A 70,788-nucleotide genomic window follows, 5' to 3' on the forward strand; every position below is an offset into this window, starting at 1 on the left:
CAAGTTATTTATTTTTTCCTGTGGCAGTTGAAAGGAAAAGGATTGTTAACCCTCTGCTCATGGAGGATTGCAGATGGATACAAAAGGAGATTATTTTCCATAGGCATTCTTAGCAGCACTGCCGCTCTTTCCATGCCTTCACTCCAAAACCCCAAATGTTTATCTGACTGCATCATTAGAAGTAAATTAACTCTGAAATGGAGGATGCTTGTCCACAAAATTGCCCTCCATCCTTATTGCGAGGACAGATTGGCACACGGATGGAGCAGTGCACATTTTTTCACATCTGATTTCTGTGGAGCAGCACCTGTGGGAGCAGCCCTGAGCATCCTGCTGAAAGGGCAGGTGGGTGGGGGGATCACCCTGCCCTGTTATCTCACCACTTGAAGATACTTCACAGTGAAAGTCACCAGCTCCTTTATGCTGGATTTACCTCTGGCAGCTGCTAGCCTTCCCAAAGTCACAGAAGATATCGGTGCTGTAGGAGAGAAAATGAAGTGCAAAGACTTAATATAATTTCGTTGAGGTTGTCATGAACAGCTTACAAAGCCAGTGCTGTTCCTTCTGAGAGAGAACAGCAGATGTTTGCAGTGTCTCATCTGTATGCACAGATGTGGTTCTGCCCATCAGGCACATTTAAAATCTAGAAGGACCCAGTGTTCCTCTCCAGGATTCAGGACGCAGCATCTATGCAGGTCCTTGGTGTCCAATCTGCAGAAATATAATTTAAATGCAACAGAGTATAATAACTATACGGCTAAAATGAACAAAAGTGTGGCAACTATTTAATGCTGTGTTTTGGCAGGGACATTGCAGCAAAAGCACACAAGGAATGTTGTTTTTTTTCCACCATTTCTCATAACTCAAATCATACGACATAAGCTACAATTAAAAAAAACATCAGATAGTAACATGGGACACATGACTGTTTCCTGCACAAAAGAAATCTTTTTATTTCCTGTATACATGAATTTTCATATAATTTTTTTGCAAGTTCTTTGTAAGACAGATAGGCTGTTCAAGTCAGTCTATTTTTTTAAGTAGCAATTTTATTTTTTAATTTTTTTTCAGAAGAGAAAGGAATGATCTTGACAGTTCTTCCATGGGATCTCCTGTATTGCTGAACAAAAGGATCAGAATCATACTCTATGTAAGACCAGCAAAACTGCCTATCCTTCACCAAGACGCATTTTTTTGGCTCTAGCTGTCAGGAGAGTTGTCTTGAATTTAGCTGCTGCATTTAAAAAGTCTGTATAACACCACATACAAACACAGTTTATAAATAGACGTATTTGGAGAAGTGTCTTTATTCCTCATTTTTCCAGGGCATATGGACTAGTGTGATGATAAACTCAGCACATGCACATTCAGGATCTCTGTTTAGGCCAAATGTTTGCCTGATTCAGCATAGCATGCTTTAATAATGTAATTCAATTCTTCCTCATTTTTAATGCTATTTCAGCCCGTTAATATAATTTGGTGAGCTATTATAGTTGTTACAGCTGCTAGTTTTGCCCTTAATACTGGTTTCACTTATGACCTCAGTCAGAACTAGATTTAAAGTTTGAGATGATGTAAGTGAATAAGGATTATTAGATTTATTCATATGGCAATTTAAATAAGAAACTGCCTGGCTTAGAATAAACGGTAAATGAAAAATGCATATGATTTATAGACCTGTCCATTTTAAAGATTTATACGTAGAGTAGGATGATTAAGTAAGAGACAGACCTGATTATATGAAATATGTAATTTTTGTAATGCAATACTGGAAGCAAGCTGCTAAACAGCACCAGCATAACAATGATTGTCCAAACAGCTTTGATTACAATATTACAGTGCAGCTGCTATGTAGTCTTGTAAACACAAGCAGCAGGCCTCTGACCATTGCTTTTCCTTGACAACTGGTAGATGGTGTTATGTTCCCACAAAAAGCATCTTCTTTATTGCAGCGCAGCCTCGCTGGAGCAGGCTGTGGGAGCAGAGCAGCATCCATTTGTGCTCTTAAAGAGCAGGGACAGACAACAGCTTTATATGCATCTATGCTTTCATGTCAATGAGTATTCAAGTACCTCCAAGGCTGCATGCTGGAATCACTGACCTTCTTCCAATAGTCTCCTCTATTAGAAATAAATAGAGAACTCCAGGAGCTGGTGGAAGAAGTCGCAGCCCTCCTTCAGGCGCTGAGATGGTCCCAAAGCATCGTCACAGAAACAACTGGATCAGCAAAAATCATTCCATTCCTTCTACATAACAGAAAGAGCAAATTATCCTTTTGCTCTCCATCAAGCTTGGAGAATAGAAGAAAAGAACACAAACAAACAAAACCACGACAACAACAAAACAAAAGAACCCAAAACAACAATACTACTGTATTTTCTAATGTGGATTTTAAAGCTAGAAGAAACTGCTGTAATTAGTTATTCTCTCAACCTTTAGAATGCAAGCCACAGGCCTCCATTCCTCCAGCCATCTTCCTCTTAATTTGGAACTGAATGAAGTCCTAAAGCTTCACCATCGATACAGTAAAAAGCCTTTGTGAACAACAAAGAAGAAGAGTGCTTTAACACTCTCATTACAGCATTAATACAACCTGTTGTGTCTCCTAAGACACGGTCTGATCATGTAAACATAAAACAGTAATACTACTTGTGGTTACTGCAGCATTTTTATGCATGCAGATGTGGAAAATTGAAAACCACATGAGAAACTATGAGTAGGAATACTAGGTTCTGCTATTCTGCATGAATTAATACACTTTTTATGAGAAAGCTTAATAAATGTGTTCCAAACCAGGGGGTCCTCCATAACATAATTTGCATGAAACAGAATTGACCCAGAAAATTTTAATCTAAATCCCAATCTGATTTGTATAAAGTAATTTAATTTCCTCCCTAGTAGTTATATGGATTTTATCAATTATACCAATTAAATTGTCAAGCAGATTTATTGACCAGTCATCTACAAGACACTTTCTTTGATGTACTATTCTGGTATCATCAACTGGTCATGCATGTCCAGCCTTGGGTTTTGGTGTCATTGTGTGCAGCTGAACACTCAAATGAGACAGTTCTAATAAATGAGTTGTGTGAACCAAATTTTTAAAAAAGAATGAGGATGGAAAGCTCCTTGCTTTTAATTGCAGGCACAAAATTACAGGTTGTGGCAAATAGGATCGATTCAAACACTCAGCCATCCTATGTCGAAAACATACATTTGATTTCTGACCTCAGATTTGGATCTCTATGCTATTATCTAGATGTAATCGTTCTTGCTAGAATGCACATCCAGTTAGTTTTAAATATTAAAAGTGAGGCATAAAATTAAAGGTTGGTTATGAACTTGGCAACTTTTGTTTTTCAGTACATCGGATTTTCTCTGCCTGGGTTTTATGCATGTGGAAATAACCTTCCTGAAATAACCTTATTATCCATCTTGAATAATTTTGTTATTAAAATTATTAGATTCAAATTTGTCAGGAAAAAAAAAAAAAATTGGAATCAGACATCTTGCTTCCACTGAGTCACAGTGCACCTTCTGATTTCCTCATAACCTTTTCCTAATTTTCTTCTACAAGTTTGCCAAGAAAACACGAGTAATACTGGAAGAAGAGCAAACAAGTTAGAGATCTTTATAGTCAAGCAAAACCAATAATAATAATAATAAAAACCTGGGAAAAAAAATAGCTGCTAAATAATGGGATTGATATGGAGCAGATTTTAAAGTCTAAAGGAAAAAAGCAAAGCAAATAAGGAATTTGACACTGTTGGGAGTGCTCTGCTGCCCATTTGGCAACAGCAGATAGAGTGGGCACAGTGACATTCAGCCCTCTTCCACTGCAGGTTCAGAGAGCACATGGGATACCAATAGCAGGTTTGGTCTCCTGGGATACTCTTCTACTACCAGTCTCCTCAGAAATACCATCACTCAGCATGAATAAGAGAATGACACGTGTCTGTCATCAAAAAGAAGAGCCCCTGTGGTGCTGGTTACAGGGCACCCCAAATCTGGTGGTTTATGCTATGTTCTCTTGCCACCAAACCACTAAGATCTTGTTTCTCACCACTGGCACTGAAAATCTGATTTTTTGGTTCACGTTACTGCGATGCTTAAATTCTTTTCCTAAAATATTTTGAGACATTTCTCAAAAGCAATAAATGTCACAGTATGGTAAACAGAGCTGATGTGAAAAGCACTTGTTAAAGCGCTGACGAGCCAGTTGGACTGTTTCTGAAATACATGGCTGCATGCATAATCTCAGTATTTTTGGTAAGCATGCCTGTGAATATATGCTTTTGCCAATGGCTCTGTATCACCCTAGTGCATGGTATAATGAAAGAGATCTCATGATGACTATGAAACTTAAGTAACAGCTAGCTATGCCTGTGCCAAGCCCTGAGAAAAATGTCTCCTCATCTGCCTGAGGAGGCTCAGGGCTGTTTCTCAATCTTACCCTCTTCCATTCCACATCTATGCTCCCCTCCCCTTTTCCTCTTCTAAATCCCCAACGTTTCTTTGGTTTGGCCTTTACACAAATTTACAAAATAAAGAATAAGGGAACCAAAAGATTAATAAAGAAGCTATTGCAGCAAACAGTGTGTGAGAATCATAGAATCATTTAGGTTGGAAAAAATCCTTAAGATGACCAAGCCCCATCACTTGCCTAACACTACGAGTCCCCCACTGTGTCTCCTATTTAGACAGGTCACCTGTGTCTCCTGCAGGGACTGTCCTGATGGCAATAGCTCAGAGGTTGGGCTGCATCAAAGCCACACTAAATAGGTTGGGAAACAGGAGAAAAACATGACAGCCAGACCCCCATTTCCCTTCCAAGGACTTCAGCCACCAGGTTGGTCTCCAGTTCAGAGTAGCTGTTTTATTCATGAAAGGACCTGAAGGTGCTCCTGACAGGCAGGAGTGTGAGGAGCAGGAAAATTTACATTTGTGCCTAACCACAAAAGAGCAGCTATAAGACAAATGTTTTATACACCTCCTTCCAATTTGCATAGCTGGAGCAGCACAAACCTAAAGAGGTAGAGGGTACCTGTGTGCCTGTGATGGGAGAAAATGCAGACACAGTATTGTGGGATGACTGATCATTCTCATCCAACCTAAGAATCCCTTACGTATTTCAGGCTACAAAGACTTAAATTAGCAGACTGGCAGTGACAGTGACAGACAATGTCTTTGAATCAGACATCTTACATTGAGTTAAGCAGAAAGATTTTTACTGGATGGTTTTGTGATGTTTTCCCATTAAAGTTCAAATGCAGAGTCAAAGCACAGACACAAAAATACAAGGAGCAGCTGAGCTTTTTAGTGCAGGTGATGTTTCAGGGCCAACAGAATCAAAAGTGTTATTAACCTAGCTGGAGGGTGCCCTGACTAAAAAATAATACTTTTCATTACGAAGATGACACTGTAACACTCTGAATCTTAGGGGATACTATTATTATCTGGAGTAGCTTAATACTTCAGGTTGATTTCAGTGGGTGCAAATGAAAGAGAATATGGCCTTTGATGCTTAGTCTAGCTGTAATTACAGTGCTGTGATGTGGGGACAGCACCTAATTCCTCATCAAAGAGTAGCTTAAAAAAACTATATATTATTTAAAATGAAGCCAAGAGCTCCCTGGTATCATTTAAATGACCTAAGCAGCAGATATGGCTGGAAAGAAAGAATCACTATTAAATTAACAGTTTCATAAGGAGGTTTCAACATCTGACACAGTGGGAATAGAGAGTGAGGTGGTTATTTTGGCCATATGGAACATGAATAAATTTCAAGAATTGCTCAAGCATCTGTCATAATATAAATACATTTTAAATAAGAAACCTCAAGGCTGAAGTCTTCTTTCCAAGCATAACAAAATATTTTCTGACAGGTGTGGATTCCTAAATGCTGAAGAGTCAGTTTTTGACCCTACAACATGTCTCTGCCTAGGAGGAATTACTGCATTCCAGTTGAAATTGTCAGCCTAAGCTAAACTCCTAAAACTGCTACCTCATTTAAGACTGGAGTTTTAGAAGCTTTAGAAGTCTGTAACTCTTCTTCCAGAAAATCCAACTGAGTCAAAACATATTCGTAATTTAGCTGTGAACTCCATTGCCAGCTGGATACCACCTTCCTAAATGCTGGGTCTGCAAAACACAATCCAGTATCTCCCATGAACTCTGAACCATCTTGTCATGCTAAACAGTCATTCTACATTCTCCATGATAAACCAATCCTGACATACTATTGCATCAGTAAGTAAAAAGAAAAATATGTATTAAAAAGTTTTGCTTCTTCCAAGAAGCTGCTCTTGATAGTACCAACCCTTCCTTACTTTCCTGCACATCAGTAGTTAGAAGCCAAGAGTACTACAGTGCCTCAGACTATCAAGATTATCATGATGTTGACTGCCTCAAGTAAGTCAGGACCTCTTGTCATGCTAAATATCCTCGGATCCCGCAGATGCCACTGTCATGAGAGCAACTGCTTTATCTGAAAAAAGAAATGGAAATGTATTTATTTCTACTGATGAGTTCTAACCTGGTGGACTAAACAGTGGATTTTGTCTCTTTCTCAGACAAAATCAACACCTTCCTGTTACCCCTGTCAAATGATTTTATTTTTTGTGCTTCAGTCTATTTAGTTCTGATTGGTGATTGCTTAGAAGATTTCTTCCTTGCATCCTTGGATTTTTTGGTGTACATGTCTTCTTTTCTTTGCCTTTCAGCTAGCATCCTTGCTGGGAATTTTATGTTTTATGTTGATGGTTTTGAATCTTGCTGGGAATTTTATGTTTTATGTCACTGGTTTTGAATGCTTTTTTTTTTTTTTTTTTTTTTTTAATGGAAGCATCAGTTGCTTTTCATTTACACCTTACTTAGGAAGATGGCAAGTATTTTTCAATTCTCAACTGTTATTTCCACTAGCTCTGTGCTATGAGCATGACACTGTGTGCAATGTCCTGCTCTGGCACGCACCTCTGGGACTCCTGCTGAGCTGCAGCTGCAGCTAGCTTCTGGCTTACTGGATTGAAAAGGAAGAAAGCCTTAAGGCACAGATTCAAATAAACATGCCGAATCCTAAAACTAATCTGCAAAGAGACACTACCAATGGTCCTTCTAAGAAGAATAATAGATGTAAAGATGTATGGGAACTGCTGAGTCACGGCCTGAACCTCTGATTGATCACCTGAGATGAGCCATGAGCCAGCCAGAGGAGCACAGGTGAAGGCAATTCACTGTGCTGCTGGAAGGGGTGGAGCCAGGCTCCATCCCTCCTAGATCTATTTAAGAACTGGCTACCAGTGGGGAAGGATCTTGGCTGGAGATCCCTCCTTCTGGTGTTTTGTGGTGAGCCCAACTAAGGGTAAGCCTTCCATTTATTCTCTTTTGTTATCATAATCTACTTCACCTAACTCTCTTGTTTACTTTCCTGTTTATTTTGTGATTGTAACATCTTAATATCCTTTGATTATACAAAAGAAAAAATACACCAGGAGAAGAAAGGGTGTGTTTTCCTGAATTGAGTGCAAATGAATTGCCTCATGGATGATGAATTGGGAGTTGGATGTTGAGCTCTGGAGATCTGGTAGGTTTTGAATTTATGTAGAGAAGGAAAAACAATACCTTCCTGGTTTTAAAAACTATTGATGATTATTCTCTTTCTCAAGATTATGAGGAGAAATACATGAAGGAGGTGGGCAAAGGTATCCATCAAAAGAGGAAATCTGAGCCCATCATGCTTCTGAGGAAGCCCACTGTATGCATACAAGATGTCAGCCAGACAGAAGGAAGGAGTTCAGGTGTGGACTGGGAAAAAGCATAGTTGGCTGAAGTTATCAGAATGAAGAGAGGGGATAGATTTCAAAAAGGGAGTTGCACCTTGTAGTGGAAATGCTAAGTCACAGCTTGAAACAGTGATTGAGCACCTGGTAGGAAGGCAGGGCCAACCTAGGAGAGCTCAGGTGCAAGCAATGCACCTAAATGATGGAAGGGGTGGAGCCAGGATCCTCCCGTTCCCAGACTTCATTTAAGGGTTGGCAGTGGAGGAGGAGGGGAAAATCTCTCTTGAGGTCCCTGTGTGGATGAGGTGTTTAGAAGGTTAGTAGAGTCTTTATCTGTTTGTTTTGATTGCTAATGTTGCTAAGTCTAGTAGCTGAATTAATTCATGCATGGAAGGAATTGCAAGGGAATAGTTAAAACCAGTACTGGTTGCAGTAGCTTCTAAGCTGAAAATGGTGTAGAAGTAAAAATTAAAACTGTACCTATGAAGAAAGTAATAAAGCTGTTGCTAGGGTTATGGTTAGACTGACAACCCAATAGGATGGTGAGAAACTCTACAGATAATAAAACTCTACAGATAATAAAATAGGAGGGTGGTTGGAGTCCAAACCTAGGAGACAAATTCTTGATATTTGTATACTTGTCTGCTGTGAATAAAAGCCCAAACTTCAATGCTTGCATCACTGTAAATAGCTGCTGAAGAGATTTTTACTTGATTGCCAGGCCTCCACTGTAAATGCTCCTATTCTGAAGAGCCCATTGTTCCTGCTTGACATTGGAAGGAAGCAAAAAGGCATGCTGGGGAATAATGCACCCATCTAACATGGCAGAATCAATGCTGAGTAATTAAGTAACACAATTGTTAATGCTATTGCTTCTCTGAGAGACTATTACCTAGGAATTGCTTATCTTGATTAAAACTATGTTTCAAAGGAAGTGTCTTCATAAATTGAAGCTATCAGAAATGACAAATGTCACATGGTAAAAAAAAAAAATCGGATGTTATTAAACAAAACAAATTATCCTTAGAAGTTATCAGTAAAGAAAAAAACAACAACAACAAATTCTTACTTGACTTACTGGATACAGGACTAACAGAACTCTTGAAGCAGCATGGAACAAAAGACTATAGATACTATAGTCTCTAAGAGCTGTAAACAGCTGAAATGTAATCTAGCCTCACCTGCAGCACTGTACAGGGACAAATATGCAGGCTTTGCTCCTTAGTGATTCAGAGCAGGGATGTTTCTATGGGACTAAATGCCACAGAGACCAAACCTCCTCTCCACTTGAGGAGCATCTTTTGTCAAGTTACTCTACTGCAAATTACTAAAAGAGGGCTTTGTTTTCACTTGATACTTCCACTGTTGCAAATCAAACTTTCAGTCAGAATTACAAAAGTTGCCTGCCTCTTCTCCCTGATAAATTAGCCAGAGCAAAGGAAGATAAGGTATTGTGGTGAACTTGGTTAAGAGGTTGGGGAAGACTTCTTAATTAAGGGATTTGGGCTAAAAGAAGTGTTCATGCTATAACAAATATGCACAAAAATAACACTGACTTCATATCCCAGGGTGAGGGGATGATCCCTTGTAGCCAAAGCAACTGCTGTGCAGAACAGACATGTGAGACACGAGCTCTCTTACACCAAAGCTCTCTTTATGAGGTGCATTTTGAGTGCAGAATGTAGAATCCCTGAATTCTGGGAGCCAGAGAGACCTGGCTAGCATCTCTAAATCTACCACTGTATGATCTCCTCTGAGTGAGGTTTATTTGTGAAGTAGGAGGCCAGCCCAGTTGAGGTCTTGGTCCCTCTGCAGTTATTTAGGGACCAGGACTCAAAACTCAGCTCAGATAAAATCCTGTCAGGTTCTGTTAATGTCTTACAACCCAGTATTTAGGTACTGGAAAAGCTAAATTGCCTGTTGATGTGAAGTGCTGCCCTGTAGTGGCTCTCAGTGGCCACGCAGAGGCTCCTGCCTCCCTTTAAGCACTGTGATGGATTAGAAATTTTCATTTACAAGCTGAAAAACATTAAAAGTTCATCTGCAGCAAAAAAAAAAGACGGGGTTAATGCCACTGTATGCTGCGGAATGTGAGGACTTGCTCTGGTCACAGCACTCCCGCTATTTGTCCTGTGAATCCTGAGGTGGATTCCCCTGTATTTAGTTACTCATACAGTTTGGTTTTGCTCAAACTCGTCTGAGGCACTGGGAGAAGCTAAGACGATAAGAAGTAGTGTTTTTTTTTTTTTTTCTTTTATTAGGGAAACTAACGTCAATTCAACGAACCGGGAGATGGGCAGGCCAGCAGCCCCGCACCTCGCTCCACCTCGGGCGCCGCGGAGGCCACGCCCCCGGGTGGCTGTTGGGGGAGGGGCTACGGAGGCTGGGAGGCCGTGCCGCTCCCATGTCACCGTCGTGCTCAGCCTCCTCGAGCTCCGCTGGGAGCCGGAGCCGCTGGGCCGCGCCTGGAGAAGCCCTAGCGCCCGCCGGCGGCTGGGAACGTAGCGGGCGCGTCACGGCTGCCGCTCTCGGAGAGCGGCTGTGCCCGGCCCGCCAGGGGGAGGCGCAGCCGCCCCGCCCGAGGTAAGGGAGGTGGCTGTGAGGCGGCGGTCTGGGCGATAGGCGTGGAACGGGCGGGCTGCGGGGACGAGAAAGGGCTGATCCGCTATACGGGGCTCCCGGGAAGTGAGGAGAGAGCTTCCTGAGTGCCGGGGCGGTGGCAGAGCCGGACCGCGAGCCTTTCCTCGTGGACTCCTCCTCCCGCCGTGGTTACCACAGACAGCAGGGATCGAAAGCAACTAGGGCACCGTGTGCTGTGAGGTAACACAACGTAACGTTCTGCTAGCCGAGGAGCTGACTTGTTTTCAAGGCATGGGAACAGAGTGAAACCACGAGAGATACCAGCCCTGTGTGCTATGAGGGTGTAGGCGTCGTGTGTGACCTGCAGGTCAGGACTGCAGGATGAGCACTTTCGCTTTGATTTGGCGTTTCCTCCGGAATTGTCTTCCTTTTCTTGACGTGGGCACATAGTCAGCTCAAAAATGTGTTTCTGCTGCCGTGTTAGAGCTTCTCCGACTGTGTGTCAACTGTCAGTGTAACAGCACAGCCCACCTCGTGAAGGGTCCGTGTGTGGCACGGTCTGCTAACTACGATTGCCAGTAGCTTTTCTCACTGTCATTCCCAGGTTGGGGATAGTGCCAAAGCTGAACCCCAGTCTCATTTCATCTGCTTATACTGTCAGAGTAGAATCTCAAACTACATATTCAAGGTAGGGAATAAATACCTGCCAGTTTCAGTCATGCCTGATGTGGTCCCTACTGCGCTTCTGTCTGCAAGTGAATACTCGGACCCTAATCCCGTGGAAGAGTTGTATTCGTCTGTAACTTGAAGGCTAGTAGAGCCCTTCAGCTTCAGAGCATGCTTTTCTGAGTCAGATCACTCATGGGCACAAAGTTTCATCAAGCCTGAATAATTGATCTTATACTTTTGTGATACTCTGTGCAGTTACAGAAGATGCAGTAGTGCCTAGGTGATTGGGTTTTTGGCTTCGATACTGGGTGTGTCTTGAAATCTCAAGTTAAATACTGAAATCCTTCAAGTTTGAACGATTATGAATAGCTGGTTCTTCCTATGATTTGAAGCATCTACCCGTGCAATGCTAAATTTATCTCACGTGGTAGGTTTTAACTTTTCCCTCTTCCTTTCTTCTTTTCCTCCAAATTTTAGTTCAGCTGGTTTTGTCAGATGGTTACAAAACTAGCTTCTGTACCCTAACTGAGCATTGCTTGTTTCTGTGGAGAGAATTCATTTCTTTGCAAAATGCAGGGCTGGGGCTCTTTCTTAAGTGTGTTTTGTTTAAGTGAAAGAGTGATTGAACCAAGGCAAAGGAACGTTAAGTTCTTGAGCAAAGACATAAATGGACTTTAAGTGAAAACCACCACATCTCCCCCCAGAACTTCTTTCCAAGTGCGTAACAGGTCCAAAAAAGTGAAACACAGGAAAGAGTTGATCTTAGCTTGAAAGATGACCTCTGTGTGTTTGAGTAAGTCTTGTGCTGTCAAAATGTTATTGCAACTGTGTAATGAATTTCAAAGTGTTTCAGCTGATTTATGACATCCATTTTGCCTCTAGTAAAAATAGACCAAAGCTATTTTTAACCTTTCTTTTTTCCATGATGGACTCCAGAGTGTGGTTCTGTTCTGTGTGAACAGATCAAAGCGATTGTTTTGTTTGCCTTCGTGCTGTGTGGTTGTGTAAAGTTCTGAGAAGTTAGCAACTGGATTAATCCACTTCTGGGTTAATTAAGTGCTCACAGCCACTGTTTGGCCTCCACAAACATTCAGTAACTGTTTATGAATGTCAATGAGTGACGCTTTTTCCACATGGAGGAGTTGAGTGTCACCCTCCTGTTTCATCAGCAGTCATGTCAGACACCATTCTGTCAGGCTGCCCCTCTGCTGCCATCTGTCACATGGCAGCTGTGTGTAACCGGAGATTGGTGAAAGGTTCAACCTCTATTGCCATACCACCAACATCTGCCTCTGATGTCACGGGCCAGCCTAATAAGATAGGAAGCTTTACTTTTGGAGCAGCCCTCGTAGGCATGCTCATGTGGCTTAGGATATTAATTTAGTGCCTCTGCGCTGTTCTAATCTTAGAGATTTGATTTTCATGGGTGTTTAAGATTGAGACTAAAGTACCAGGTTCCCTGCACAGGAATCATAAGTTATATCTTTTGTGGGGAGATCATAAAATCTTGCTTTGAATAGGTGGGAAAACTTGTGTCAGTAAGTTAATGCAAGGCTGAAATCATCCATAGCTGTGAAAGCTGATTCAGGTACAATTATTTGCAGAATGCTGCAACCCCAAATTTTGGACTGTAGTGGTCATTTTTGCTGCGGAAGTACATAGAAACAGCAAGTGAACAATTTCTGTGCTGATTATTTCTCATTGTACTCTTTTCCCATGTACAGAGATGTTTGTTTATCACTTAGTCTTCCTCTTCATAGTTGGCTGAACAAATAAATTGCAATTTTTTAATTTTTTTTTCCCCTAAAGAAAGAATTTATGATCAAGGCACTCTTTACTCCTTAAGTGCTGATGGTGTGTCCTGTACAGGTTTGGATGACATCCACTGTTGAAAATATGGTTGCTTCTCCTTTTTTGTCCTATTCTTGTAAGTAGACTGCATTAATTAGGTCATACTTTCATAGGTCATGTGGACTTATGCATACAGGTAACACTTGGGGAAAAAAAATAAACAGACACTTCTGTGTGCTTTAAATGCTTGAATCTCTTAATAAATGCATTTTAAGGGAAATGGAAGATCGAGACTCTATGTAGGGGTGTAAATTATAATCTTAAGCACAGTAAAAGCAGTAAAACATACAAGAAAAAATCACACGCGGTTGACGTATAGGTGTGATACTAGTGGAGAAAAGAGAGAAACTATCCCACAAACATGGAAACTGGAATGCAGTCTATGCTTCATGCCAGTAGAAGGCTGTAAATTCCTTAGGCCTCTTGCTGTAGATTTGCCTGGCAACACTTCTAAAAGCTGTGAAGTTGAGCCATAAATTCATATGCAAGACAAATAGGACCTAGTTTCCAAAGCAATGTAAGAATTGCATCTGTGGAGGTCTTGGTGCTTCAAGATGTTGCATCAGTCTTACGTATATGGTAACAGTATTTGCAGTCAGTCTCAAGAAGCATGTGGTACAGCATCTAAGCCCAAGACCTTGCAAGAGTTAAGAGTTGCCCTGCTTGGTTAAATAGCTTTCTTTTTCCTTTCTCTGTGTGGCTGCTTGTGTGTCAATGTATCTATACAGACAGATGAAGAACTGGAGGATAAAAATTGGATGAGTTCTTTTGTCTTTCAAGGAATGATATGGGTTACTAGAAATGGACTAGGTAGCTCTAAAACTTATTATCTGTGGCCTGAATATCCCAGTAAAAACACTGTCCACTTCCAAACTGTGTGAACCCATAAACACTGATGTTACCCATGTCAGCTGAAGAGCCAGTACCTGAGTGAAGGCAGCAGCTGCTGTGCTGGGTTATCGTGCTGCAGATAGGATGTGCTCCAAATTGATATGGGACAGAGAAAGAAGGCTCTGTTCTCATCCAAATGAAAAAGGTTTGCTGTGTGGATGTATTATGTTTTTCACAACAGATTTTGAAGCCTGTTCTGAGAGCTGAATTCCTGTGCTAATGTGTATAACCAAGATGTTATAATTGCAATATAATCAAAAGAGTGAGGCAAAGCAAACAAGGATCACAAAAGAGAATAAGTAGAAGAGCTTACCCTTGGGTTGAGCTCACTAGAAGATATCAAAGAGGAGGATCTCCAGAAGAGATCCTTCCCCTCTGGTAGCCAGCTCTTAAATAGGTCCAGGAGGGGTGGAGCCTGGCTCCACCCCTTCCGGCAGCACAGGTGAATTGCCTTCACCTGTGCTCCTCTGGCTGACTCATGGCTCACCTCAGGTGATCAATCAGAGGTTCAGGCCGTGACTCAGCAGTTCCCATACATAATGTAAAAGGTGTCTGCCTTAATAATGAACAGTGTAACATTACAGTTTAAAATACAAAAGTTAAGGAAGCAAAGATATAAAGGCTAACTTTTACTGTTAGTGCTGTGGTCACTGTGCTAATTACTTAGGCAGGGCATTTTGGAGGATGATATATAAAATCTTTTGCCCGTGTAATGCTTTGAACACAACTAGAAGCAGAATCTTACAGAACTAAAAAAAAAAAAAGTATTGAATGGGGTGAATCATCCCAGATTTTGGGTACCCTTTGAAGTATTTGTACCCATAGAATGCTTTGAAATATGTGGTTTTGTTTTGCGTTCTTGGAAAGTATCACAGGTTTGGTAAGCTGAAAGTAAGGAGAAACAGTAGACTTTTTTCTGGAGGCTTTTCTCCCTGTGAAAGCAGTCAGACTGAAGCTGTGTGCTTAACACAGAATATTTTTATTTTTAATGCCTTCAATTTTCTGCGCACTACAGCCTGGCAGTATTGCTGTGGAGGGTCATCTACAAATAGGTAAATGAGACTAACTTTGGCTCCTGGGAGGCTGCTGCATATTAGCCAGAACTTAGCTAGGTTTAGAAAGAGGATGTGCAAAGGACTGAACAGTGTCAGAAGAGTGGGTTAAGAGAAGAACTCTATGCAGTTGGGGTACTTTCTGTCTTTGAATGTTAATGTTGATTTTTGTTGCAGTGTGATGAGGAAGGTACAGTGGTTTCAAAAAAGCCAAGTCACCCAAGTGGCCAAGAGCAGTGGAAGGGAGTGAGTGTTGTAGAGTTCACATACGCCAGCGTGTTGCTGCTATCTGGAGATAGGGGAAGGTATTCCGGATGCAGATAGTGTGTGAGAAGTGTATGTGAGAGGAGGTGAGGGGATAAGCAGGCATAAGGAAAAAGAATAAGAGTGTGGATGATAGAAAAGGAATTGCTTATAGAGGAGAAGGTGAAGTTGAGATACTTGAATCTCAGAGAAGCTAGAATATCATACTGGGGTTCAGCAGTTGTCCCTGTTCAAAGTTGTGAATTGGCAGGATGGTTGTTGTTATAGGCAGTCAGCTAACTTGAGACAGTTGGGAGCTGGGTACCTGAGAAAGTATATTAGCTTATAGTGGCTCAAAAGAAGAACATTTGAAAAATGAAACTGCGTTGTAGTTCTATCAGAAGGGGTAGCTCCTGACTACTTCTGTATTTATTCAGTGCATCATGAATGTAATGTCAGTGAGGATGCACTAATGATTTAGTCTCTGTGAAGGTAGAGAGGAGAAGGAGAAAGTCCCTTGGAGAATGTCAGTACTGAGCACTGTAGAAGGCATCTCAGGGACAGCAAAGGTAGTCTCTGACAGGCTGAGCAGAAATGAGCACTCTGAAAGAGACTGAATAAATGTTATAACCTTCATCAGATCTATCAGGAGAGATGCTGAATTCATAGAATCACAGAATAGCCTGGGTTGAATAGGACCACAATGCTCATCTAGTTTCAACCCCCTGCTATGTGCAGGGTCACCAGCTGCTATACCAGGCTGCCCAGAGCCACATCCAGCCTGGCCTTGAATGCCTCTGGGGATGGGGCATCCACAGTTCCTTGGGTTGAAATAATTTCTGTTGCAGAATGTCAACACAGGACTAAACAGTGTGTGAAACTGCAGTTTATGTTCTAGAAGCAGTTTAAAAGGCTCATATTTTTAGAGGGTATCAAGCCACCTTTATGAAAACTGATGTTTTGAATTAGTGATGCCATTTGCATCAGTTTTCATCTTGTTCCCACCTGTTTCCAAAGTAAGTTGGTTTTAATTGTGTGTGTTAAACATGTGGAGTATTCCTGGTTTATAACAGCTGACATGGCTGAGCCATGCTGTGTGAAGTCTTAGTGCTTTTGTTTTAAAAACACGTGGCTAGATGCTAACAACTCACTGGAACAAGGAGGAGTGTCTGCAGTAGTGTGTGCTTGCAGCCTGGATAGTATTACTAGGAGTGTCCAGAATAGATGTAGTAGACATCTGACAGGCACCACGTTTGAAGCCAGTTGCACAGTGTTGGTAGGTAACTTCTTGAAGCAACGTAAGAAACGTGAATAGGTATGAGTATATTTGAATACCTGCTGGTGGAAAAAACAGTGGTAGTAAGGTATTTGCTTTTCAAATGTGTATGAGGTTATTACAAGTGCAGGTTTTGTGTGGTTTGTGCTGTTAATAGTTGTGGAGTGAAATCCAGAAGACATCAGAAACAGGAGTTTACAACGTGTTTTAGAATAATTGGTTGCCAGTGTTTTTGAATGTCAAGTTCTACCACGGATGGGTTTAGTTAAGAGCAGTAAAAGAAACTGAGTGGTGAATGGTTTTGGAAGGAATATTTTTCTTCCTTTAGGATCTGGAAGTACCTTTTGCAAGGTAGGCAGAGGAATTGTGACTTATGACTATAAAAGATGCCCTTGTTCACCTTCCCAGAAATTTCTGGCCTAGCATAGTTTGTATAGTTGAAATGTTCTAATGGTTACACAGATTACTTATAATAAATCTTCAGCTTCTCAATTTTATTTTGAATGTATTGCATTTGTGGCAAAAAAAAAGGATTTTTTTTTTTTTTGCTTGCAAGCACTTAAGTCATCAAGACTGTATTATACTGCTTTCATCATTTGTGTAAATCTTTGTGTTCACAGAATTACATTTGGGAAAGTTGATTGTTGGGATCTTTGTGTACACTTATGTACACCAGAAGGCAGAAAAATAATGATGTTAAACTGAAACAAGTTCACTTTGTCTTTTGTTCTGTTTGAAAGCTACTGTGAACTGAGGGTTGAGAACAGATTTTGTTGGTCCCTCTGTTTGTTGCTGCCCTGGCACTTTGGCTATTTTCACACTAGCAGGTGGTGCAGCTCCCAAGGAAGAGAAAAGCCTGACTTTGATTTTTTGGGACAGAGTACAGCACTCTTGCTATGGGGTTATTCTACTCGACTTGCCTGTCAGAGCGAAGACTAGATGACAGGGTCAGCAACTGTATTTCACAGGGTTATGCTTAGTTGCCTCCTGGACTAGGGCTTTTTGTTTTGTTTTTACCTCCTTTTGTATAAGATAGCTGCGCTTTAAGTGGGGTTTGTTGTTTTTTCTGTTACAGGGTAACTGAAACAACTAGGTTCCCTTGGAGGCCTGTTTCCAGCTTCTGTCCTCACAGACGACAAACATGCTAGAGGTAAATATGGGAAACACCTGTTTAATGGATTGGATTACAGCCAGTGGTTATTGAATGATAATTTACTGTTATATCTAATTAACAGACAATTTGTGAGCAAATCAACACAATAAAACTTTCCTGAAGAATTTAAACAACCTAATGTCCACCTTTTACAGCATCTCTCATTGGCTCAATGTGAATTTTTGTCTCAGCAATTTGTTTAGGATTTGAAAGCTATTAAGATCTATCTTTCATGTGACCTGATGTTCACTCTTAGATGGAGCTGCTAGACAGCTTAATTAGTTCAGCTAATGATTGCGTTCTGAAACCTAATGCCAATTTGTATTTAAACAGCAGCTCAGTGTGTTTCTCTAAAGCAACGCTTAAGTTTTTAAATACTAGTAGTTAATAAGCATTTGGAGCTGAAGATTACAGCTGTAAATACAGGGTAAAGTGCAAACAGGGACGCTGTTGTCGAAAACAAACCCACTGCAAATTAGGCCAGTCAGTACTAGCAGAAAACCCATCTTGTTTGCTCTGTTAATCTTCTGGTTTTATTCTACAATTGTTTACTTTGTGTGCTTTTTTTTTCCCACCAGAAAACCCAGTTGTTATCTTAGAGGGTCCCTCTTCTGCAGCTCATAGCTGCAGTCATTACCCATGGAGTGACTCCTATATTCCTTTCAGGACTCAAGTGGCACCTTATGAGATTTCCACTGTAGGAGCCTTAGTAATGTTTTCCTTGCAGCCTATTGTTTACAGCTGGAACACCTGGCATTGAGAATCTCTACGTTGCACAGTGCTTCCTGCCCCATTAATTACTCTTCTCTGTTCAACTTTGGTAATGTGCTCAACACTAGAGATTAGAAATTCACTGGCTTAGTTTTCTCCTGTCCATAATTCAAAGGGAATTTGGCTCTAACACTTACATAGATAGCTATAACAATACACAGTTGCATATTTTACTTAAGACCATCAGTGCACTGCCATCTTGTGACAATTTATCTGTTGAAAATTGAATGCTTGGTTTTTCTTTTTCTTTTTTTTTACTAGGTGCAGGGATTTCTTAGGTATGAAGTTGTTTTTTTTGTTTTTCATACTGATGAAGGCTTGAAAGAAAAAAACCATGGAAACTATTTGGGTTGCATTTAAGTGTACAAAGTGTACAAAAATGACATGTAGGAGCAATGAAAATAAACCTTTGTTACACTGGAAATTGCTAGACAACTTCAAAATGAAGATGAGCTACAAATCATTAAATTACTAATTTGCAGATTGTTTTGAATTACTTTTTAACACCCGTGTTGTGAAATGCTTTTTGCTGAACTGCAGTGTCTGTACAAGGTTAGAAAAGGTCACCTCTAAGATGTATGAAGGAAAGCAGTGAGTGGTGGTGGGTTTGTGGATTTCCTTGTTACTATTGGTAGCAATACTTACAGGCACTACAGAGTAGTTATTAGTTAAAACATAGGTTTAGTACTTTATTAGAATGCAATTTTGTCAGCATTACAAAAGAAAAACCACTATACAGACAGGAATGCTGTAAGCAACCCCTCACAGAACACGGCAGTTGCTTTAACACCATGCATGCTTTGGCTTGGCACTAGCAGCACTGCAGCAAAATGTAGCTTTAGCTTCATGTGATGGTTTTGTTGGGTAGACCTCACTTTCTTCAGAAGCACATTTTTACTGATTAAGACTTCCTCTACAAAGCTTGAAGTCTTACTTTAGATCTGATCAACAGGACTAAGAAACTTAGAGGGAAGATGTGACAATGCAACTGCCTTGCTATCAACTTCAGTTTGAAAAGCTCAGTACCTTTTTGCTCCCAAATACACCCACTTGTAGTTATGGAAAATGAAGCTCTAAACACCATTCTGGAGAACAGAGTAAGAGGAGGCCTATAAAAGAGACCACAGGACACCCACCACCAATTTGTATTTATTGGATAATCAGGTATCAAGATGACACATGCAGCTGTGTGAACTTTTGTTACTGTGGTGTACTGTGCAAATGCATTGCAGCTTCAGTGATGACACAGGCCATAATAAATCATCATACAATGCCTAGGAGCTGACCAAGTATGCAAGAAGGTAAAAAACCATCTGACTGGTGAAAACTCTATGAGAACAACAATTTCATAGGGATTTCTCCACAGACACCCTTTATGGTGGACTATGTGCTTCTCCCTTCCCCTAAGTGCTAACACTCAAACTTCTGCTTCTAACAGGCACTAAGAGCTGCAAAGCAAGAGAACAACTGTTAAAAGGGAAGGTGTAACTTGTGGCAAAACAGATCAATGTAACATGAAGGGGGTTTCCCAGGTAAAGATTGTGTGAATGAGAATTTATCATCTCATCTAAAAGAAAACAGTGACAGCACCATTATAGGATTTCACTTGCATCATGCACTCTGCTTGGAAAATGAATCGAAACACTAAAGTTACAGGGGGTGAATGTACTGCTTCATTATGTTCTCAGCAAGTTATCCCCTTTCTCCAGTGTGGCTGAGTTACCGAAACGAGATCAGCTGACAGAACTCTTTACAGGCATTAAGTTTTGTGTTTGGCTTCACCACCTCCTCCCCCTCCCCCACCCAAGTAAGAAGATTTCATGTACAATCATCACAACTCAAAGAATGCATTCTTCCTCCCAACATGCGACATGATATTAAGTGCAACTTCTCTCATTTCCTATACACTTTTCATCACTTGAAGTATTAGAGAAAGCAAATTAAATTCAGCTTTCATTGTAAATGACAGAGAATAGAGCCTGAGCAGCCAGTACCCCAACATTAACTTGTCTTTACCACTACTTGCTACAAGTAAGTCAATCCACTGTACTTCAAACACACAAGTGTGCATTTTTTCCTCCCACAACATTTACCAACAAGTCATATTGTCTATCACATTATTGCACCTTGCTGCAGAATGGGCTTGCTGAGGCAAGCTGGGCCTGTAATTGACAACCTGATTTGTTTTCTTATGAAACTGCAACATACCTGAATAACAGCATTAGTTTGTTTTCAAAAGAAGGTAACAGAGGGACATAAAACCTACTTCTCATAAATTAAAAAATACACATTAAGGAGCAGTAATTGATCACTGTAGTTTTTGTTCAGAATTGCTTGTTTTCAGTGTTAGGTTGACTCAAGATGATAGCTTCTGTGCTGAACTCATCAGCCAACATTGTGATTATCTTAATTCTTAAGAATGTACCATGAAAAGAAAAAGTTGCAGAATTTTAACAGTAAAACAATGAGCTTTCAAGACTTCACTCCAATAGCTTTGTTTTTGCACGCCACCACTCACCCCTTAAGAAGACTCCCATCACCAGTGGATCAAAACAACATACACTTCCATGCAAATGATGTAAAGTAAATATGAAACTATTGAAAGAGTGTAAATATCAAGCAGAGAGATGATTATTATTCCCTTCAGAAGTATTTTTTTGTAGTTATGTGATCTGAATGCCGACTTGTCAACTGTAAGGAAAAACGTCCATTAACTAAACCTGAAGTTCCAGGAAAAAAGGCAAATTCCTAATCAAGTGATTAAATCATTCTGTTGGAAAGAGGAAAGTAAAGCAGATTTTGCACATCTTCATTTTCTGCTTCCATTGCAGCCCACTGGATACCTATGCAAATATTTCAAAGTTCAACTTGACATACAAAAAAAAAAAGTCATTTGAAATCCTTAAATAGTGTTTTTGGATTATAATAAAGGTTAAACGCATGAGTCTACTGGAACCAGGCACAGACATTTCAAGTTTAGAATCAATTATGTAAGCAAGCAATAGGTTGAAACAGACACCTTCCCTCAAACACATTCCCAACTAGAGCTTTCCCAAGCTCGTGACTGTTGTTTGAAGATGCAACCATCAGCAATATGGTTCTGGTACAGCAGGAAGTTTACTTTCCATTAAATCTTTCTTCGTTGACACTAAAAGCTCTTTATAGGTAAGAAGGATAAAGCTACCGATGAACTGTTGTAAGTGGTAAGTTGCATTAAAGGGAAAGGAGTAGGGTTGTTTTTTTTTTTTAAGTCAATAAAAAAACCCAGCCAGATAGCTGTTTTAAAGCAATTGCATCCAAAAGCAAAAAAATCAGCTTTTTTTTTGCAGCACTGTTTCTCCCAACAGAGAACAGATGCCTACGTTCCAAGATACAAGTTTTGTGCATACACTTGCCAAGTAAATTTGGTTTTAACTCCACCTGAAAATGGCACATTTCAAATCGTCAAAGGTTCTAAAAGCTGCAAATCAACATTATTTAATGTTAGACACACACTAAATTTTATTAAGCATTACACTAGAACTACTTTGGTATAAAAAATACTTTATTTTAAAGCTATGAAAGTTATAAAAATATGTAGTTAAACCTTCAACTCACAGAATGTTCGCTATTTTAACATTAGTAATTTGTTTCTCCTAACGGATCTGAGTTTTATTCGAAATGTTTACAAGACAATTATTACTATCATTTAAAAAAACCCATCATTACAGGGAGCTGTACTAATTGTGATATTTTATCAGTATTCATTTAACCTCTAGGTTTTTAATGAAGGCAGCAAAAACAACTATTTTCTGATGATACAGAATTTCTTATTTCTTGAAGCGTTTCTGTGGTTGACCACTTCTTCATTAGTTACCTGCAGCATGGCACCTTCCTGCCAAAGAAAAAAAAAGTGTATCTGAAGAAGTTTATCACATATGTCTAAACCAAATTACCAATAGGGGAACTTCAGCCATTTTTAAAAAGTATAAGCAGTTCACTGGTGTGTCTAACACAAAAGGAACAGGACTGTCGTTAGCTGAGTCCACATTCTTCAGTAATTAGCCTGTCAAAAGCAATGGAACTTTGAAATTAGGATGTGGGCTTTTTTTTTTTTTTTTTTTTAACATTTTGTGGGTTTTTGTTTAAAAACCAGATTGTATGGAATATGCCACCCTTACTCAGATGACTCATTACTTGGCAAATTTTCGTTAATTTGACAATCAAACATTCAATGCAATGAGAGTAAGGCTGACTGAATTTGGCACTAAGGTTTATTAGCTGCAAGAACTATAAAAAATGGTGGAAACCTCGTCATTCTAGCCAAATTCCAATTTAGGTGATTACATTGTACACTCATAAAATACCACCTGCAGTTTCATTCGAAGCTTTCACTTCTCCTCCTAAAGAACTGCTTATGCAGTTACAAGAATGGACGACACATTCCTTCACAGAGGCAGATGTATTCTGTGGTGCAATTTTTTTTTTTCCTTACACGTAAGCAGCCTAAAGTTACTTGGGAACCTTCAGGATGAAACGCGTTATAGATTACAGTCGACAAGACACAGAACAACACAGTTCATTTGTAACAGCACAGCGCTACCTTCATTGCATTACCTTGCAACCACCATAATGCACAGTCTCCCAAGAAAAAACAAAATGTTGCAGGATGCATAAATAAAGTGGTATGATTTAATTAACATGTGACCTACCATTTTAACTACCAACACCAGGGATGGAACCCTTGCAAAGCTTTACTAATGGACACTTGCAGGTCTCATTTGTTCAACTGTAGCAGAGTACAGTGGCAGCAGTCTATGCTTGTCCAGGATTCATATCATAGCTAGATTCCAGTAGGAAAAAAATATGTTAAGTAGCTGAAATTCACAAAAATCTGTACGTAGAAAATTTAATACAAGAAAACAGGATTCACATATTTCTCTTCAGTTGATAATTGTTAACACAATTCATTGCTATGTTAAACTACATAACAACAATCACTATACTGAAAGAATACTGTCACATAGTATTAGTTTCTCAGTTTTGGAACATTAAGAAAGAAAAAAAGTAAATAAGATCTTACCTAAAGAAGTTTAACTGAAGCTTAGAACTAAGTTTGCTCTACTCCCTCAGCCTTCGTTGGCATCCTTATACAACTATTGCAGTTAAAGCTTTGCAGAAATACAGCGCAGCTTTTTAAGACTGGCTGAACTTAGTGACGTTTTCAAGAGTTCTCTTGTACTAGACCTGTGTCCCTGGAAGAGTACCTCGCTGGGGATATTTCCTTTCCTTGCCATTGAAGAAGCAGCATCTAAAAGATCTAAAAAGGTGTTTCTCCTTGCAGAGATATCCCTTCAGTTATCTAGATATTTTAAACCTGATCATTTAAAGACAACATACTTTTTTTTTCTGACCAGCATTTAATTTTACACGTACAACAATAGCTTTGTATTATTTGTGGGACCTTATACTACCCACTCCTTTCCTTATTTTACAACGTTAAAAAAAAAAATCTAAAATTACACAATATTTCCTTTAGAATTATTTTATTAAATCATAAATGTACAACAGCTTCTTAACTCTACACACGCACTTAAATTTTTAAAAGGAAAACGTTATGTCTTATTACACCATGATCCTGGCTAATAGCTTTTCAAAACTTTGAGAAAAATCTTAAAAAAGGTTTCACATGTCACCTGAAACTTACAAATTTAACATTATCAAAGGAATGCTTCTACACTTACAAAGACCACTAAAAAGAAACAACAATTAAAAAGCTAAGAAACTGTCTCAAAGGCATTTTTACAATCCTTCCTCCACAGTAAGGTAATGTTATTAAATAATCCAAATCCATTCACAAAATGGCTCTCTGCATCTGCTCTGGTGTCTTCTGCCATACCACTGCATATTTATGCATGACTGAGATAAGTGTTTCCTTAACATTGTTATTTCCATAACCTGAAGCTGTTCTGTTACCTCTGGGCTCTCATCCTCTCCTATTTATACAGTGAAGCCTGTTTCAACAGAAGTAAAGAGTAAAAAAATAGGTTATGAAATTATTCAGCTAACCATTTTTTATAGGAAAGACAATATCCTAAAAAAACTTTTAGCTCCTGCAGCTACTCTCACGAATCACTGCAATTTTAGCACTTAAAAACATACTTACCCATGGCAAGCTTGCAGAAGCTCAGTAACGGCTTCTCCCTCCATATCCACCACTTCCTCCACTGCCACCAGGACCATAGTTTCCTACAATCACAGAAAAGAGAGAAACAACAGTTAAGTCAGTGCACTTCCATCTAAGAATACTTCTCAATAGTCTATCAAAATTAACATCCAGTTTACTTCCAGAGATGGCATATCCACAGCTTTCAGCACTTCACTATGTTCTCCTACTAATGCCCAGAAAGTGCCACAACAACTACACACTGAAATCCTAGAAGGCTCAACAGGGCCACATGTAATCTGATGTACTGCATAGTTTTGAGCCTCGCTGTGCGGGTGGAGTTTACTTGCAAACTGAACCTTACAAGAAAGAGGTTCTTGTTTCAGTTTCCATTCCACGAGTTTTATACAGCACAGTAAATAACAGCTAGACAACTACAAGCAGGAAATGAGAGGAAAAGGTGACATTAGAACAAGAAAGCAATAGAAAATCCCAGTAAGTCTGGTGAAAAACCGCAGCATGTTTAGTGGATGTTACAAGTTGTGCTGCAAGTCCTTACTGATTGGAATCTGCATGATGTTTTTTCTAATATTCTAGAGGAAAAGAGGCAGGGGTACTGTTTTCCCCAAACTTTATAGTCTTGAGATCGACGAAAAACTGCAGCCAACTCACACTACATAGAACAAACATCAGTATTGTGCATCTGTTGTAGAAGCTGGCAATTTTTACCTATCATCCTCCCACCACCCCAAAGGACTGAAGCTTGCCCAATCTGGCTCCAAAGCATATCAAAACATACCTCCACCATATGGTCCCCCCATGTTCCTGCTGCCACCAAAATTTCCACTCTTCATTGGACCATAATTGGAAGGCTGCTGGTTGTAGTTTCCGAAGTCATTGTAGTTTCCACTTCCATAATTGCCTAAATTATCAATACAAGAATAGACATGTCTGGATGAGCTACAATGTTCACAGAATTCTCATGGGTACACAATTGAAAGACAAATCATGCAAATAGTCCAGCAGCACATGATATCGGCTGCTTTTTCATTCCATTTGTAAAATTAAGCTTGCTTACTCCACCACACACCTCCCAGATTTCATACAATTTGCGCTAATTTACAACTGAAACTTGGTCACTTCAAGCCAGTAAGTAGGTTACCTCCTCCATAGTTGTCATAGCCACCTCCATAGCCCCCACCCTGGTTGCCATATCCAGGTCCTCCTCCACCATATCCTCCTCTTCCTCCTCCATAACCAGGACTGCCACCAAAGTTGCCACCTATGACAATATAATCCTTTAAAATAAGCTTTTCAGTGGAGAAGGTAATCAAATTCTACACAGGATGTTTTTCTGTTGAGAAGTCTACAGGGAAGGAAAAGGGTAGGAGTTTTGGGAAGATATACACCCAACTCCCACCCTAACTAAACGGTGATTAAAACCCACTAGCCAGACTGACTAAAAGCATCAATGAAGTGACTTGCTATCATCCTAGATGATAGACAAGAGAAGGGTATGGTTGTTCATGACATAACCATACAATTTCCCACGTCAAGTATACTGTGAGCCAACAGTTGTGTGTGTTTCTTAAAGCCAACAAAATATCTATGGCACTTTGAAAGTTTTACATGAATTGTAAATGAATGTATAAACAGTTCTAAGTGACAGAAGAAAACAAAAATACAAACAGAAGCAAACTCACCTCCAGGCCCTCCACCATATCCATTATACCCATCACCAAACCCACGGCCACTCCCATATCCATCTGTTGGAGGAAAAGAAAACCCAAGACATATATATTTCAATTTACCTGTAGCCAACCAATTTTTATCTAAACCATATTACGTTAAGACTCAAATCTCACAGACTACTTAAGCACACACACTTGAATTTGGCTAAAACGTATGTGGAACAGTATATCTCCCATTCCTCTACACCACCTACTTTCTTGCATTTGTAAAGTACTGGGTTAGTTTTGAACACAGCTAACCTGGTTGGCTTTTATGTAATTTAAATGTTCAGTAAAGAAATCCCTCACTGTGAAGCTCCTGAGTACTGCATATAATTACAGAGAAGCAATAGGTGAATTTCTTACCAAAATTACCAAGTTTAAGTTAATTTCAGCTTGTAACAGAATCACTTAACAATTAAGCTACTTGAGTTTATAAAAAACTACCTCATCTATTTCTGTACTATGCAAGAGGTTTGCAACTTGTCCTTCCCAAAAATTCTGTAACACTTGGAGATGCGTTTCAATTGAACAGTAGTAGCTTACCATTACCCAGAACCTGAAGGATGATGTAAACAAACAAACAAGAAGTGCTACAAACATGCCTCTCTTACCAGCTCCCCCTCGGAAATTGCTGCCAGGTCCTGGACCAAAGTTGCCACCACCTCCACGTGCATCACCAAAACCGAAGTTCCCTATAACAATTAACATTTGTAAGCAGCAAAATCACAAGAAGCGCACAAGAACAGACTGTAAAGCATTAACTGAACATACCTCCTCTCCCACTCCTAGAATTTTGAACTTCCTGCATTTCCTGTCTAGAGAGGGCTTTCCTTACTTCTGCATTGTGGCCATTAATGGTGTGATATTTCTGCACTGTAATCACATGAAACAAAACGTTGTAAGCATTTAAGTACTGATCTGGCAACAAGAAGAATCTCAAGCTACCAAAAATGCAGTCATTCCCAAATTGATCCATACACACTCCCTACTGTTATTTTAAAAATTATAAATACTAAAATAGATTTCATTAGGTACTGGATTATTTGTTTAAAATACCTGTGCCCACAGTTCACCAAAACTATCATATTACATTCATTTAAGCATTGCTATTATCTGTTTATTTTAAATTTAGCTTCACACAAGTACCATGACTGTAAGCATCAACGTTATCAAATAAAGCAGCGAGATGAAGATTACTTACATACAATTTTATCCACAGGATCATGGTCATCAAATGTAACAAATCCAAACCCTCTCTTTTTACCAGACTGTCTGTCAGTAATGATTTCAATAGTGTCAATTTTTCCATATTCCTCAAAGTAGTCACGAAGGTGGTGCTCCTCGGTGTCCTCTTTAATGCCACCAACAAACAGTTTCTTCACAGTAACATGAGCACCAGGTTTGCCAGATTCCTATTAAAAGAATTCTCCAATTTACGACAAAGAAAACCAATCTAGCAAATCTTTTTTTTTTCCAGGATGATGGGAATGCAAGACTCAGGTTTTTGGACACCGAGGTAGACTTCTTGTCTATGTCCATAAAACCTTTGTGGGGTAGAAGGTAACAGTTATCATCCACAAACCTACATGAAAGTTCTAAATGCACTGAAAAATGGTGGTGGAGGGTGAAGAGGTTGTACAGAAATGTACAGAAATAAATGCAAATCCTTTACATAAATTTAGAGGGAATTGTCAGACCACCTGTTTGAACAATTTCTTAATAACGAAAAAAAAAAGCTTTAGTTGACTTAAAATAAAAATGCATCAACTTCCTCTGTCCACCTCTCCAATGGCAACGAAGCCTGCATTCCTCTTAATTGCAAAGCTCCTTCAACTACAGCACATCCACAGCTCTGCACTAAAACAAACATAACTCTCCACATACCTTTAAAAAAAAAATAAAATGAAAAGAGTTCTGAGCACAATATTTAACCAGCTGCAACAAGTAGGAAGAATTTATCTCTAAAGCCCAGTAATAGCCTTTGTGTGTATAAAAAATATGCACATGTCCTACGTTGTTTTAGTTACGTTTTTCCAAGTGCTAATCAACCCTGCATTCTTCTGGAAGCTGAATGAGAACTGAGATTGCTAACAAGGGTACCGATTCTAGTTCAGGGAAAATGGAAATTACCACAAGACACCTCATTCAGTTGCAGTTCATCAGTCCAAAAACATTAATAATTTGGGTCAAACCTTGTGCTTGAAGTGGCTAAATCCTCCGAGAGCTCCAACAATGCAGAGAACACGAGTTAACAAGAATGTGCATTTGCTCAAATATCTCAATGCTACAGTAACCCAGGTATACTGCTTTACAGTGTGCCCATCTAATTTATAGCCTGAATTTTAAAATCAAATGTGCAAGGAGCAAAAACATGAATAGTCTTAGGCTGATTTTGATCACCACCACTGGAAGGAAAGCACAGATCCCAATAGTGTGTTCTCTATTTTTTATCACTTCTGTCATAGAGCTTACAGAAATACTCAGAAGATCAAGAAGTTTCCTAATTTGAGGTCTAATAACAGTCATGATCCCAGAGAAGAGATGGTCTAGAACTTGCATCATTACAGACATCCAACACATTTCAGCTAAGAATACTTTCAGATCCCAGTTAGCATCCCTTGCAGACATGACTTACAACCAGAATAATACATAGTTACTATAGTAGTAACAGTCAATGAACAGACTAAAAATGTGGAAACAGTGTCCCAACCAGACCCTTTCAAAAATTCAGAGACAGTTTGAAGTAAGAATTCATAACCAAAATGCAGAGTAGTCTCTCAAAGCATGAAAAGGATCTGCTTTCAATCCCACGTTTACCTCTCTAGCCACAGCTCTCTTAGGCTCCACCACCCTTCCATCAATTGTGTGAGGTCTTGCAGCCATGGCTGCATCAACTTCGGCCATTGAGGAGAATGTTACAAAGCCAAACCCCCTTGATCTTTTGCTTGCAGGATCCCGCATTACCTAAAAACAATGAACAAATTTAAATCACTTCTACATGTCTCATGTTAAACTAACCAGCAACAACATTTGGAGAAAACAAGAACCTAATTCAAATACAGTTAATATGAAGCAGCAAGCTATACGGACCAAATACATGAGCAGAATCCACACAGCACCAGAGGAATTCACTGTCCTCTAATACCCTACCAGTAACTCGGACGTACTCAGCAGCAACGATTCACATTTATATACGTGTATCTTTCTCTAAAAATCAAACATTTGTTTTTACCTCTCTGAAGACTACGCTCTTTAAACGTGGATTATAAAATACATATTTACTGTTCTGAAAACAACACCGGTGGAACAACTTCAATACAACTACAGTAGCGTAACAAGTATACAGAAATCGCAGACTAAAGAAAGCCACTCATCTCTAGCTTCAACAGGACTGCTTACCAAAGTAGCAGCTTTCTTCCAAAGGTTACTGGTTACACAGATGCTGATGCAGTAGTGCACTTCGCACTCCCTAATGCGTGTCAAGCAATGATACCCCAGTTAATTTTGAACAGCTGTAATCAGCAGTTAGAGATAATTTGAGAGATTTTACAGGAAACAAACTGCATTTTATCAGCAGTGTGCAGAAGGAAATCTGCGTATAGCTTTGAAGGACTGATAAGTCTGAACCAACTGCAGGAACTCAAAATTTAACGTTACACTTTCTCTCTTATATTAAGCTATTAAACAAACAGCTCCCCCTACCATAATTTTTACACATTCTGCATCATCACTGTGCATTAGCATGCCAAACTTACCACGCAATCTGTAAGCTTTCCCCATTGCTCGTAGTAATTCCTCAAGCTTTCCTCTGTTGTTTCAAAGCTTAAGCCACCAATGAACAGCTTGCGGAACTGCTCCTTTTCCCTCTACCACAGAAAAGATTAGATTAATATAAAACTTTTTACAACTGCATTAGGAAAAAAAACAAACATAACAATGCCCCAAACTAACAAAGAGCCCTTGCTACAGGAAAACATGATTCCACTCATACTGTCTGATTCTATTCCAGATATCATTTATTTTAAAAATATATAATTCAAATTACCATACATCAACACTATTAAGCTATTTACACAAACCATTAAGCAATTAAAAAAATACAGTCAAAATGTTCTAGGTCACTGACTCAGATTTCATCATTAGTCAAATGAAGCACGCTAGGATATGAAGATAGCTAGGATATATATGCATAGTAAATGCGCCCCCAATTTACGTCAGCAACATCAAAAAAAAGCAGAAAAAATTCCTCACATTTCCCTTTCAGTGTATGAACTACATTTTCAGAAAGACTTAAATCACTTCTCAAAGAAATTTTCATTGAGCTCATTCAGCACAAATTTCTGCTATGACAAACAAGTAAGTCGTTAAAAAAAAGCTCAAGGCCAATAAGGAGATATTACACATTTTTTATACGTGATAATTACAATGCAGAAACTAACAACCTTTCAACCTCCCAAGTACTTAATACACTACGAATGTATTGTAAATGTTCTTCTTCATAAGCAGGAGCATCGCTGCATGATACATATTGTTATCCCATATGCCAAATAGCTAATTAAAAAAAAAGACCCTTTAACAAAATGCAGAATTTCAGGATCTTGTCTGAAGGAGGTAAATGTCCTGCTAAGCTTTCTCCCAAGAGAACTCAGCATTATGTCAGCATTGTACTCGTCCTTTTAAAAAGGAATTTTCTTTTTTTTAATAACGAGCATTCAGCCAATCTACACGTTTTCTGAAGCTGCTGGAAGCAGGTATGATCTAGAACTATGCTACACGGAAGACATTACCGGAGATGATACTGAATCAGTTTTGTTAAAAATGCATTGCTGTATTATCAGCTAAGAAGAAATGCAACAACTATCGAGTATTCCTTTTCCACCTCCGAATAAGTACCCCGTTTGAGAACAGTTACTTCAATGTCACTTAAAATCATTACACCTAAAGCAGATTCAAAGTGTTTTTTCTTCTAAGAAGTATAAAGAAAGCTAATGCTGTCCCTCTGATGTACAGGTGGGAAAAGTTAGGCAGGATAGTTTTGACACAACAAACACACATTATGCGAAGCTTCTCCTCATATAATCTTTTGAACAGAGTAAGGGAAAGGATGCTGCATTCAAGACTTGAATTATAGCTACATGTTGAAAGCCGTGTTACCATTTCTTGCCTGAATAGCCTAGCAGAGAAATGTTAGCCAATGACTGCTAAAAATGCACAAATGCCCTTCTCTTCCAACTGCTTCAGTTCAATTGCTTTGAGATTAACCAGTACCTAGTGGTTCCATAGGCCCATGAGAGACACTTTCCCCTACATAATCAATTGGCATATGTACATATGTCAAATAGCAGAACTAGGATAATAAGTTGGGAATTTGTAAAATTTTAATGGCGTATTGATTTTTCCATTAAGCATTCAGCTCATATTTGAAAATGAAGCTTAAAGAAGTCTACCTACCAACCATAACAACCACATTTGCTTTTCAGAGAGCAAACATGCACCACACATTACCGATAAAGAGAACAGCTGCAAGTTCATACATCACCATACACTCATCGATCACGTACTGCCACACCAGTATGCGCCCTAGCCAAAGGAACAGGTAGACACATACACAGCCAGGACATGGCAATGTCACTGCCACTACAAGAATGAAAGATGTATGAACATATCCGAAGTGCTACTCCACACGTAGGCACTGCCTTTACTTAGTAGTGAGTCTCTTGACCACAGCCCCGGCCAGGGCTCAGCTGCCTCTGGTAACTGCACATTCACTCTGCAGCAGTAACGTGCACGATTATTAACCATTTTAACTACGGTCCTTTTCCGGTATTTGACAAAAACCCTTCACTAAACACGACCCGCTGCCTCTTCCCCCTACTCTCAATACACAAGCCAAAAGATAAACCTCCTAGGATGACTCCGAAACACTTTCTAAGATAGGGACAGACCACGTGTGAATCTCAGCAGCCCTCCAGCATCTTCAGTCAGGAGCCGGGCGGGATCCCCAGCCCGCTGCCGCTTCCTTCAGCCCGCCGCAGCGCCTCGCCGCGCCCCAGCCCGACGCCGGTCCGCCCCGCCGCCCGACGCCGAGGGAGCGAGCGGGCAGGCGGCGGCGGCTCCGCCATGTGGCGGCGATCAGCAGAGCAGCGCCGCAGCCAGGGAGCAAAATGGCGCCCGGAGCCGCCGCCTCCAGGGAGCGCGGCGCGGCGGGGAGGACGACTGCCAGCGAACCGATCCCGGTCGACCGCCGACCAGCGCCACGCAAGCCGTCGGGCTGCACAGAAGCCACCTGCCCAGCACCGCCACGCAGCCGGACGCGGGGTGTCAGTTTGCAGGCACGGCCTCCCGCCTCCCCTCCCCCGCCGCTCTCGGCGCCGCCATTTTCCCCCTCCCCCTTCCGCCGCCATTACCGGCAGCGGCGCCGCTGCTGCCTACAGGGCGACGGCGCGTCCCGGGCCGGGCTCCCGCCGACCTCCATCGCCGCGCCCCGAGAGCACCCGCTCCAACAGTCACCTCGAAAGACCTAACCCGCCCTCGCCTGAACCGCAGCATCCACCTCCCCCCAGCAGCCACCCGGCCCCAACTGCGGCTTCCAGAACCTTCCTCCCCCGTCGCCGCTCTCCCCCGTGCAGAGCGGCCCAACAGCCTCGGCACCTCCCGTGCCCGCGCTGGCTAAGCTCGGCCGCGCTCCTCGCGTAACACTCAGACCCGCAAAAACGCTCTCCGGGCGCGGAACCGAGAGCGGTACCCCCTTAAAATGGAGCTCCTGGCAGCCTCCCCTCCCCCACGTACCATGTTCTTCATGGTGGCGGTCCCTGCCCGGCGCGGCGCACGGCCCTCAGCAATGGCTGCCGCAGCTGTTACGTAATTTGAAATTCGGCTCCGCGCACTACGAGCGCCCTCCTCCTCCACCCGGCCGCGCCTCCGGAGTTTAATTAAAAAATAGCTCGGATCTAGAGCCTAAATCAGTCCTGAGAGGCAGCGGTTCTGTGCGATGCCCCTCCGTGTTTTTGTCACCTAATAAAAAGTCATCGACGCCGTTACTAATGGCCGTCTCCGAAATGAGCCGAAGGAGTCGTTCTCGCCGAGCTTATCCGCTTCGGCAGTCTCCGGAAACAGCCGAAACAGAAATGGCAACCCGTTCGGCTCGTTTCGGCGATTTCCGGAATCAGCCGAACTGACGAAACCGGCACTCGGCTCAAGCTCGGCAATTTCCGGAAAAAAAAGACGCAGCGCTCACCGACTCCCCAACCCACTCGGCAATTTCCGACAGCGGAAGACCTCTCTAATACGTGCCCGAGTGGATCCGAAGTCGCCCGAGCGTCGCTGGCACAACGTTGCTTCTCTTCTCTCTCCCCCCCCCCCCTCCGGAAATTGCCGAAGACTGCACCTCGTAGTGCGGGGTTATAATTAGCCGCAGCGGCCCCGCACCCCCACCACCCTCCGCGGGCGGGAGCACGGCACAACGCAGCGGCCCCCTCCCCCTCCGCCCGGGCGGTAGGCGGGAAGCGATAACCCTGGAGTTCGACTCGGTGGAGAAAGGCGGGCCCGGCTGCGGCCAGCCGCGTTCCGCCGGCAGCCACGCAGCGCTCACCTCCCTCGCGCCCTCCCCTTTCCTCTCACGCGCGGCGAGAAAGGGTGAGTGCTGCCGATCCACAGCAGCGATACTGCGCCGGGCCTCCCGTTCTTTCTCTCCCCTCATCCCCGCACGGATCTCCGGCCGCCGCCAATAAAGGCCTTTCCCGCCCGCCGCGGCCCCCCGGCCGGGCCCTCTCCCGCCCTCGCGGTGGCGGCCATGATGGCGGCGGCCGCCCGCGGCCCACCGGCCGCCCTCACCCAGTCGCTCTCTCTGTCGCCGCGAGGCATCTTCCTCCGTTTGGACGCCTGGCGCGGTCCTGCGCTCGCCCCCCGTGGGACAGACGTCTTGGCCCCCTCCTGTGCTGGCGGCGACAACGGGAGGAGGTTGCGGCTGGCGCGTAGGCGGCGTCGTGCGCTCTGCCCCGTCAGCCGCCGGCGCGCTCGGCTCGGCCCAACCCGCCCCGCGCCGCCCGCCCGGCCCGGCCCGCCCCGCGCCGCTCCCCGCCCCCTCCCCTCCCCCCCCGGCCCCTCGGATGCCGCCGCCGCTCAGAGCGCGCAGGGCGAGAGCCGGGAGGAGACGGGGAAGCGGCGCGGCCGAGCGGCAGTGAAGTCTGTATCCTTCTTTCTCCTCTTATTTCCTCGCTTCGGCGGCGCTCCCCGCTCCCCTGTTTGCTCCCCGCCGACGCGGGGATGGAGCGCGGGGTGCGCCCGACCCCCCACAGCCCTTAGCGCGGCGGCGGCGGGAGGAGCGGGTGCGGCGGGAGGAGCGGGCACGGCGGGAGGGAAGGGAAGAGGGAGGGCGGGCGGCGGGGCCGGGCCGGGCAGACAAAGCCGCCCGCCAGCGCCCGGGGCGGCCTCCGCGGCGGGGAAACGTGGCGGGGCGGGGGGGCGCGGGCATGGCGAGGCGCTGCCCCCCCCTTCCTCCTCCTCTTCTTCCCTCCCGGCGGCCCGCGGGGCTCCGTTCCTCGGGGCGGGGGTATCTCGGCAGTGTTCTTGTGGTTTCTTTCCCCTTTCTCCTTCCTTTCCGACGGGGACGCGAGGATCTCCCGCCCGGCCCTTACCGCCGCCTGGCGTGGGGCTGCCGGGCCTCCCCTAGCGGGGCGCTGGGCGACGGGCCGAGCCGTTGGGCCTTGCAAGGCCGTGTGCGAGCCGTGCCCGGGCCTGTGTGCGATCCGAAGTTTTGTAGTTGGAACGGGGCGGGGACGATACGTGCTTACAGAGGTGGTCGGTGTGAGAGGTGCGGTGGTGAAGGGGATGGATGGTGTTGGACTCGCTTGCCTAGGATAAACGTAGCGTGTGCAGCTTAGCCGAGCTCACGTCGGTGCAGGGCCTTAATTCGTGCAAACTTGAGAATCGGAGGGCAGCGTTATGCATTAAAATAAATATTCGCAGTTTTGAAAGCGGTGGGTGCTCTGTTACACTGCAGATGTGTAGCTGCTCCCCGCCAGATCCACAGTTAATACGTCTAAAGCTGTATCATAGTTAACTGCTGGAATCTGAGCTCATGTTCTGTTGGGTTTAAGGAAATAAGCATCCCTGATGGTCCTCCCCCTTTTCCCTACAATTGTCTCCATGCCTTAGATGGCCTTGGGAAAACCTTTTTTCAACCTCATCTGCCACTTTGTCACTATTTATCTTGGCTAGGTAAAGGTGTGTTACTGGGTTATGCCGGACAAAGCAGTAAGCTGCTTCTTGTCCTGGATTTAATCCATTCTGTAAATGTTCTATGCCGTGAAAACATGGGGGTTGGAACAAGGACCATGTTGTATTGGGATGCCTTTCTTTGAGTAACGTAAACTTCCTTTTAATTGTCATGCATTTTTCTAGTAAAAGCTCTGCAAGTCTGCAATAAAAATGGCCTCCAATAAAACTACATTGGTAAGTTCACGCACACCTAAAGTATGTAAGGATTTAATCAAAATATTTTTCTTCAAACTTATAACTTGGCATCTCCATTTAAAAGATACATCCACATCTCCCCTCCCCAGCATTTTTCTGACCAAAATTTCAGGTCCAGAAAGTAAGGCTACTAGAAAGGACATTCTCTTTGGCTTTAACAAATCTGCCATTCCTACAGAGACTTGTTGGGGAATAAAAAAAAAAAAAAAGGACTGTGCATTATTTCGTCTGTCCTGTTGTAGAAAGCACTGAGGATTTTTTTAGCCTCCTTTCAGGATACCATGTAATTCATCGTTTATGTAAAAATAAGTAAAATCGTGTATTCGTTTAATTTCTCCTAGTCTATTCAGAAAAAAATGAAAGAACAAATTGAGCGAAGGCGGTCCTTACAGAAGAAAAATAACGTTACTGGGAAATGATGTGGTGTAGTTAAGATGCCCTTTGAAATTATTATTACTTTTTTTTAACCAAATAACGGTTTCTTTGAATTTCATAGGAGCAGAGATTATCAGATGTCAACCCCTCCTGATCTATTTTAATGATGCATTCATGGTTCTCAAGTCCCTGTAAAGCTTTGCTTGACGTTAAAATATGAACTTCTAAAGGCAGTTGGTTGCGGGAAAAATTATTTTAATTGCCATTCAACTACTTTATATATAAATATATATATACACATATATGTGTGTGTGTGGAAGAACTGAAGAAATATAGCATGAGATCCATCTGAGGTTGAAGCAGGATGCATAGATACAATTGGACATTTGGATAGCAGAACGACAGACTTGTTATGCACTCAAAAGGCCCGTTCTTAAATTACTAAAGTGGTTGCTAATTGACCCAGATTGAGGTACATTAAAAACTCTTATTAACTCCTGGCTTCGAAGTGTAGTGCTTGTTTGACATTATATGATGGCAAACCGTTCTAAAGATTTCATCAAGATGAATGTCTGAACTTTCTGTTAGTAATTGGTTGTCCACTTTTCCCTAATTTGAGGAAGAGGAGCAGTGACCAACCCAGGGAGGGAGTGCCTCAGGGAGGGGAAAGTGCCTGCAACTGCAGTATTTTTGATATGATGTTCAGAATTTTGCTGCACAGGTCAGGAAAATCAGTTATGGTTCCCATGGAAACCGTAACTAATTCTGCTTCATTGCATATTTGAATGCAAAACTTAGATATACTGGGGGTAGCGTAGCTCTGGAACTGTAATTCTGAATTTGTTATCTCTTGTATCGTGAAACACTCCATTGCAACATCACGTCTCTGTTGCCCCTCAAGAAAGAGTCATTACCCATTGAAAACCATCTCTGTCTGTTGGATGTGACTTCTGAATGCAGAAGGAAGGAAGCCACAAATGAGCATCCAGTGCTTAGATGCCCATGTTAAGGTTTAGAACGGGTAACCTTAAAGAAGGGAGCTTCAGGGATCTGGTGGATGTTTCTGCCCTTCGTTCTGGGTCAGCTGCTACATTCACCTCCAGGCTGAGATTTACATTGGTTTGTATAATCTCAGGAGTTACCATTCTTCAGTATTTCTTCAGGCTCTGCTGTCAAATATTATTTTAGTAGGTTAAAAAGGCTTAGGAAGTGTTTGGGAAGTAGCATTATTCAGAAGATGTAGTGAAACCTCTAATATTCAGAGCAAAAAGCAATGCACCCTTGACTTGTTATCACTTACTGACCTTTGAGATAAAGGATCAGATCCTGTAATATTCATTTTCTTCTGTGGAAGATTATGTAGCTATCTAAAGTCCTAAAGAGTTTGCATTCCTCTTAAAGAAAAGTTACTTTGATGCAGAGGTCCAAAACATTTAGGTGATGAGAATGAAAGAAGCTGAGAACAATTATCAGAAGGCAGCCTTCCTTTGAACTGGAGGGTTTTAGTCCAGTGGAGAGCACAGATGGAGATGTTCCACTTGTAGCCCACTTGCCTCAACACCAGTAATTAGGATGATGTTAGTGTGGTACAGTGAGTCTGTCTTTTTTCTCCTCATTTCTTTTTTTCCCCCCATTTTCCTCATCTCATTTCTCTTTTTAATACTTTCATTTATTGCAGTAAGCAGCCTTCATAGGCAAGGTGGATGTTTTCATATGTTTATGTTCATTTACCTTCAGTCCTGCATTCTTTTATTTTTCTTTCCTGTGGAGGCAAAAAAAAAAAGCCAGTGTGGTTGGTACTTCTCAGACATGAGTACTGGGTTCAAAATACACCTGGGATGTGCAGGTAGTTATTATCAAAGTGGAAATACATGCTCTGTTTTAAATAATCTCTTTTCTATTCCCAAGTCGAAACAAGTGTCACACAACATATAATCATATATGGAAACTTGCTGTTTGAAGGGGGAATTTGAACCTTTTCCTCATCTTTGCTGTTCGCACCTTCAATTCGTGGGTTGCTAAGGAGAGTGAAGGTGTTTGGGAGAAGAGAAGTTAATGCAAAAAAAAAAAAGGAAGAACGCAAAGAGTAGGCTTGGAAAGGCAGGTCAGCTTCTTCATTTTGCAAAAAGAAGAGTTTTCTTTGCGTCTGACAGACACTTTTTTTCCTTCCTTTTACCACATCAAGGAAAAATTCTGCAAAATCTAAAAATCAGTTTCAAAATTGCTTCGCAGTGTGCTCAAACTAACCCGCGTTCATTCTAGAGAGGACTAGAAAAGTGCCACAAAGTAAAGGCAGGTGCTCCATGACTTCTGCTTGCCTCTGTCTGTCACGTTAGAGCATTAGTGAGGAAGTAGCTTTGTCTGCTTTAAGGTGCTGCATGACTGTGTGCTCTCAGAGATTAATACTGTTCCCGTTAATTTATGGCTGCCATTTTAACAATTTTCCAATAAGGAGCAATCCAAAATGGCCATCAGACTGCTTTTGGTCTGTTGGTGCTCCACAAATGGGATACAACAAGATTATAGACACGTCCTGACCTTTTCCAGATTGCAAACAAGGAAATTCTGAAACGTGTCCTTCTACCAATATTGAATTGTGCCTTATTAAACTGGGAATGCCTTGAGGATGATGTGGATGTAATATTTATTTTAAGAACCTGAAGAATATTATTTAAAGTATATCAAATGTAAACTTGAAACACTTGAGTTCTTTAAATTAGCAAAATTTTAATTACATGTTAAGTGTGCCTTAAGTGTAGCTGTCTTAACGTTTGCACCTTTCTGACATCCCCTTGAATGTTAGTTACATCGGTGCGTGGCTGATAGTGGGAAGGGACTGCAGTAGTTTGCTGCTCCTGGCATGCATCCTGTTCAATAATTATCGATTATTATTGAATATTTTGGTTATGGTAGCACTACATTGTACATTTTGCTCCCTTCAGCTTTTGCTTTTTCTTTTTTTGTTTTGGAAACGCTAGTAACTTTTTTTTTTTTTTTTTTTTTTTAAGTAGCAGCCTTTTCTGTTTTATGCATTTTCCCTTATTACTTTTCTTTACTTCTGCCTCATGCTGTTTCTTGCCCTCCGCCTTTTCACAGGCACGGAGTTAACTTATAGAAGCTTGATATAATTTTGAGCATGTAGCACTCTGAGAATTAAATTTATAAGGGGAGTGGAGGCACTGAGTGTACGGACAAAGATATTTCACCTTTATAAAAACTGGTGTTCTATGTTGGGTATCTTATTAGGTGGCTGGAAAAAAAAAAAAAAACAAAAAAAAAAACAACCCAAAATATTACCATGTCTTGCTCAGGTTACCTGACCTCATGCACTAACGTGAAACAAGTCTGAGCTTCTGGCTCTAGTGTGAATAAGTACATGATTCCTTGCTGTTTACTGAGCAAAGTTGGATTTGGCCAATGAAGTAACGATGTAAAGCAAAAGAATGAATAATGGCATTCTGAATTTCTTTTGTAGCACAAAATGGGAAAGAAACAAAATGGCAAAGGTAAAAAAGTTGAAGAGGCAGAGCCTGAAGAATTTGTTGTGGAGAAAGTCCTGGACAGACGTGTTGTGAATGGAAAGGTGGAATACTACTTGAAGTGGAAAGGATTTACAGAGTAAGGCATTACCATTATTTTTTCTGGTACAATGCTAAATATTAACCATTTATTTGAAATAACTGTGTGGATGGGGGATTGGATGGTGGGGATACGCTTTAAAGAGCTGAAAGGGAAGGACAGCATAAATGTCTATTCAGGTGGAGCAGTCAAGTATGACAATAAAATAGAAGACTGGTAGCTTAGGGTTTGTGCTTGGTCACGTTCCAAAATCTTATACAAAGCCCTCAGTGATTGTTCTTTTGCCACTGCTCTTTGATCTAGCTTGTGTCAATATCAATCAAGGTATGCTAGGCTGACAGTTGTCATAAAATAGGTATACTTTCATATGCAGGGGATTGAATATTACTTCTGAGAAATAAAGTTTGCAGGGCTTTAAACAGGCAGCTTTGAAGCTGTGAATTTGTTTTGTTTTTTTGGGGGGGAGGGGGGAGGTGTTTGCTTTTTTGAGTTGCTCTTGAAATAGGTAAATTTACAAAAGGAATTCTGTGGCATGATTGCTTTCATTAGACATACTGAAAAGGTATTTTTCAGTCTCTATCCTGGGTCTTTTGAAAGCACAACAGTGCTTCCATCAGCCGAGAAAAGGGGATGCATTAAATGTTGAAGTCTAGCATTTTATCATTAGTAGTTACATATACATATCTCCCAAAGCAACCTTCTGCATTCTAGGACCTTAAAGTTTTGGTAATTGAAAATAACGGGTAGGCATCCTGTTTGTGCAAGTAGTGCTGTGGCAATATATTAGTGCCTGAGGACTTCTGATGAGGTGCTTAATTGTTGGAGGGCACATTCATGGACAGCGTAAAATGTTATTTAACAAAATACATACTCTCTGGAACAATTGCAGTACCCAGCTCCGGACATGGAGCCTTTGTTTTTTCTATAATTACAGCCTATTAGCATGGTTTGGGTTGGAAGGGACTTCAGAGCCCACTCAGTTTCAGTCCCCTGCCGTGGGCAGGCTGCTGCCCATGAGCTCAGGTTGCCCAGGGCCCCATCCAACCTGGCCTTGAATGCCTCCAGGGATGGAGCATCCACAGCTGGGCAACTGTGCCAGTGTATCACCTGTCTCTCAGTGAAAAGTTTCCCCTGACATGTAATCTAAATCTCCCCTCTTAGATTAAAACTGTTCCCCCTTCTCCTATCACTTTCTACCCCTGTAAAAAGTTGATTTCCCTCCTGTTTCTAAGTTCCCTTTAAGTATTGGAAGGCTGCTATCAGGTCTTCCCTGGGCCTTCTCTTCTCCAGGCTGAACAAGCTCAGCTCCCTCAATCTGTCTTCATAGGGGAGGTGCTGCACCCCTTTGATAATTTTCATGGGCCTCCTCTGGACCAGCTCCAAAAGCTCTACAGCTGGAGGAGTGAGAAAGAGTTCAGTGCTCAGATGATACTTTTGAGAGCATTTCTGGTACTTAGAAGCTTAGGTACATACGTTTATGTCATTACTAGTGGGGATTGTGTATGTTCTGTTCTCCTGAAGTCTTAGTTTATGCTCTTACCAAACAGCTTGTTTGCATGGTCAGCCTTTCGGGGAACCAGGAATTAAGTTTAAATGTACAGGTAGGATGAAGGTTGCATGTTGTCACTTCCACCAGCATCTTAGGAGTTAATAGAGCTGCTTACTCTGTATCTCAAATGTAAGAACAATTCAGCAGTATTCTTCAGCATAGCATAGAGTCAGTCATCAAATGTAGTGCACAAAGGCTATGGCAGATGGTTAGAGAAGCATCCTGAGTTTAAGAAAGATACCTTATTTATTGAGGAAAGGAATGACTTGCTTAGGGTGAGCCGTGTAGTTAGTTGTACGCTTCTCTTCTTTTCCTAGTTTTACATAAATGTATGTATGTTTCAGTGCTGACAACACGTGGGAGCCTGAAGAAAACTTAGATTGTCCAGAGCTAATTGAAGCTTTTCTGAACTCTCAGAAAGCTGGTAAAGAAAAAACAGATGGTGCGAAAAGAAAATCACTGTCAGATAGCGAATCTGATGATAGTAAATCAAAGAAAAAGCGTGATTCTGTAAGTATATGTTCATGTGCTAAACTTTGTTTCTCCTCTGTTTCTTTCTACCTCTCCAACCCTCTACCCCAAAAATTCTGTTGTGACTTGGAGAACTAGAACAACCATAGTCTTAAAACTAAGAATCACAGAACTGGAACTGTGGTTTGGAAAGTGTAATGTTTTATAGCGATTAATGAGACTGCCTGAATGGCAGGTAAAAGGTGATTGATTTTCCTTTTTATGACCAGAAGCCCCGATGTTCTGTGATTCTTGCTGAGTAATCAAAAGTAAGACTGGTTGAGAGTTACTAATGAACAACGTGGTCAGTTTGTGTTAGAGTAAAATGGTCGTGAATGGAACGAGCAGAAGTTCTGTTCTGGCTTTTGTATGAACTATGATTTTTAAATAGGTGAGTGGGAAGATAGCAAAATGGGAAGACCAAGCACTTGCTTAAATTAGGACTAGACATGGTGGTAGGAAAGGTGTAGAGAGGGTGACTGAAGAAAACCTACTATTTCATGGATATTTGGGTTTCAGCTCCAATTTAAATGAGCCAACAATATGATAAGTTTAGTGCTATTAAGAGCAAAATAATGCGCTTAACACAGTATGTTCAGCAGTACATTTTTCTCTCTAAACTTTCAAACTAACAATATAAATCACAGCTGGTTGTCAGTCAGTAGTTAACTGAAGACAGCTGCTGGATGTGTGCTGTCAATTACTAGGTGACGTTGGAAGGCATCAGAAGCAATATTGGTAAATACTGCGAATAGCATTTTAGTTTCTGAGTGAAGTTAATTTTATGGCTTCACCTGATACGGTAGCAGTCACTGTCTCACAAAGGTATTGTGAAACTAGAGGCAAGCAGTCCTGTTGTTGACCACAGATGTGATTTCAGTGAGCCAAGAAGAGTTGAGGTGTGCCCTATGGGTGCAGTTTCACAGTTGGCTTAAGCCAACCTAAGTGCCCAGGTTTGTTGTTTTGCTGAAAAGAACATGTTTTGCCTGCTCCCAGGAGTTTGTTTTTTTGTTTTGCCTGTTCAGTTTGTTTCATTAGCCGTGCTTGTTTATCTACTATAAAGATTTGAGACCACTTGATTCATCTACTGAGTTTTCAGAAAGAATGGCTAGAGCCATTAATGTAAAAGTCCTTCATTGTTACTCTGCATCTGAATGACAAGGTCTGAAGGTCAGTCAAGAAAAATGTAACATTTATATCATCTTCAGACAACTTTTATATGTAGCAATAGCTTTTATCATTATGTAATGCTATATTTTGTTGTTCTGATTCACACACACACATTAATGTGTATATCTAGCTCTAATGCCAGAATAAAAGGGTAGTTAGATGATGATAGATAATGATCTTTTAACTTACTTGATAGGTTGATAAACCGAGAGGGTTTGCAAGGGGTCTTGATCCTGAGAGGATAATTGGGGCTACGGATAGCAGCGGAGAGCTTATGTTCCTCATGAAATGGTAAGTCTTACATCCACGGTTCTGAGCCATGGTGAGGGAGGGCTGGTAGTTTGCACTTAGCTCATGAGAGAACTTCTTTTCAGCAAACAGAAAGAAGCTGGCGGTCTGCTTATTAACCCTGTGTTCTTGCAGAAGCAAAACCTGTGCAATTACTTAGTACTTAGTCCCCCTTTCTTCCAAAACTAAAATAAATTTAGATTCTCTTGATTCAGTATCATAGAAATGGAATTTAGAACTGGCCTTTGCATGTGAGTAGCATTCTTGCTAGGGAAATTTCAGGTAGAACTCTGCTTTAAATGTTTTACGTAAGCAGATTCTAGCTGCTAGGCAGCCAACCTCTTAACCAAACTTGGTGTCTGCTGTTTTGTGTGCAATCAGGTGGACAGAGAGTTGGAAGCAACTAGTGGAGGAAGCTGAAGTTGTGATGAAGAACAAACGATAGGAAGAAGTTTGTCATTATGGGCCTGTAACAGGGAAAAGTGCTTAGGGGAGTTAGTGTTATTTGGAGGACAGGAGGAAAACAGTTTTATTAGCTACAGTGTTAGCAGAAGACATCTTGTCTTTGCAGTAGAGAAGCAGGGTAATTTTTTTTTTTTTAATCCAGCATTGAGAATATAAGGGTTGAATTAACATTTGCTTGGAGTTCGGTTTTCTGTGGTGCTGGGATAAGAATTATAGTTTTCAACAACCTTTTAGAGAGGCTTCTAGTTCCTTTAGTAGTGTCAAACTGAGCAGTCTCCAGAGAATTGGTTTGTCATGCAGTGTGCTTAGACTCTTGAAGATCAGTGCTTTGGAAAGGTGGTCTGCCTTCTGGCTTCAAATTCCCTTTAATACATGGAACTGAGAGAAGTTTGAAAATGTGGATTATGACTACTTGAATTTCTGTAGTGATAACTGGCAGAATAAAACACAAAGGAAAACAAGAAAGGAGCATTTTCTTTTTAGTTTGTTTGTAGTGGATTCATTTTTTCATAATTGATTGCAGTCAACAAAGATAGATATGAATATGTAGCCATAGAGCTGACTTGTACAATCAGCATACTCTTGAAAAAGAAGCCTAAAGCATGTTAGATTGGAATTTTTTTGTTTGTTACTCCAAGACAGGCTCAGAAATTGCAGTTACTTGCATAAACTTCTAATGCAATTGGCATGTGAATACCACAAGTCTCACTTTGAAGTTCCAATTATGCTGTAAAGTAAAATTAGTGTAATTTTACTTACTTCATTATATACTGCATTTGGTAACTGTAGGAATAATTTCTCTTAAACAGTGTTTTCCCCTGGAATAGAAAAAGAAACTTGTGAAGGAAGGTATCAGCTGTGAAATCTTATTGCTAGCAAAGAAATTCCTTGTAGCTGAAGTGAAAAGTATACTGAAAACTGATTTCTAGCTGACGTTTTTCATAATGTTATATCAAGAGGTGATGCATTTATATGAAAACATATTCTTCCTGAAACCCATTTTGATGTTAAAATAATTTGAAAAAGCCTGCTATGAATATAAGCTAATAAAGAGAATTAGTAATTATGCTTTTTTTTTGCTTTTTTTTTTTTTGTTTTTTTTTTTTTTTTTTTTTTAAATCTCCCTTCCTTTCCCATCAGGAAAGACTCAGATGAGGCAGATCTGGTGCTGGCCAAAGAAGCAAACGTGAAGTGTCCTCAGATCGTAATCGCTTTTTATGAAGAACGACTAACTTGGCATTCATGCCCAGAAGATGAAGCACAATAATTGTTGGCATCACTTTTTTTTATATATATATGAATATTAAAACCTGAAATTTGATTTATTAGCAATGTGAGAAGCATACATTCTAAAAAATTCAAATTTGATATTTTTTTGAAGTAGTGTGTTTTGCATCAACAGCAAGTAAATAAAAGCTTTCTGCAACTCATTTCATTTATCACAGGAGAGCATTTGATACTACTACTTCCTCCATATTAGGTAAAAGCTTTTATAAAACATTCATAAACTTCCATGGTTATTATTGAATCTTAATGAATGTCTAAACAAGCTCACAGATGTTTTGTAGTCTTCTATACAGTTGATGTGCATGTATCTTCTTTACCCAAACCTAGCCCTTTACACCTGTAGACTCATTCTTTTTAGTATTTGGGGTCACACGATCCCAAGAAGACCAGGTGAAAATTAACTTTGTAGTAATTTGAATGTTATCAGACTGTATATTGTTTACTTTATTGTAAATACTGGTGAACAGTGGTCAATAAAATAGTTTTATATTCTTCCTTTATAATGATAGGCTGTGACTCTTTTGAAGCGGTATGATATTTCTGAACTTTTTATATGTTAACCTCTCAGTTCATGATGTATTTAACTGTAAGTTGTTCTTTTGGGGATAGATTGATTGATATTACCCCACTGCTACTCTGTAATCACAATGCCAGACAAATGTCAGGCTTTGATTCTCTCTAATTTTTTTGGTGAAGTGTAATATTATTTATTTTCAGTCAGAAAGGAACTGGCTTTTTTGGACTGTGAAATTCATGTGCTGTGGGTACTTGTAAGCCACACGGATGGCAGCCGTGCTCCCTGGGTATGGCTGCTGCTCACAGGGCCAAGCGGCCTCTGCAGATGTATTGGAAAATACCTGGTGTGTTGACAACGTCAGCCTTTGCTTTGATTTCAGATCTTAATATGGGGCTGTGCTGTAACAAGTGGTGGGATGGTTCAGGTAGAGTTACTCTTCAGGCTGTGGCCTGAAAAATATTTCCACAGTTCTGTGTCTTTAAAGTGTAATATTTTAATCCAGATTCTAAGCTGTATACTTTTAAATCGAGAGGCTTTGTTTCTCGTTAAATTCTAAAATGGGTCGTATCATCTGCTGCTGGGAGAATGCCCTCAGGTCGGCAAAAGTGAGGGATGGAGAAATTGGAAGAAAAGAATTTTGCCTTTTTCCGTTCTTCTTCCATTTATTCCTCTCTTCACTTGCTTTTGTCTACATGCGTTCTTTTATTTGGGTTGTGACTCACGGGGCCGTTTGGCCTTAAGCTTTGCCTCTTCATAGGTCAGTGGCCAACCTTGTTTTAGAACTCCTATTACGAAGTTTTGACTAGAATAATCACATCACGTGCTGCTGTCACAGTCCTACATGAGATGATAAGATTCCTTAACAACGGCTATTCCTGGAAACCTTCATAGGTATCCTGAGGGGAAAAAAAAAAAAAGGACCTTTTAATCTACTCTTGATTTTCTTTTTGACAGAGATTCACAAATCGTGATTAAAACCATTTGTTTTCATGTAGACTCAGACTCTGTTTCTATCACGAATGGAATCATTGTAGAACATTTAATTGTAAGTAAACAATGGGATGGTTAAAGTGAAGCTAACTTACCTTTTTAGGTGTAACTGCTTTATCTTAATATTTTTTCTATACAGATTTGGGTGCAGTTCAGTCTCTGTGGCTGTAGGGGAAAAAAACAAAAGATGTTGTGTGGGGTTCCCTTGCTCAGGTTAATGATGGTTTGAGAGCTCAGCTTGCTTCTCTTGCCTGCTCCTTTGAGAAACGTCTCTGAATTTGTTGTATATGCAAGTCTGCAGAGTTCATGGCTTAATTCTTTGGGCTTCTAATAGGAATATTAATACACTTGTGTAGGATTTCCAAATATTGCTTTTTTACCCAGTTGCCTGAGAAGTACACAGGCTAAACGAGAATTCTAAAGCAGCATGCGTCTTCCTGCCTTTTTCTTCAGTATGAAATACTTTTAAATTCAGTCCTAAAATATTTCACAGTTTGTGTTATACTGAGACTTTGCAGTTTCTTTGTTTCAAGAGTGGCTATTGAGTTTATATAACATTGCTGATTTTAGTCAATATAGATGGAAGAGTCAGTTATGGGTTATCGTAAGTGGTAGGTGTGTAACGATTTCTGTTGAAAGGTCGTTTCAGTTTGTAACCTTTAAAATGTTATTTTGCAGCTAGATACAGCTTTTAGGTATATTTGATTCTTCCTTCTGACAATCTGTAAAAATGCACTGTACTCACATTTAAACTACCATACAGCTTGTTACAGTTATGTAGATTTCTAATTTTTTACATTATGATGGTAGAAATGCTGACTGGTATTTGTTTCCTCTTCTCTCCCTTCCCCCCCTTGATTTGTGTCAAACTGCATTTTGACAGTGACGAAATGCAACACTTTGAAGTTACAAGTTCTGTAAAGTTATGCTGAATGTGCTTGGTACATATGCAAAAAACCGTTATCAAATGTTAGTAACTTTAACTGACTAAATAAATGAATTATCTTCTGTAGTTAGTGAGTTATGCAGAGGTTTCTGGTCATTGTCCTTTCTGATTCCACAGCAAATGGATTTCAGGCTGTCGTTTCATCATCACTCGGTGCTGATCTTGCTGTCCAAAAACAAACAGTTGCATTTAGTTGTATTTGCTCCTTTACTCCTCTTTTACTCCTCTTCCCAGTTTGGTTTGCTTCATTGGCCACATGAAGAGTTTTATTAGCATGTGTTCATTATAGGTAGTGCTAGGTTACCCCCAAATTTAAATCATAATTAATGATGGCATCAGCTTCTTGCAACCTGGTTCTTAATTGGGAAAGAATAATTTACTTCTGGTTTCTATTTTTTGCTTTATTGGCCAACTGCGAATTCGCTGTTAAATTGAATGAAATAGGTATTCTATGTGTCTGCAAAATAAGCAGTCAGCACTGTAAGTTGATTATATCAGTTCAGCACAAACCAATGCTGTGTGCTTTGTGATAGTTACAGATTCATGATCTAGTTCTCCTAAACTACTTGAAGGTTGCCTAGTGCACTGTGGTGCATTTAGGACACGTGGTAAGTTGCCATAATGTAACTAGGAGTATATTTTGCCTAACTGCGAGTTATCCCAGTATTTACTCACCCACACCAGGCTCTCTCAGTGTAGTTTGTCCCTCTTCCCTGTTATAAGAACTATCTGCGATGTCCTTGGCATTTTCCTCAGCATTTCCTGACCTCTGATATTTTCTGGTGCCCTTTTTGTTCAGAATTTCTTCTCAAAGCACCATCTCCTTTTAATTCAGCTTTGGAATGTAACTGGTTAACTTAAGGCAACTGCTTTGCTGTGAGGCCTCTACCCTGGGGCTAAGAGCCAAGGCAGGTGCCCCCACGTTTGTGGGGTGCCTCCCTTAAAATTGAGAGTCCTATTGCATAGACTCCATACCTAAGGGTGTACTGTGCAAGCGTGGCAGCCTGGTTCACACACCAGTGCTTTGTAGGGCCAGGCCGAGCCACACTTCTGCCGATGGTTTATGAAGCTGCCTCTGCTAGCTAAGGAGCTGTGCTCTTATGCTTTGCTTTGCAGAGCAGATGTGCTGAATGGCTGGTTTTGATTTTATCTTTCTCCAACGTCTGCTCACGAGCAGTTTCAGTTTGATAGCTTTTGCTGATTTCCCACATCTCAGCTGTGGCAGCACTTGCAGGGTATGCAGCAGCAGAGGTAGAAGTGTTTGGTGTTCCCCACACCTCAGTGAGGCTGTGGGAGCACTGAGCTTCACCACCATTAGAACAGCCCCAGCCCTCAGCTCAAGTAATGTCAGGAGCTTTTGAAGGTCAAATGGAAAACTTCATCTCCCCAAGTCCTTTTCAGGGACTCTTATCAAGCCATTCTGGGCTCTTATTTCAAATAAATGACAGATGGTTAAACAGGCAAAACTGGAGCACTTCTCTCAGAGAGAGAGCCTGCTGTTGATCTACCCCCATACAAGCAGGAGTGGTGCTTTTCTTCCTTGTAAAGTGCTGTGGGATTTATTAGTGTTAACGTGGTGAGAAAATTGGAGATGATTCCCATTGCTCCAGATGGCACTGTCCAGATGGGAGTTCCTATTCTTACTTCTGAGGATGCTGGTGTTGGCACGTTGTTTGAGAGCCTATTATGGTGTATTCTGTTAGGAGATGAGGGTTTTAGTGTGTGGTCAGGTGTTTACATTCTCTGTGCTGTCTGCACAATGGTTTTTATTCAGTGCAAAGACAGCCCTTCGGGGTGTTGTGTTGTTGGGCTTGTCCTTAGTTTATGTACCCATCACTCAGGCTTTGTAGACTAGGGCAGGCATTGTTAGCCTCTGGTTCCTCCTTCCCCAGGTGGTTTTCTTCAGGTGCATTGTTCTGCATGTAGTTAAAGTCTGTATGGAGTTTTGCTGCAAAGTCAATGTCAAAAAAAGCTGAGCCTTGAGTCAGCACTCATCAAGGCAGAACTTTCTGTAGAAAAAAATGTATTACTTGGACAGAATGAGACTGCTCAATCTGAAATACAAGGAATGCATCAAGTGCTTACTTTGCCTTTTAAAATAACAATCAAAAGGCAAGGAAGTAATTGTGATGTTGGTTTTCCTGGAACTGCAAAGCGTTGCTTGTAGTAAATGCATTGAGAAGCTAAAAAAACCTGAAACCATTTGCTTTTTCCACCGTCAAGCCTCAACAACTGAAACGCTTCTGCTTACCTGAGTGCCATTGCAATGTCAGTAGTTACAGTATTAATCCACAGAGACGTTTAAGGCTTTTGCTTTAATAGAATAATGCTCCACAGATCTCTAAATATTTGGGAGATTGCATTTGTGGGCTTTCCTTTGAAATTCTGTTACTACTTTTAATTGTTGCAGACCCGAAGATGCCATGTCCGTCAGTATTGTGCACGTCCTGCTTAGGAAACATATGATATGCACCTTTGGGGGGAAAAAAAAGACAACTTGTTAAACCTACATTTTTTTTTGGTAGGTTTTTTGAGTGAGGTGCTGACTCACAGCTGGTCCTACTCTTCCAGCGGTAGTTCAGGATACAGTTGCTTTAAGCATTTAAACACGTTGCTAGGTGTAGCAATTAAACACCTCCCGTTCAGCTGCTTTTATTTCAAACGCTGTGGCTGAATCTGCAAGCCAAGCCATTGGCGGTGGTTCTCCAGGCTGTACCTGCACAGCCCACACCTGGCCCCATGGGTGCTGCTTCCCAGCACTCTGCACCACCCTTCTGAATGCCACTAACCAAACAGTTCTTCGGGTGTTCTTGGTGGGTGAACCGGAGGCGATGGAAGGTGCCACAAGCCTGGCTGCTATGGTGTAATGCAGACAGTCGTAGAGAAGAGAGAAAAATGTTTCTGTACAGCCTTGTGATGCTGTTTAGAATGGCTGAGAAGCAGTGCCCAAGAGTTTCAAATGTGAATGGCCACTTCTTCAGGATGGTTCCAAGTGCCAATGCCCCTTCAGGAACCCAATTCCCCTTGTTGCGTGCTGATCTGTTTGCTTCCAGTAGATCAGCAGCCAGAGCTGATGTGAAGGACTGTGCCTTCAGTGAGGGGATGTTATGTTGACTTGAAGGGAAAGGAAGAGCCTGGGAAACAAAGCTAACAATTTGTGTTTAATATCTACTGCTTAAATATGGTTCACAGTTTGAATAAAGAGGCCTTGGTTCTCTTTATCCCATGGCAGACACAAGACCCATACTGAACACTGGAAATGTAACAAATATATAAAAAAACTCTTAGCAGAGAAAAGCTATTGTAACAATCTCTTATCCACCAATAACGCTTATGGGAAAGAACTGCTTCTAGAGCTGATCTCTGTGGGAGTCACAGTTGCCTTCCTACCACTGGTTTCATGACTGCTGTTCGGGTTGGTGGTGGTACAGTGGCCTGAGAGACACAAGTTGCTGTAGGCTTCCTTCAAGTGGTATCAAAGCTGCTTTACTGAACGCTTGGACAGGAGTCTGGAGCTGCTTGTTTCATCCAAGACAGCCGTGGGGCAGCAGCAGAGAGTGGAGGTGGATTCCTGCAGGCTGCCTGCTCCACTGTGGGGCTGAGTGCCAGGGGAATCCATTGGTCTGCTGCATGAGATCCTTAGGAGAACCCACAGCAAATGCTGGTAAACATAGATTTGGGAAAGCTTCTCAATGGTTAGAAATGGTGCCTCCATAAAATGCAGGTATTTCAAGCTGGTTAAAAGATTATGCCTCGATAAATCATCTCCAGGAAGGTTTTTGTGCTGAAGTTGCACTGGAAGCGGTTCCTTTCGCTGCAGTAGCACCAGTGACCGCTGGGCTGACTCATGGAGCTGAGCTGGTGATGAAGGCTGAGGATGCTGCAGAGCAGCTAAAGAAAATGGTGCAAAGAGCAGAGGGAGCTTTACCCATTCGGGCAGAATTACGATGCCATATTCTGGGAACATTATGCAGAAGAAGACATATGGAGTATTTCCTGTTTCTTTCCATTATTGTGATAAATACTGCAACACAGACTGTTGCAGACTCAGTTTCTCATCCCTCACTCTTTCAAATAATATATATGAATTGCTCTGTATGTAAGAGATGCTGTTGTTTTGAAAAAGAGACGATTTGATTTGATAGGCAGTGCATTGTAAAGGCAAAAATGAAGCTAAATGCAGTGCTAAAAGTCAGTTTTGTAGAGGACAATGTATGTGCATAAAGCCAGCAACTTGGGAGTAAATTTTGAAGACAGAAATGCACATTTAAAAGATACTTCATGGTAGAGGAGAACTGAACTCGAAGGACTCCTGCTCCTCCTTATGATCCCCTGCATTGCTCGCCATCTGAAACAGATGAGTTACAGCTGCTGCAGGCTGCCTGCTGCTGTGTCTGCTTTGAATAAGGAAAAAAGGGAACCAACTTCTTGTCTGCCCCTCATACCTCACCGCTCAGACAATACAGCAGGCTCTCATGCAACATTTGCATGCCTTCCTGGTTCCTGTACTGGGTGAGAGCTGGGCTTTGTATCTGTGCCATTGGTCTGAATAGAGGCTGATGTACCAAGGCCTGAGCTCTTTCTGACATGAAAGGCAGTGTGCTCTAAAGGGGCAGGGGAGAGCTACAGGTGTGGGAGTGCTGACGTGCTCCCTGGAGAGCAGTAATTCCAGCTGTGCCCCCAGTACTACACGACACACCCGTAGTCAGAATGTTAGTGTAGCAAAATGCTTCCGTTTAAGTCATACAATGTTTTTAGGGAAAAAAAATCTTTGCAAAAATACTTTTGTTTCCTTGCTTAAATGTGCCAACGAGATGAGAGAGAGCACCCCAGAATAATTTGGCTGAAATCAGGGCAAGTACATGGGAGGATCTCATGTCAGAAGCTGATCTAAGATGGGAGGCACTGCAATCCTCCTTACCTGTGTTACTATACCAACAAATCATAAGGCCATACCAATGAGCTTTGTAGCAATTTGGAAGTTCTTACCACTCTTTCTGCTGTAGAAGTTATGCTAATATCCACACTGGTGAGCATAAGGCAATTAAACAAACCAAAGGAATTATTTTGGAATGTGGAATCAGAAAGAAGTTAGCCACAAGCAGGACCTGAAGACTCCCTCAAACATCTGAAAGCATCTCTAATTCAGCACTATGTACTCCAGGCAAACCTGGGCCTGAGATTTTTGGCCATGCAACATATTGAATAAAGCCCCTGTGAAGCCACTAAGAGCAGACAGGGTGCTGATGCTCACCACAGGACCTGCTCATGCAGAAAACAGCTACAGCAGTGGATCTGTGTTGCTTCAGGTCCTTGGGGGACACTTCCTTGCAATAAGTATACAATAGCATGGGGTAGCCCAATACACAAGAAAATTCAAATATGCTAAAAGCAGCCAAAAGCATCCGTTGTGGACAGTAAGTTCATCTCTTGGGCTCTGCTGGGTTTCAAATCCCCCCATACTGGATCATTTCACAGGGACCAGTGTACACAGATTAGTGCAAAGCAGTGCAAAGTGTGCTACTCCTTCCCTGTAAATTTGCAAAACAAATAGCAGCAGGAGGAAACCAATACATGGGGCTCACTACTGAAAGACTGAACTAGGTCAGCTGAGATAGACCTAAAATAGAGTCCAGAAGGATTCTGATGGATCATCTCTGGGTGCCATGGCTCAGTAGATTTCATCCACTAGATGACTAGAGAATGATGACTAGAGAATAGTGGACTAGAGAATATTCTGCTGCAACGGGGTACAGAAATCCAGCTCTCCACACCTCCTGCCCCACCGTGGGCTCCTCCACAGCTGTATGTGGAGACCTGCTGTGTGGTGCCCATGGGCTGCAGGGGAACAGCCTGCTGCGGCATGAGCCTCTCCTGGGCTGCAGGGAACTTCTGCTCTGCACTCAGAACAGCTCCTGCCTTCCTTCTGCACTGATCTCGGTGCCTGCATGGCTGCTTCTCTCTCATTCCTCACCTTCTCTCCCAGCTGCTATTGATCAGCAGTTTTCCCTTTTCTTAAATCTTTTCTCTCTGAGGCCCACCAGCATCATTCATGGCTCAGCTCTGGCCACCAGCGGGCCCTTTTTGGAGAAGCTGGAGCTGCCTCTACTCTGACATTAGACAGTGCTGGGCTCTTCTCACAGAGGCCACCCCCACAGGCCCAACAACCAAAACCTTGTCAGGTAAGCCTCATACTGTACCATAACATACTGTACAATCACATACCGTTAGCATTTAGCTTACCTCTTTCTTTCTTACTAAACTAGACATTACAACACAGAATTGACATGAACCAATGCCAGAGAAATGCAACTTAGCTGACGCGTGTCAATCTGTTCATCTGCCAGATCATTAACACAGACCAGAGACCTGGTCCTTTGCTGCCAGAGTACCAATGGGAAATGTTCTTTCCTCTCTCCACCTGATTAGAATAAGTGCACACCCTCCAGCTGTTATGAAAAGTGCTTCCCTCCCCATTAACACTACCATTCTGCCAATAATGCCAGCCCCAGTAAATCCCAATCTTTCCCAACCTGCTTCTCCTCATTACATTGCTGCTGCTGCTTGTCACCTAACTTGTAACTCATTTTCTTCCCCTTGCTCCTCTTAAAATATCTACTGTCAACTCCACCCCTCCTGTCTGCATTCATCTCAGATAAAAAGTATCAAACCAAATGCCTCTCAAAAAAATTTGTCCCTCCTGGCTTCGACTCTGCTCCAGGCTCTCCCTGCTTCTTACTGCTCCTGGCTACCTTTTGCCTGCAGGCAACAAAAAGGTGTCTTAACAAATAATTGCATGGACACTATCAGGAAAGCCACTGCAGAAGTTGCCGCCCTAGGCCAGCCCCACCTGTCCCTCTGGCTCTGAAGAGTCCCAGAGGCTTCAGAAGAGTGGTGAAAATTGTGAGTCAATCTGCCAAATGAAACAGATGCTCATTTAGCAACACACAAATGCAATCTGCTTACTGCAGGTTTCTCTCCAGAACTGATAATGGCTGGTTAATTTTTTCATGGTTTTTCAGATTTGGAATAAATTGCACATGAAAAATTTCATGGGTTTCTTTGCATCAAAAGAAAAACTAATTTGACATATTAACTGAGAGTATTTGGACTGGGAATACTGCAAGTTTGTGCTTATTCCACCTGTTTGTCCCAGTGCATCAGGACAACGGTGGGGAGCAAAGAGTAGCCCACATCTGCAGACTATGTGCCATGGCACATCTTTGCACTAACTAAATGCCAGCTCGTGGTCAAGACTATTCAAATCAGAAGACAAAACTGCCATCCTTAGGCAGTCTGACCCAGATGCCTCCCACTCAAGGCTTACACTTGACCGTGGCTGGCTTGCAGGTACTGGAAGCACAGCCGTTTTCAGAGGACAAATCTTATTGAATCTAAGCTCTGTGGAGATACTGATATCTGCCTTGACTACAGAGGGCCAAGGGACCAGAAGTCCCTAGAGTAGGCAGGGAAAATAGGGCAGGCAGCAACGCAGCCTTGTGACTTGCATCTCAGTACAAAGAGCCAGAAGCAGGAGAGGAAACTGGGAAATAAAAAGATAACACTGTCACCATCTGAAATAATCCTAAGTATCAAGCAGAATCTGAAAGCTGTATATTCTACTATTCAAGCTCTAGATGCTGACTTTGTCAGTCTGGGGGATCTGTGCACATAAAGATTGTGACTCCATATTATTCTGTTAAATCTGGCCTAGAAAAGCAAAAGTAAACAGAACCCAAATAGCCCAGAAATAAAACAAGGAAACAGCAAGCACCTTGTAAGAAACAAAGTTAGAAGGGAGAAGGGAAAGCAGAGTCTGCATTCCTCTGCTGCTAAATAATACATAAAGGAGGAGTGCCCTTAAGAATGCTGTTGTTTGTTTCACTGTAGCTCTTTCTGATCTTTCTGATGGTTTTCAGTTTTTAATGGAGCATTTTGCTTTGCTGGACTTGAAAAGACGGCATACATTTCATTTAGTTTCCATTATTTGTTCTTCTCACATGATAGTTTTCTTCCTCCTCACACTAGAAACACAGAGGCCACATTTTAACCTGCCTTCATAACAGATATAATACAGAAAATGGGAATTATCGGGGGGGGGGGGGGGGGGGGGGGGGGGGGGGGGGGAACAAAATGAATGATCCTTTTTATGTTCCATGTAAATGCTAACACCTTTCTCTCTCCTCTCCCCCCCCCCCCCTCTGTCTGACCCAATTTTGCTTAAGCAGAATGTTTCTCCGAGGCAGGCACCTCTGAGACTGCAAACTTAGCAGATAGTACTGAACATGAGAGCACTGCGCTTGGAAAATCAAGTTTAAAGCTACTATACTTGTGGCATTAACATTTCTGGTGTACTGATAAATTGCTTGTTCTTTCTCTTCACCAGAACTTCTCCCTTAGCTGTGCTCACACAAAAGAACAAAGCAATTCCTGCACAACTGTATATCTCAGGACATCTATCCAGCCTGCCTAAAAGAGTAGCATACTCTTCTGAACGTTTTTGCATATGTTAAATCCCTTCCTGCTATACATAGCCAGTAAGGGGATACAAATTATTAGCAGGATGCCAGCAAATGTGTTCATTCCATGCTTTATTGCAAACAACCTTGCCAAATCCAGGATGATTCCCACAAGAGAACATAGTCCCAGGACATTTTTGAAGAGTTCCTTTCTTTTTCTCACTCTTAATTCTTGCACCTCTCACAAAACCAAAGCACCAAGCACTTTTTAAAACCGCAACCTGTAACACAACTGCTGCCATCATTTATTTGTGGTTCCTCGAAGTAATGCCTAAGAAACCCACGCCAGAGTTTGAACAGAAGACCCACCCTTCACACTGTCCACTTCAGCAGGTTTGTATTACCAGTCTGGCACCACCCCTGGCTGGAGAGCAGCTTCTTATTGCATTTCAGGCAGAACATTTCTTCTGCACATCCTGGGAATGCTCCGCAAAGAGCAGAAAGGAAGACCTCAGATAACATCAGCAGCAAACCTCCACAGTTCCCACCAGCACTACAGCTGCACCCTGAGAAACTTGGAAAAACCTTGGTAGAAATGCACTTCTGGGCTTCATGTCGTGACACGATGCCACCAGTGTGACAAAATGGACAAAAGCAGCACAAGAACTTCACTGCAGATACACAGGTACGCAAATTCTCTATTTAAACTCTGAACTGGCAACAGAACTAATTCATCACCTTCCCCTGTTTACAACAGTTTTACAAGGCTTGTCTCCCTCTTCTATCCCTTTCCTCAGAGTATTTGTTTTCTCTTTCTAGACTATGGTGTTTTTCCTATTTGTCTTCCTTTCTTCCCATAGTTTTCCTAGGATGCTGTATTAGGGTTCTGTGATCACCATATGTATGCTATGCTGCTCACTGCAAACCACTGACTCAGCAAGTCCTGATGGTTTCCAACCTCCTTTCTTTCCTGGAAGATACACACCTGCACACCACAGCCTTGTGGAAAAAATCATGTAGATTAGCGGCCACATGTCTCACACATGTGCAGAGATAACTATGAGAGATTTATAGATCTGACTGATAATCATTTTTGTTACACTAGAGTATAAAAAGCTCTGCTTTCTGGAAAGTAGGTGATACCAAGCAGCCCTGAAGAAATCTGTTTAATTGCAAGTTAGTCCATGCAAACTTACACATTCATGTATTGCTCCTGGAATCCTCCGTACTTTGTTATTATGGATGCGTTGTGTTCTTATTGATCTCTACACCTTTCTGTATGGGTTTGTTCTTATGGCTATCTGGCTGAAGTCGTTGGGTATTCTGCTTTATGACAAATTAAGAGTAATTATTTTTCTTTAGCAAGATTTTTTATTCCAGGACTTTGCTACGTATTTTCAACTCCGATGAGAAAGTTCAGACCCCACATAAGATGGAAAGGCCAAGGTAAGGCTCTGGGCTTTTCAGCACGCAGGAAGGAGGTAAAAATACATTCAATCGATTCTTCCTTTCTGGAAGGCAGGGGAGTTGCTCAGATTCTGTAACGGTACACGGGTGAGTGTGTTGCAGCCCTTCAGACACACAAACCGGTGCCATTTCTTGTAACACAGAATTATCGCCTTTCTTTCCTCTAATTAGCGTACATTGCCTTAGGCTGACAAGCGCGGGGCTCCTCCCTCACAGCCCGCAGGGCTCAGCGCTGCCCCGTCCCGCCCCGAGGGATCTCGAGGAGGAGAACCGCGGCGCCAGGTGATGGCGGCGGGCAAGCGCGGGGCAGCTCGGCCCCGCCCGAGGCCGCTGACGTGCGCTCCGCCTCCCGGCTTAAGGGGCGGCGGCGGCGCCTCTGTGGAGCTGTGCGCGGCGCTGGTTGATCGGCGGGCTGCTCGTGGGGCTGCTCAGGCCGTGTTGGTGTCACCGCGGGCGGCTTGGCCAAGACGGTAGGGTCGGGGCTGCAGCTCCCGTGGGTCGCCTCCTCACGGCTGCGCGGGGTGGGATCGTCCCTGTGGGGTCCGTGGCTTTGGGATCCGTGGGGCTGCTGCCCGCGCTGGGTTGTCTTCAGCCCGTGTTGCAGGGCTACGTTAGCGGCTCGTTTCGGTGCTGGCAGTAAGGAACGTTGGTTTACGTAATTAATGTCCTTGTTTTGAACCAACCCGTTTATTGCCCGCTCCCTTCGGCGCTATCGGCGTTATACTGACGCTCAAAAACTCTGCGCGCCCGTACCTAGCGTAAATATAACGTATATAATGGCGTGTGGCGTGTTGATCTGTATTAACGTGCTGTGCCTTCCTGTTAGTCGGGGTCTGCCTTCGTTTGTGTCAGCGTGTTACAGCGCTGAAAACCCGAGCGCTGTGGAGCACGTGGGGAAGGAAGGCCGGGCCGCGGGGCTCGGGCCGGGCGCTGGGATGGGCGGCTGCCTGCTCCGCTCGGTTCTGCGCGGGTTGCCTGGTTGTGCTGTGTGCGCACGGAGGAGACGCGTGGTCCACATCCTCGCAGCCCCTCCGAGTGCGTGGCAATGCCGGGTAAACATTGCCCGATTCCTTCGGCAGTGGTCAGAAGGTAAAAGCGGGCTGGAGTGCTGTGTGAGCCCGCCAAGGGCTGGCTCTGGTCCATCCAGGTACTTTAGGGTTTCCACCCAGCCCGTGGCCGCATCACCGCCGCCCATGCGGCTGGCCCTAACGTTGCACAGACTCGCTTACTAACGGTACAAGTGAAACAGCGGCTTGAGTTCGTGTTTCCCAGTCCTCTTCTGAGGTTGTCAGGCACTGGGTGGAGCAAAGAGGACGTTCTTCCTATGAGTGCTGGGGGAATTGAAACTAAAAGTGATGTCGGGACAAGCTTGAGTGTCACAAGCTAAGCATGCCTCCCTGTAGCAAAATGGAAATGCTACTGTCATCTTGGTAAGAAAAGGCAAAAATAACTCAGCCTATGATATTATGGAAGTTTGTAATGACTGACTTGAAATCTTGAAGTCTGTTGTTCACTGTGCGTATGTTATGTTCAATCTAAGCAGGCTTTATCCTCAGTTAATTTCAATTTGAAGAACTTCTATCTGTGCACTGTACTCACATTAACGTACTTTTAAGGGCTTGTAGTCAGTGTGAGCTTTATGACTGTTGTCATTCTAAATTTTGTGTGTGTATGTATGTATATTTAAAGGAGATATATGTTCTATAAATGCTAAGTACTAACACCATAGTATTTCCAGTGCTATAGTGTAATTAATTAGGAGTGAGCAGCACCTAGAAGCCTTATTCAGTTGCCTTGTGGTGTAAAAGCTGTGCAAACACAGGCAGAAAGGCGGTTGTGGGTCCCAAGGAATTTGTGAAATAAACAGAAAGCAAGAGACTTTAAGTACAGACAAAAATATTTGTTTAATAAAGCACCTCTGAGTGCTCATACAAGTGGAAAGCCCATTATAAATTACATTGATGTTGTAGTTCTTATTTCCTTTATGTCTCTCTGTAGCTTAGCTGCTGTTAATGTGAGCTGCTGGATTTAAGGATTAATGCTTCTACACCACTGAAAAGCAGCAATTGCCAGCTAGTAGATTCTCCTTCCTAAAGTGAGCTGTTTTGTGACTACCAGCTGCAGTAGTTTTTATATAGTAATTGGTTTCAATGATGTATTTTTTCTTTTTTTTTTTCTTTTTTTTTTTAATTTTAAGAAAAAAAAAATAAAAGCTTTTGCTGCAGTCAGTCAGGAATAGCCCTCTGGAAGGCTGCTGCAGTACTACTACAGTGTTCCATGAAATATTACCTGGGTCCCATCTTGACAATCAGTTTTCTGTTTTTTTCCTTTGTTCCTTTCTGGATGGTTGTGTGCCTGTAGCACTGCATGGCTTCCAGCATAGAAACAATGTTAGGTCTGATGCCAGTGGTGCTTTGCTCTGCTCTGCTGTGGGTTCCGAGTGCCCTGGGATTTCCCATTCAGGTCAGGCCGAGTAATTCTCACGCACAGGAGATGGAGCATGACATCAAGACGTCAGGTGAGAAGTATGGCATGATGCGTCTTCTGTCAGTGCCTGTCATCATCTAGCAGGGACCAGTAGCATTCTGTAAGGTGGTAGCACTGAACAGGTGAGGACTGGAACGCCATAAGGGCAAGGTTTGTGCTCCTAGAAATTCTTACAGAGCTCATGCTGCTCCAGCACGTGACACTCTTAGAAAATAGCTTTTCCTGCTTGGAGAGGGTCATGGCAGGTGTTGTTCTGAAGTTTCCCACATCCTGTTCCTAGTTGAGCAACCCCAGTTATGCCAGATAGGCTTGTTTCACCACTTGTTCTGCTCTGCCTCTGATCCTGTGTAATAAAATATAATTGTCAAGAGCACTGTTATAAAAAGTAGGGTCGTTGTGACAGTAGAGTGGAATCAGGCTTGCAGACCCTTTGAGCAAAAATTCATTAAAGAGTTTTCCTAATAGCCATCATTTCAAGCAACTGAAACCTTCTTTGCTTTGATCATATAGCTTTGTAATTTATTCATATGAAGGGAGATGCTTCTCTGTTGGATTGTGTGGTATTTTGTTGTGTTTTTTTTTTTTAAGTAAATCCTGAAAAAGACAATGAGTGTTTACTTGGCAGTGTAGACTGTTTGAGGAGGCTTTCTGTGCCTTGTTTGGGTGAGCAGGTAGGCAGGGTAGGACAGGTGCATCAGTGTATCATGGCTTTGCAATGTATCACATGGGTCTTACTTCCGTGCATCTGGCATGTAGTGTGCATCAGCTTTTGGTTTCTGTAAACAGAGAGATATAGGAGATCTGGTTAACTTAGGATATCGTGATTATTTTTTCTTTTCTTAGAGATTTTGCATCTTCTTATTGTCTGAAAAAGATAACTCGGCAACTTGTGTTCATCTGGTACTGAAAATACAAGAGGAAAGAACAGCTGCATTCTTTAGGAATTTCCTGACTGTTTGGCAGAGTAACTCTAGAGATAGAGAAGCAAGTCATGCTGTGTTTGCTTCTTCATTTGAAGAAAAAAAAAAAAAAGAAAAAAGTTAAAGCAAACTATATGCACTAGTGCACAGTATTTTGCACTGGATTTCTGTATTGGTGGCATTACTTGCTACATCTAGGCAATATTTAAGTATATAAATGCTTTTAATGAGCTTTTTCCTAGCTTAGGGGAAGAAAAGTGATTTCTTTATTTATCTATATGGTTATGAAACTTTCATGATTTGCTTGTATGTAGGAATGAAGAAGGAAAAATGAAAAGCTTACTTCAGTAGTGGCTGCATGAGTGGCCACTCCTCTTGCAGAGAGCAGCCCATCATCATGCTCTGCTTCTCAGCAAAAGCTCTGGCTTGCACACAGCCTTGATCAGCCACAATTTGGGCTCTTGCAGCCCAGTCCTGTGGGAAAGGAAGAGCAAAAGGAGAGGCTGCAAAGAGACCGCAGAGCCGAAATGCCTTGGAGCAGTCCAAGTCCAGAGATCAACTCTGTGATGAGGCACTGCAGATGGAGCAGGATCCCTCGGGCAATCCTTTCATACTGTGTGCAATGCCTGGTGAGCATCCGCAAAGATGCTGAGCACTCATGTCTAGTTATCTGTATCCTACTTGTCCAAATTTCGGCAGGATGGGGGATCATTGGGAGACTTGAGAGAAATGTACCAAGGAAGTTTAGATTGGATCTTAGGAGAAATCTTTCCACAAAGATGTTGCTCAAGAGGCTGCCCAGGGAAGTGGTGGAGTTGCCATCTCTGGAAGTATTTAAGAGGTGTGTGGTTATGGCTCTCAGGGACATGGTTTAGTCTTAGCTTTGGTAGTGTTAAGTGGTTGGACTTGGTGATCTTGAAGGTCTTTTCCAGCCTAAATGATTCTATGATAATCCAAGTAAGCCAACACAAATGGTCTTGGCAGATACCTTAAATGCCTGAAGACTTTGCTGGGTGCATTTCCCATGTAGCATGTGCTAGAGAAGTAGGTAGCCCGTGCTCTGTCTTCCGTCCTGGCTCCGTACTCACCTGCAATACACACTTCTTCAGTGACTAGGGGATGGTTGTCTAGATGATCCTACCTTCTTGTTTATTTTCTTCTGTTCTACTAACAGCTGCCTTTAAGCAGGTTTTGTCTTGGGACTGGTATTGTGCAGGTGTTGCTGTCAGTGTATGCTCACCGTCTCACTGGCACTTCAGCATGAGTCATTTCCAAGCATCTCCTGGTACCTGACAGAAGAGGTGCATTTGTTGATAGAACTGAACTTGTAAAAACCTGTACTCAGAATGACCTCATATGTCTGCCCAGGAGGATGCACCTGCTCCATCATATTCATGGCAGCAGTGTTTATGACAGGCACAATGGCTTGCCACAGAGAGCCTTGGCAGGGTGCACACTGATGCATTTAATTTATTTGGAAATAAACCAGTGATGATTTTGTTACAGATCTTCTCTCCAGTGACTTGTTTTGTGGCTTCAGAAAATTACTACTTCCTCTCCCTTCCTTTCCTGCCAGAGAGCTCTCTAGGAGGGCATGCTCACCTGGAGGTGTTCTACACTTCAATGCAGAGCAGGTGATTCACACTGCAGCAAAGCGTCTGTTTTATTGCGGTGAGTAGTGAACCCTGACCTTCCTGTGCAGTGCTGCCAACACGTTAGGCTCTGCAGATTCGAGTTCCTGCTCCTCCTTTGCCTCAGGATGCTACCTGTTAGCTTACTTTGCCATGTTTGTACACCACAACCACGGGATTATAACTCTGGGCCTTCTAATAGCCTCATCATTTTAATTGCATAATGGGAATGTGTGTTTTTTTGATTAGTCATGACTCTGGTACCTGTTTGAGTTCTTCAGCTATCTTCCCTGAAGGGAAGGCTTTGTTTTCCCAAGAGCTGTGTGCTGCTTCCCAGAAGAAATGAAATTCTACTAATGAGGCATTAAAAGGCAAGGTTGTAAGTTGTGTGGTTGGGAGTGTTTACAGGGAGAAGGGAAACAGCTAAGAAATACATTGCCATGAGCATTGAGCGCAGTAGAGAATCTTGATAGCGCTGCCTGTGACAAGCTGGGCATTCATATATGTATTTAAATAGTTGCATCAGAGCATGGTGTCATTGAGGTTACATTTGCTTTGAGAACAGCTACATGTATGCTTGTGGCGTGGAGGAACACAACTCCAAAATACTCTCATATGTCTTTAGATGTGAACTGATGATGAGCCCACCATTTAATGACTATGACATGAGCTGGTCTGCTCCCCAAGAACTTATGGCTGTCTTATATTCATTATGTTAGATAGGTTGTTGTGAAGATTGGTCTCTGTGTAACTGTGGAATTGACTCAGGAGGGCTGTTGGGGAGACAGGAAAGCAAATCTGTGATAAGACAAAGAAGCCCTTTGACTCCCATCTGCAGACAAAGGTGGGGTCTGCTAGGAAGGACAGCAGCCAGGAGCCTTACGTGGTTGCTCTGCCTCCCAGACATTGAAGCTGGCTTGGGGCAGCGAGACTGAAAAATCAGAGAGGATTTCTACCCAAAATACTCCTTCAGGGGATTTATGAAGGTCTGTTTTATGCAAAACCACTAGGACTGAGCTGTCCTAGGCTCTGATCCTCAGAGAGGAAACCTTCTGACTGCTATTTCACTAGTGATCGCAGGCAGATGTGAGAGGAAGATCTGTTAGGCCTGCTTGCCAGGAAGAGAGTATCTATTCCCTGTGGTTAGCCCCAGGTTAAATCTTACAGTAGGGGTGGAAGAGTCTTGCCTACATAAGGTCTTTAAGTGAGCTTTTCACAGCTCATTGTTGATGCTTCAAAAATTCTGTTTTTCTTTTGCAACAGACTAGCCTGTTCAACAACCAAGATGCCCAGTTGAATACACTGCCAATACATTCTTAAATGTTTAACTTAACTGTTAGAAAATCAAGTACGATAAACTAGTGTAATATATGAGCACAACTACACATGAAACAGCACTAGGATTTTGCAGTAATGATAGGCCATCTGATGATTTCTTTAGCAGAAGAGAGCATTGGTGAGTTTCCACTGTATTAGAGGATGGACAGACGTGGGGCATCCAGCTGGTCAACTTAAGACCTAAGAATCACAGCAGTTTGAACAGAGCTGATCAAAATGCTTGGTGAGTTTGCAGTGTTGACTGAATACATGTATCTTCTCGCTGCTCTGAGATGCAGGTACAGTCACTGTTCAGGACTGATTTATCTCAGGATGCAATTACCAAACTGATTTTTATTTCTGACTCTGTGCCCTGTCCTTACCAGCTATCTCACTGGATGCACACAATTAGGCTGGCAGTTCTAATTTTGTGGTTATGGCCAGGACTGTCACTTTTCTCTCAATTTCATTCAGAGGATAAGGCCAAGCATCACACTTCCTTGCTGTGATTGGGTCACGCTTCACAAAAATAACTGTCTTAGTAGAATACGGAAATCCCCAACAGGAAGGAGGCCAAGATAAAACATGCACCACTGCAACAGCAATTCAAGCAGCAGAGAGCCTGAGAGCAGAGAAAAATCATGTGATAAATTAAAGGCATCTGAAATGAGCACAAATGAGAAACTTCTGGCATGTGAGATCCAAAATGTTACAAGGAATGAGTCAGGAAAAAAAACAGGTTAGATGATGTCAGCATTTGCATTTATGAGATTGAAAAAGAAATGTTGAAGTAAATCTGCATTGTGTTTGCTGGCTTCTGTTACACTTACTCAGCGGCAAAATATAGCTTCCATCAATCCTTCTTTCCTGTGCTAAATAAAATTTGTTATTACCAAATAGATAGAGATACGTGGGGGAAGATGGTATCATTAGGGTGGTTTAATTTGTTTTGATGAAATAAAATTTTCAGTTCATGTAAGAAATGTTAAGTTGTGGAAGAAATAAAAGGATATATTGTCTGAACAGGGACCCTTTTCAGATACAGCATGTAAGATCTTACAAGACCAGATTGGAGTCTGTATATCTTAACACCTATTCACAAACCCTTTCTTTTTGCTTTATAATTGAGCTTGCGTGTGAGTCATTCTGCCAGGCAGCAATATGGTGTCAAGTTTATGCAGTTCAAAGCGGCTGTAGCGTTACTGAAATTGGAGATCTGTGACCTGTACTTCACACTGTAATTCATGCAATGTTTTTTGGAGTGTGGTAGGAAATTGGTGATTTGATTAACTATTTGATTTTTTTTATGTTCCTCTGAAATGAATGAAAGGGTCTTTAACCAAAGACCAAATCCATTCTCTTGATGAAACAGGTCTTAATAGCCAGCAAGACTGCAGCAAAACAGAATGGCTGGGCTGGTAGGGGGAAAATAGCAGAGTAGTATTTGCAGGGTTATCTTCTGCCTGGTGGCCATAAAAGAAACATTTTGCAACCAAGTGGAGTGAAATCTTGTAGGAAAAGAGTAGTTAGCTGAGCATCTTGACAGTGACAGCTGGGTCAGAAATTCAAGTGGTGACTCTTGGTAGCATGTGTCTAATGTTGTGCTAGGTGGGATGGCCTGTGAATTCTGTTGGGGATTGGGAAAGCTCCTTTTCTTCTAAAAGCACTTGAAGACAATGTCTTTTGTTTACTGCTCAGCACTGAAGTACTTTTACTGCTTGTGGGATGCAAAGCCAGTGATATAAGGTGGGAAGTAAGAGGGGTTTGCTTGAGGAGTGCTTTATTTTTGTTGACATCACTGTGTAGTCCACAGCACTGTGGGCAGTGCAGAGTTAACTTAAAAACACTGATGGTTTTCACTTCTAATGAGTAGATCCTCATGATTATTTGCTGGAGGAAGGTGAAGCAGACAACCAGCAGGGTTTATGAAAGGAGGCTGGACATACTGCAGCCTGAACCACTAAAAGTTACTCACCCTTCTGTTTGTATGTACTTTGTACAAAGGGGAGCCCATGACTCCTCTCCTGAGTGCAGTCATATCAACCCCAAGCATTAAACTGGACAAGGCTATCTAGAAGGCATCTGCTTACTCTGGGTTAGCCTGGAGTGACTGGGTGGTCACCAGCTTTTGAGTAAGATGCAGAGGAGCTAAAACTGAAGCAGGGCAGATGCTGGTTGTGGGCTAATCTGTTCTAACACATAAAAGCTGAAAAGAGTCAATCTGCTGGTGCTGAAAACTAAAGATAGCTCCTTCTGTGGGCACTGTTGTGTTTGCACTTAGTGTAACACTCCTGTGTTACCAGGTGTGCCAAGACTGCTGAGTTCAGCCCACAAATAGATTGCCTGGCCCTTAGGATGGTTTTGCAGTGGGGTGTGAACAGTCTAGTTTGGCCTAGAGCAGATGACTAGGCTGGGATTTTCAGCTGACAGGACTTGTGATTCTTAAATGGTGTTTATGTGAGAGGAGCCCACTGCTTTTCCTGTAATGGATGTACTTCTGAGGTAGGTTGTTGATTCCTGTCAACAAAAGCAGCAGCTCTGTCAAAATGAGGGCTGTGTACCCAAATCCTGTAAGCAGCAGACTGCGTTACAATGTGGTGGGTGTGGCAATGCAAAATGTCTTATTTTATATGTATTATCTGTATTAATGTGTGCTACCCTTATATGCTTTCTGAATATTTTCTTCAAAACTGGGGAATAAGATGCAGAAATTAGGCTTTTTCTTGCAGTCTGGTGTTCCACTGCAAGTCACCTCTTCACTGTTGGGCTATGTCCAGCTACTACAGTACCTGTCTGTTGGGTATGGCTGTTGTTACGGCTATTCTGAAGACCGCAGGCAGTTTTATTACATAAATGAGGTAACATTGCTTTCTGCTGCTCCTTATCCTTTCATTGGAAACAGCTGTAGCAAACTTCCCTTCATGCTTTGGAGTGGGTTTACTCCATAGTTTGGTCCCTTCATTCTTAGAGTTGACATGCCTTTTGGGAACGTGCATGGTTGGATGCCTGCAGGCATAGGGAACTGCATGTAGGGATGCAGCTCAACTATCTGCTGGCTGTTGATTAAAATTCTTTGGGTGTTCTCTGCAAGTGTTAATGTAAGCAAGGCCTAGAATGCAGGAAAGACCTTGATGTATTTAGATATTCGTGATCTCTCTTTTTAACACATTGAAGCCTTGGAAGAAAGTTTTGTGTTGTACTATGATGGGGACAACCTTGAAAGGGCAGCTGAGGAGTTTGCTTGTGATTGTGTATGACTTGTGATGGTGACCAAGGTCACAAACACAAATCATAAACTGCTTATTTAAACCTGGTGGGGGGGGAGGGAGGGGGTAGACACTTAGTCATATTTTCACAGTTAACTGAAGGTGGGTGAATGGATAGTTCTTGGACTGAAGATCCACATCTATGGCTTGAGGGGAAATGTTGGCTACATGGAGTTATCAACCAATTGCAGAGCAGACAGGCATGCTGCCTGTGCCATGGGCTGGTGGTGGAATCCCAGTGCAGCTGAGCACAGCTACTATGAAGCAGCCAGAAGGGCTGTGCTCGGGTCCCCAGCCCAAACAGAAGCCTGAGGCTGGGAGCAAGTGGCTCTTTCTTGAAATAAAATATGACTTAGTCGTACTTCAGTATTATCCCTCAGAAAAACACCAAAGTGCTTGCTTTGTTGTGTTTGTGTGGTGTGTTTTGTGTGTTGGTTCTGGCTTTTTTTTTTTTTTTTTTTTTTACCACAGGAAGCATGGCAAGTTGTCTGACGTATCTCCTGGTGCTTGGGTGGTGGTGTTGGCAGTTGTAAACCTGCTCTGGAGGTTTCCTTGGTTACGCAATGTAGAGCTGTCAGAACTGCATACTGAAAGGAGCAGGTGTTGTATTAACTGTGTGAAACTAAAGAGTAATAATAAATACATAAGAAGCAAGATAAAAACTAGCTTTGGCCATAGCAAGAAAGTGTTTTTATCAGATCTGGTGTTTCCCACTGACTTTTTTTTTTTTTCCTTCTGAGTACTTGTTCATTTCTCTGCCAGTGGAAAGTTTTTGAGTACAGAAGGCCTTCTGTTATCATCTGCAGGCAGCTTCTCTCCATCAGTGGGGTAGGGTTTTTTGTTTTTTTTTTTTTTGCAGGTGTCTTAAGCACACAGTTGAACTGCTCTGCTTTTCCACCTTCTGCTTATGCTTCAGGACATCCTTTAACATTGGTCTTGCTGCACGGCTAAGTCCTTTATTCAGTGTGTTTTCAACTGTCTGTAGGGCTTTTTTGGACTTGCTGAAGTTGGTGGAAAATGCAGCATTGGTGAGCGTTGAGATTGATTGCAGTGTTACTACTATGTTGATAGCCTGCTTGCCGATAGCACATGTAATGGGAAATGCATTTTACTGTTCCCATTTGTGAACTTTAAACTGCTGTGAGGTTTTATATTTGTTTCCTGAAGTGAGAACCAGTGATATTAAATTAACTGAGGATAATGTTTGTAGTGCTGCAACTTAGAACGTTTCTTCTTTCGGTTCAACCCATGCCATTCTGTGTCTTGGTTAGTAATTACATTCAAGGTTGCTGAAAAGAACATCCCCATGTGTGCATACAAGTATCAGAGCACTCTACTTCCAGTAATTCCATTTTCCTATGGCCATTGTATTTATGTAGGCAGTATATGCACACCAGCCAGAAATAAATCTGCCTCGTTCTTCCTGTGTGTATGTCCACACGGGGCAAGCTGACTGTTTTGTGCAGCAGCAGAGGTTGTTAAGATTTTATCAGGATTTCCAGTGAATGAGAGGATTTAAACTATGAGTTAATGACAGGATTTTTGGATTTGGCCTAAGTATATGCTTCCCCACACGGAAATCCTAAATCCATAAATGTTGTCAAACTTAGCCTGAGTTTTATCCAACATGCAGAATCTGAAAGGTTTGTCAGCATTTCTCTCTGTCGCAGAGAGAAGTTTAGAGAGGCTTTTGGATTCTGCCAACTTCATGTATTCTTTGCAGGGCCACCCAGGTAACACTGGTGTCTCCCAGACCATGCTGTAGTTACAGTGCTGCCTCTGCTTTATTTTTTTTCAAAGGATAAGCAGGGGTGTCCACTGCAGGTGCTGTTGGGAGCTTGGTGTAGATCAGGGGTGCTAGGATGAGCGCTGGGACACAGGGTGATTGCCAGGAGTATTGCAAGTATCCCCAGATAGGGACTACACCAGTGTTTCTGTCACTGCTAAGCAGAGAATCTGCACATCATGAATTGAAAAGGCATAGGAATGGGATCTTTTAATAAATAAATCCTTAGTTATGGTGCAAACATGTTTTCTTCCATGGTACAGAATGGCGCGTGGCTCTTCCTGCTGTTTACTAATGTCCAGGAAAAGTAATAATGACCTTTGAAATAAAGATGAAATGGTAAGCTGACGTCTTTTTGGTGTTTTTTTTATAGGTCAATTTAGATTTTAATACAAGACATTGAAGATGACGCCAAAACATGAAAAACAAGTAAGTGACTTAAGCTTTAATAAAAATGACTCTATTTTAGGTGATTGTGAACTGTATTTCATTAAGATTTATAGTTTGTCATCTGATATCCATCAGATTAAGTAAAATAACTGGTCGTGGCAATTTTTTTAACGTTTTTCACTATAGTGAATAATTCCAAGGAAGCATATCTGTTTCTTCCATATAGCAGACTAAACCTGAAGTCAGAATGACCTTTATCTTTGGAGTACATCCAGTTAGAAACACTCATGCATGGGGGATTAGGCTGAGCTGTGTTAAAGGGGTACAAAGCATAGTAATAAATAAAATAAAACAGACAATTTAATGGCTACTGATGCAATCTCAGTTACCATTAATAATCTGCAACCTAAACTTTGTTCGTTTTAGAATACTGGAACAGAAATGAAACTGATTTGTTGCCTCAACTGAGAAATGTAATTCCCTGCCTCCAGTCTTCTCCACTTGTGTAGGTTTTGGCTGATGTTAGCCAAGGGAAGGCAGTCTGATGGGGTATTTAAACATCATCTGATCCTTCTCTGAAATTGCACAAAATGCAGCATCACATAATTTTTTTTTTGCTTGTCTGATGGTGATTTCTGGGTCTTTGTGACTTCTGTGCAGTTACCTCATTTTTAGGATCTGGATTAAATGAAATTAAGATGGATCTCTGTATTACATGGTGAATTGTGATTCCTGCTTTGCAGGCCCGGTAAATTTAGTTGAGCAGTGCCAACAGATTAAGTGGGATTAATGATATGTAACTAATTAAAGCCCACCAAATGATCACCCACTTTGCCACCACTTCTTCTGTAATTATATTTTAAATTCTTCAGAAGTGGGTAAAAGCTAAAGATACAAACAAGGTTTCATTGACTTAAGTCTAAGTACTGAAATAGTAGACCTCAAAGACCACTCAAATTCAGGAGAGACCAAAGTCTTTCATTTGTGACAGTATCCCTGTCTGCTGTTGCTCGTAGGCTGGTACTAATGGACAGCTGTAGGTAGAAGATTTCTGAAAGCAACAGGTTTTTTTTTTTTTTTTTTTTTGAAAATGATATTTTTCTGTTCAAGCCATGCAGTTTCAAACGATTTCATTGAAATAATATATTAAAATGAGCTTACTGAAGCATTCAAGGATATAAGTTGACTTGCAATTAAAAAATGTGTGGATGAGTCTTTGGAGGCAAATGAATTTTAGTGCTAGTGGTGGCAGTGGTAACGAGGAGATGGCTGGACTAGATGATCTTATAGGTTGTTTCCAACCTTGTGATCCTATGATTCTATGAATTTTCTGATGAAATTAAATCACTGCTAGTTCTGTAGTAATGCTGTGGGCCAGGAGCATCTCCAAGCCACTGGACAAACAGGTTGATGAAGAGCAAACCCCGCAAGCAGTTTTGAGGAAGAATTCCTTTGAAATGCTCAGCTGCTGATGCTTCTGCTGTGCTTCATGTAATCAGGAACCTCAGGGATGCTGTGCTTTTTCCTTTCTCCAGCGCTGTTGAGTAGGCTCCAGAACTGGTTTGTTTTTAACAAGGTAGTAATAAAATGCTCCTGTCTAACCAGTGAGCAATAAGAATTGTCTGCTTCAAGCTAAGATGTCTTCTGCACTGGAGGTTAGAGTGAAATGCAGAAGTGTGAGAAGCTCTGGCCTCAGCAGGCACATACAGAAAAGGGAACATGAATTCCATAGCGGTGCTGGTCTCATACATAATGGAGTTAGATTTTAAGAAA

The 70,788-nt window shown here is 42.0% G+C and overlaps 3 protein-coding genes and 1 long non-coding RNA gene across 9 annotated transcripts in view; 3 read left to right on the forward strand and 1 right to left on the reverse strand.

The window, feature by feature from the left end:
- Nucleotides 1-10,160: 10,160 nt before the first annotated feature.
- LOC125695719 (uncharacterized) lies at nt 10,161-21,589 on the forward strand. The gene is made up of 2 exons (XR_007378044.1): nt 10,161-10,361; nt 17,416-21,589. It is a non-coding gene; the product is annotated as an uncharacterized LOC125695719 (long non-coding RNA).
- Nucleotides 21,590-22,699: 1,110 nt separating this feature from the next.
- HNRNPA2B1 (heterogeneous nuclear ribonucleoprotein A2/B1) lies at nt 22,700-34,169 on the reverse strand. Of its 3 annotated transcripts, none has more exons than XM_048950569.1 (11): nt 33,976-34,169; nt 29,898-30,008; nt 28,960-29,106; nt 27,344-27,554; nt 26,914-27,015; nt 26,754-26,834; nt 26,113-26,175; nt 25,572-25,691; nt 25,209-25,331; nt 24,410-24,492; nt 22,700-23,086 (listed from the first exon to the last, which is right to left on the reverse strand). In XM_048950569.1, exons 1-10 carry the CDS (start codon nt 34,003-34,005, stop codon nt 24,431-24,433), a joined length of 1,050 nt encoding a protein of 349 aa, XP_048806526.1. In that variant the 5' UTR covers nt 34,006-34,169; the 3' UTR covers nt 22,700-23,086; nt 24,410-24,430. The 3 variants fall into 3 exon arrangements, with proteins under 3 accessions (XP_048806526.1, XP_048806525.1, XP_048806527.1); XM_048950568.1 differs by lacking the exon at nt 22,700-23,086 and adding an exon at nt 23,773-24,257; XM_048950570.1 differs by lacking the exons at nt 22,700-23,086; nt 33,976-34,169 and adding exons at nt 23,773-24,257; nt 32,932-33,192.
- CBX3 (chromobox 3) lies at nt 33,653-47,376 on the forward strand. 4 transcript variants are annotated; one of them, XM_048950571.1, is made up of 6 exons: nt 34,230-34,326; nt 35,545-35,595; nt 39,467-39,609; nt 41,464-41,629; nt 42,996-43,090; nt 44,693-47,376. In XM_048950571.1, exons 2-6 carry the CDS (start codon nt 35,572-35,574, stop codon nt 44,817-44,819), a joined length of 555 nt encoding a protein of 184 aa, XP_048806528.1. In that variant the 5' UTR covers nt 34,230-34,326; nt 35,545-35,571; the 3' UTR covers nt 44,820-47,376. The 4 variants fall into 4 exon arrangements, with proteins under 4 accessions (XP_048806532.1, XP_048806528.1, XP_048806530.1 ...); XM_048950572.1 differs by lacking the exon at nt 34,230-34,326 and adding an exon at nt 34,369-34,469; XM_048950575.1 differs by lacking the exons at nt 34,230-34,326; nt 35,545-35,595 and adding an exon at nt 33,653-33,777.
- Nucleotides 47,377-57,503: 10,127 nt separating this feature from the next.
- Nucleotides 57,504-70,788, forward strand: part of SNX10 (sorting nexin 10) — a 30,336-nt gene continuing 17,051 nt past the window's right edge. The window contains 3 exon segments of the mRNA XM_048951446.1: nt 57,504-57,640; nt 57,642-57,688; nt 62,202-62,296. Coding sequence (XP_048807403.1) covers nt 57,504-57,640; nt 57,642-57,688; nt 62,202-62,296 — 279 coding nt within the window.

Source organism: Lagopus muta, chromosome 7, assembly GCF_023343835.1.
Source record: "Lagopus muta isolate bLagMut1 chromosome 7, bLagMut1 primary, whole genome shotgun sequence".
NCBI lineage: Eukaryota > Metazoa > Chordata > Aves > Galliformes > Phasianidae > Lagopus > Lagopus muta.

Excerpts from the sequence above, each read along its gene's own strand:
- HNRNPA2B1 (XM_048950569.1), bottom strand. The coding sequence starts at position 34,005 with ATGCCTCGCGGCGACAGAGAGAGCGACTGG. Across the intron at positions 26,176-26,753 it reads CAATTTCCGAGGGGGAGCTG|ATGGATATGGGAGTGGCCGT; the intron begins GTAAGAGAGGCA and ends TTCCTCCAACAG. Across the intron at positions 24,493-25,208 it reads GGGGGGACCATATGGTGGAG|GAAACTATGGTCCTGGTGGC; the intron begins GTATGTTTTGAT and ends CTGTGATTGTAG.
- CBX3 (XM_048950571.1), top strand. The coding sequence starts at position 35,572 with ATGGCCTCCAATAAAACTACATTG. Across the intron at positions 41,630-42,995 it reads CAAAGAAAAAGCGTGATTCT|GTTGATAAACCGAGAGGGTT; the intron begins GTAAGTATATGT and ends CTTACTTGATAG. Across the intron at positions 43,091-44,692 it reads CTTATGTTCCTCATGAAATG|GAAAGACTCAGATGAGGCAG; the intron begins GTAAGTCTTACA and ends CTTTCCCATCAG.